Raw genomic sequence first — 72,089 nt, forward strand, 5'->3', positions numbered from 1 at the left:
TTTACTCAGTAAATCATGTCAACCTTTCTATTGAGTAAAATCCAATGGGTTCCTATTGCTTGAATACAAAAATGATCTGTTTAACAGTCAAAGACCTCATAAATTAACCCATTTCTATCTTTTTAAGTCTTCTTACATTTTTCTCCTTGATATATACTCTTTGATACAGTGACCCTGTTCTGCAGGGTGTTTCATAAACAAGACATCTAAGTTCTAGACTTTTTTTTTGTCACCTCTATGCCTAGAGCTTCTTCCCTCCTCTATGCCAATCATTGACTTTTCTGACTTCTTTTAGGTCTCAACTAAAATTCTTTCCAACATTCTCCAATCTGTCTTTTCTCCCCAGTTTATTATTATTATTAAATATTATTACAGCCATCTTTTAAGAACTCATGGCATACGAGCCCTTTGATCTCAGAAGTGAGATGAATGAGGCAGGAGACTCATAGAGTGTGAAAAGAGCTCCAATTTATTATGCAGTACAGCCTTGTTGATATACATTTTTGCAAGCGTAATCAGCACATGAACAGTAGGCAATCCCCAATCATCATTCAGAGAAGCAGCTCATGGGCTTTGTGTACACATGGTATCTGCCAATGGGAGGAGAGCCAATCCAGCAATTCAGCAGCTCAAACACAGGCAACAGGCGCTGTTCAGGCATCCCTGTTTACATAGTCATTGGCTGTGACTCTAGGCTTACACCCTTGCAATATATTATTTATAGTATATTATTATAATACTGCTGCTTTATAATATAATTTTAGATCAGGTACAGCTAGGCTACCTTCATTTGATTTTTTTTTTCATTAGTTACCTTGAAAATCTTGACAATTTGTTCTTCCATATGAACTTTGTTGTTATTTTTTCTAGGTCATTAAAATAATTTTTTGGGAGTCTGATTGGTATAGCACTAAATAATTAGATTAGTTTAGATAGTATTGTCATCTTTATTGTATTCACTCCACTATAATAGTTTTGGAAGGAGAACTTGAACTAGGATAATGGCAAAGATAACTAAAAAGCAAAAACTCTTGGGGGGAGGAGAGAGAATTACATTTAAGATTGTGCAGTCATATTTTTAACACATAATTGGATGCAAGAAACTGGGACAAAAGAAAAGGTAAATCTGAATTTAAAGTTTAATGTTTCAAGACTGAGTGACTGAGAATATGGTAATGTCATTAACAGAAAACAGAGAAATCAGAGGAAGGAGTTAGTTTAGAGGGTGTGGTATAAATAAATTAATCTTTGGAAATGTTTTAGCTATTCAGAGGGACTTTGGGTCGTTCTGTTAATCATCAAACACATAATATGCCATGCACTATGATAAAAAAAAATCAATCAATATGACCCCCATTTAATACTGTACACCAAGATAAGATGGTATATGAATGTTCTGGAATATTATTGTTCTATAAGAAATGATCAGCAGGATGATTTCAGAGAGGCTTAGAGAAACTTACATGAACTTAGCACATAAATGTGCTAAGTGAAATAAGTAAAACTAGGAGATCATTGTACGTGGCAACGGCAAAATTATATGATGATGAATTCTGATGAATGTGGCTCTTCTCAACAATGAGATGATTCAGGCCAGGGCCAATGAGATGATAGAGACATCTAGATCCAGAGAGAAGACTGTGGAAAGTGAGTGTGGAATACAATATAGCATTTTCAGTTCTTTTGTTATTGTTTGTTTGAATTTTATTTTTTTCTCACTTTTTTTCCTTTTTGAGCTGATCTTTCTTGTGCAGCAAGATAATTGTATAACTATGTATGCCTATATTGGATATATATATATATATATATATATATATATATATATATATAACATGTTTAATATAGGAATACTTGCCATCTAGAGGAGGAGATGGTGGAAAGGGGTGGGGAAATTAGAACACTAGGTTTTGCAATGGTCAATGGTGAAAAATTATCCTTGCATATGTTTTGAAAATAAAAAGCTTCAATTAAAAAAATGAAAAAAAAAAGAAAACTTTAGAGAGGCAGATTTAGTATTTCATGAGATTTCAGGCAACCTATTACATTTTAGGTTAGCTCCAATTGCTAGAATCAAATCAAAATCTTTTTTAATACCTAATATCATAAATCTGAGTTCTATTATCTATTGCCAAGAAGAAAAAATCTAATCCCTATCTCACCTGTGTACCCTTTAAATACTTAAGCTACTGCCATGGCTTTTCTTTCTTTCCAAAGGAATTTGTGTATTTGTGTGTGTACATGTATGTGCGTGATTATATGTGTATAGACATGAACATGTGTCATAATACCTTTGACAGTCTGATGAATATTGTACACCCTTTCTAAGAGTAATGTTTTTAATGCATAAAATAAAATACATAGGATTAAAAAGAAAACCAACTGTATCAAAAGCCATGTTAAATATATGTTAAAATGTATGTTATATAGGTTAAAAACAATCAGGGCTGCTAGATGGCACAGTAGATAGATTACCAGTTCTGGAGTCAAGAGGACCTGAGTTCAAATCTGGTCTCAGACACTTGATACTTGCTAAATGTGTAAACCTGGGGAAATCACTTAACCCCAAGTGCCTCACTAAACAAACAAACAAAAACTATCCCAAAAAACACTTGAGTAAATCTAGTTTTCACGTGGCATGTTGTTGAGGCTCTTACCTTCCTAAAAGCCTTCTTTTAGATGTTTTCTGGGCTGGATATCTGAGAAGCTCAGTAATATGATGCAAATCTAGTTCTCTAGTTTCATTTATTTCTCACTTATGTGATTCCAGAAAATCCTATTCTTCCTGTTCAGATTAAATTTCTCCTGTCATCAATCCTCTATGGAAGGCATAACAAATAGAAGAAATATCCACTTTTCCTAAATACCCTGAATTTTCCCAAGTTCACTCATAATTTTCCTTATAATATTAATATATAAATATATAATATAATATCAACATATAAGTGTATAAAATAAATATAATATTACTATTAATATCCAGTGTTATATTATAACTATTTAACTTTAGTTATTCTCCTTACCATATCTTCAAGGGTAAGGACAGCTTATAATTTATTCTGTATCATTATATATCCCTTTCCCCATAACCCCAGGTTTAGTAGAGTAGCTACTCATTAAACAGTTCATAAAGTGATGTGAATGTAACTCAGAGATATCAAACTAAATGAAAGAACTAAGAATAGGTCAGGGAAAAGTATAATGCATCAAAACAATTAAAATATACAGGAAAAGGTCTTTGAATTTAATTCTATACTTTGTTTTGATTAGAACAAAAATGATTTTGCTCTTCCAAAGCTAATATAAAACATTACAAATGGAATTTTATGTAGAAGATGTTAAAAATTAAAATGAACATTTGTCTTGCTTTCAATCAATTCTCAGCTGCACCTTAGTCTTTGTGAATCTATATTTGATTTTCTTGGCAAAGTTACAAGAATGTTTTGCCACTTATTTCTCCAGTTCATTTTATAGATGAGGAAACTGAGACAAACAGAGTTAAGTGAGTTATCCAGGATCACACAGCTAGTAAGTATCTTAGATGAGATTTGAACTCAGAAAGAAGAAGCTTTCTAATTCCAAGCCTAGCTTTCTATTCATTGCACCACTTAGATGCCCATATAATGCCCATATATACAACAATAATGACTAGCATGAAAAGGAAAATTAATGACCAACCATTTTCATTTTTAACATTTAGTTTTATGTCTGTATTTTATAAAAATTTATTTTGCCTATCTCCCACATTGGTTATTATCTACTATGGTTCAGAAACTTTCCATTCCGTGATATTTGTTCTTAGTTTTAAGTGTCAGCAATGATCTTCATTGAACTTGGGAGGTCAAGCCACAGTGAGTTTGGAGTCAGAATTCCAGACAAATGGAGCCATGAGTGATATGAAGCCTTGTTTGGGGTATAACTGGGATGTTCCCTTTTGTAGAATGAGAATCTTGTGTCTTAAATCTCCAAATAGCTCACATTTTCTCCTCCTTCACATCCTATGGTGGTGTGAGTTATTTTTGTTTTCATAATAAGTAAACAATTAACAGCTTAAATGCCAAAAGAATAATGCAAATGGACATTGCTATTAGCAGCAATTTAGTGATTATGATTTCTCATATTAAACTTAATATGCATACATTTACAGGTCTTTAATACAGAATAGTATCATTATAGTGATATCAGGTATCAGTATTTATGTAGAATTTGATGATATAAAAAGTATCATTATTAAAATGTTGTCAAACATATCAAAAGTTGGTGAAACTGCCACAATAGAACTGACTTGTGAGAAAACACACTTACTGGGGGGAGGGGGAGGGAGAGGGGAATGAACTACATTTGATTTGTAGCATTGATATTGCATAAAACAAAAAGTAAAAGAAAAAAACAAAAAAACAGACAATTCTGAAAGACTTAAGAACTGTGATTATTGTAAATAGCATCTATTATTGCACAGAATCAGTGATGAAGAATATTGTACATCTTTCAAAAGAAATGATAGATTCAGGCTGCATTATCTGTCTGTCTATCTATCTATCTATCTATCTATTCTATCTATCTAAGAATTTGTTTTCCTTACCTATACATGTTTGTTACTAACTGGGTGCTTTCTGGAATCTCTCCATAGGTAAACAACTGAATTTCATATAAAAATTTCCTTTACTGATACTCTTATCTTTCTGCTTTCTGAATCTTGTCTATTTTCTAATGACAGTTTCCATAGTTACCCTTTCAAACACTGGTTTCACTTCCACTCATATCTTGACTCTCAATGCTGAGAGTATTAGATGACTGCTTGTTCCTCATTGCCCATTTTTGGTTTTCCCTTTATCACCATCACTCAATAACCTCTCCTACCTCAGTCCAAATTTATTAACCTATCAAGATTCTGGTAGTTGTTATCTACCACCCCTCAGGGTATTCTCTGTTTTCAGTGAATTCAGTGTCTGGCTCATAGTTTTTCTAACTCAACTCTTATTTTCATATAGAAACATCAACACATATACGGATACTCTCATAGATACTCTAACCTAATGAATTCTTCTACTCCTTTTAGGGGTTACCATGAAGTATTATTTTACTCTTTACCATGATGGATTCTTCTACTCTTTCTCATTCTGTCTCTGACTCTCACTGTGTGTGGTGTATGTCTGTCTGTTTCTCTTTATGTGTGTCTATCTCTCTGTTTCTCGGTCTCTGTCTCTGTCACAGACATATACACAAAGATGCCAGATCATAATCTATCACTTATACATAGTCTAAATCCATATTTGTAATTATGAAATCCCTTTATCTGATAATAATTCTTTTTTGTTTCCCCTTTCTTTCTGCTTTTTAATTCCAAAGCATCTTCTTCATCTTTGCTACAATCTCCATTCCATACATGCCTTGATTCTTTTCTAGGTCAATACCTTTGTACTGCACTTTGCAGCCTTTTCCTTTCCCAATCATGACTTCATGATGATTCATTCCAGCTCTCTACTGTTTTCTTATTGAGTCTATTGAACTTTTTTATTTTATTTTAGTGTGGAAGATTTTGACCTTCCAAACCTCAGCCTCATATTATTCCCATTATGTATAGTATTTCATTGTCATTTATGGAAAAAAAAATGGGATAGTGAACAGTATGCTGGACCTGGACTCAAGAAGTTCAAGTCTGATCTAGTCTGAGATATTAACTATATGTGTGATCTTGGCTAAATCACTTTATCTTTATTTGTGTGTTTCCTCACCTATAAAATGGGGATAATAATGGCAACTACCACTCAAGGTTATTGTAAGGATCAAATGAGTTAATACTTGTTAAGTAGTTATCACAATGCCTAGCAAATAATAAGTGCCCAATAAATACTAATTCCCTTTTTTCCTACCCCACCCTTTCTCTTTCCTCTAAAAACATCCTACTTGGAAGCTAATATCTTCTATAATCTGCTGGATGAAACTAGAAGAAATCACAAAACCATGATAAGATGGTCCATTACAAGTATGTTACATAATCTCAACTGGACTCTTTTTTTTTTTTAGTTTCCAGTAGTTCCTTTTCTTTTTCTTTCTTTCTTTCTTTCTTTTTTTTTTTTTTTTTAATTTAATAGCCTTTAATTTACAGGTTATATGCATGGGTAACTTTACAGCATTAACAATTGCCAAACCTCTTATTCCAATTTTTCACCTCTTACCACCCACCCCCTCCCCCAGATGGCAGGATGACGAGTAGATGTTAAATATATTAAAATATAAATTAGATACACAATAAGTATACGTGACCAAACCGTTATTTTGCTGTACAAAAAGAATCAGACTCTGAAATATTGTACAATTAGCCTGTGAAGGAAATCAAAAATGCAGGTGGGCATAAATATAGGGATTGGGAGTTCAATGTAATGGTTTTTATCAACTGGACTCTTACTGAAGTAAGATGACCATTTTATATTTACTAATTAATCCACTATGCAAATCAGCAGAGTAGCATTTAAAAACATTTTCATCCTTAATTAAATCTTCCACACCTCTTTCTACCTGAGGATCTTATCTAATATTTCATTTTAAAAAATTGAAAAGTTTTAAGAGAACATCATCTTTTCACCCTTTTCTCATCCTATATCAATCAGATGCCTTCTGTTACTACCTTCACCTATTTTACGTAAAGTGATGAACCTTCTCATTGTTAACACAAACTTCTCTACATGCATGTTATCTCATTCCATCTATTCTTCTTCATCAGAATACTACTATCTACTCTCTACTCTTTATTTGTTTCTGGTCTATTCCCTGCCTCCCTACAACGTTAAAAACATGCCCTTGTTTCTTTCAATCTGAATAATAACCCTCACTTAGTCTGTCCATCTTTACTAAATATTGTCTTACACACTCCTCTCTTATATATCTAAAATCTTTGAGAAGGCTGTCTATAATAAATGCTTGCCTTTCCTTTACTCTCACACTCTTAAGTTTTTTCAGTATGGATTCTATTAGTAAATTGAAACCACTCTCTGTGAAATCATAAAATTATCTTTTAATTGTCAAATCTAATTGGCTTTCTCAATACTTATCCTTTTGATCTCTTTGAAACTTTTGAAAGTGTTAATCATCCTTTTCATTTTGAATTTTTTTCTTTAAATTTTCATGACACTGTTTTATTCAAATTTTCTCTTTCTTTCTTTCTTTCTTTCTTTCTTTCTTTCTTTCTTTCTTTCTTATCTTCATCTTTATTCACATCATGCCCACTCACCTTTGAAATCCTACAAAATTATGTCCTTGTCCTCTTTTCTATATATACTATTTCATGGCTTCAATTTCATAGTTTCAATGAAGATGATTCTATATTTATATCTACTTGTCTGATTCCAATCTCTTTTCCAACTTTATTCTGTCTTGATATTTCACATAATTTGGAGGCAATTTGACTGGATATCCTATAGCCATTTTAAATTCCACACATCTAAAACTGAACTTATTATCCTCCCTCACTTTCTTAAAACTACCACCATCTTCTAAACCTAATTATTATCCTCAACTTCTCCCTCTTACCCTCTATATACAATCAGTAGCCACATTTTTTTTTTGTTTCTAAATTTATAACATCTCTTGAACAAGCTCCCTTCTCTCTTCTGACTTCCATAAGACTGAGACAGTTCCTCATCACTTTATGTCTGGATTATTTTACTTTAATAGCCATACTGTTTGTCTCCCTGCCTTGAGTCTCTCTCCATTTCAATTTATCTTCCACTTAGCATTAAATTGATTTTTTTTCTTTTTTTTTTAATTTAATAGCCTTTTATTTACAGGATATATACATGGGTAACTTTACAGCATTAACAACTGCCAAACCTCTTGTTCCAATTTTTCACCTCTTACCCCCCCCCTCCCCTAGATGGCAGGATGACCAGTAGATGTTAAATGTATTAAAATATAAATTAGATACACAATAAGTATACCTGACCAAAACGTTATTTTGCTGTAGAAAAAGAATCAGACTCTGAAATATTGTACAATTAGCTTGTGAAGGAAATCAAAAATGCAGGTGTGCATAAATATAGGGATTGGGAATTCAATGTAATGGTTTTTAGTCATCTCCCAGAGTTCTTTTTCTGGGCATAGCTAGTTCAGTTCATTACTGCTCCATTAGAAATGATTTGGTTGATCTCGTTGCTGAGGATGGCCTGATCCATCAGAACTGGTCATCATATAGTATTGTTGTTGAAGTATATAATGATCTCCTGGTCCTGCTCATTTCACTCAGCATCAGTTCATGTAAGTCTCTCCAGGCCTTTCTGAAATTATCCTGTTGGTCATTTCTTACAGAACAGTAATATTCCATAATTTTCATATACCACAATTTATTCAACCATTCTCCAACTGATGGACATCCATTCAGTTTCCAGTTTTTAGCCACTACAAAAAGGGCTGCCACAAACATTCGTGCACATACAGGTCCCTTTCCCTTCTTTATAATCTCTTTGGGATATAATCCCAGTAGTAACACTGCTGGATCAAAGGGTATGCACAGTTTGATAACTTTTTGAGCATAGTTCCAAACTACTCTCCAAAATGGTTGGATTCGTTCACAACTCCACCAACAATGCATCAATGTCCCAGTTTTCCCGCATCCCCTCCAACAATCATCATTATTTTTTCCTGTCATCTTAGCCAATCTGACAGGTGTGTAGTGGTATCTTAGAGTTGTCTTAATTTGCATTTCTCTGATTAATAATGACTTGGAGCATCTTTTCATATGACTAGAAATTGTTTCATAAATTGATTTTTTTAATAAAGGTCTGATGATGTCTGTCCATTATTCAGCAAACATCAATAGTTCTCTGTCATCTCCAGGATTAAATATAAAATTTTCCCTTAGCTTTGAAATTGCTTCATAACCTGGTTCCATCTTATTTTTCAGTATTCTTGCCTTTTCATGCACTTTATGATTCAGTAATATTGGCTTCCTATTTCTCAAATATGGTAGTCCAACTTCAAGTTGTGGGAATATTCACTAAATGTCAATCACTCTTGTAATAATTCCCATCTCCATTTCATAGCTTTCTTGCTTTCCTTCAAATCAAAGTTTCATCTCCTACAAGAAGTCTTAATCCTTCATCTTAGTACCTTTCTTTTGAGACACCCACAATTTTCCCTTAATATAAGTTATTTTTATGCAATAACTTGCATATTGTCTCCCCCATTTGACTATGAGGTCCTTGAGAATAGTAATTGATTCTTACCTTTATTTGAATCTTCAATGCTTAGATTAGTGCCTTCCATACACTTAATAAATGCTTGACTGACTGACAGGCTCTAAACTGTAGTTCAGTTTTAGAAATGAAGAGGTGATACCTAAGGGTCTATTACTCAAAACTGACTTAAGTATTAATTTTCTATTCCTAACTGTGATTCCCAACTCTGTTTTTCATGTTCCAGGACAGTATTCATACTTTCATGGTTGTCATGACATTTGCAAAAACAGAAATGCTCAAAAACCTCAATTTAATTTGTTCTAATTTTTTTTAAAAAAATGTATGAATGCAAAAAATATGAATGTCATGTAGTATTGGTAGGAAGAAGTGTTTAAAAACAAACTTAAAAATTAAAGTTCCTTTAGGTCAACAAAATTTGGTCTAAAATATGCATTATAAGTGCTTAATGAAAAATGTAATGGGATAGAAAAAGGCATTATATAAATTTTTCTTTCTCATTATTTCGAAGTCTCAGCAGTCTTAGCCAAAGGAGCTGGAAATTGATGATACCATTGAATTGTACGATTGTATTCTCATTTTAATTGCTCTGAGACAGACCTTACAAAATAATGCCAAAACAGAAAGGCAAAATTATACGGAGTTTAAACTGAGTTGTGCCTGTCGCTGGAAAAAGGCTTTAGAATATTGATAATGTCTTCTTTTGACTTAACTCTGCCTGGTAATTCCTTGGCAAATAATCCTGTCAAAGGTTTCAGGCTAGCAAGGAAAAGACTGTTTTATATAGCACTATTTAAACACCATTTCTTGTTTGTTTTTAAAGACAAATTTGTGAAACTCAGAGAGAAACAGTCAATGTGTGCTATTTGATTCTTACTGAAAACTTTGTGAATAGTTACTAGAATAATACTCACATGGGAATATTTGTATTAAAAATGGAATCTTGTAATATACTTATTAGATAATTAAAATAACATCCTAGAATAGGGATCTCAGTCATTTTACTTTCTGAAATCTCATTCTCCTTCCTCTTTACTCTTTGTTGCCATATCTTTATCATCAGTATAATTTGTTGAATTTCCATTGACCAGAGCATTGTGCCAAGCATGATGAGAAATAAGGTGGGGGTGAGGGAAGAATAAGCCTTTCCTTTTCTGGCACCTTAAAAAAACTCAAAGGAAGACTATTGAAAGACCAGAGAAAAGAACAAAAGTTTTAGATTCAAGTAATTGAAATAAGATATAGCCATTCCTCTAGTCTATAATTGGTCCCTGTGAGCCTTGCTGTACTTGGTACAGCTGTAACTTCAAGAGTAACCTACCATCCAGGCCAGCTGAAGGTAAGACTCAGTGATTTGAAAGAGACGATGAGGGTGGGTTATGGAATATAATTCCTTAGAGATATTTCCCTGTCAGGAGATAGTATCTGTATGAGTCACAGGACATTTTACTTTCCTCTCTCATTTATCATCTTTTCTCTGTCCTAGCTTTCTGAGACCACACAGGATCCAATACAAAGGTATTTTCTAACACATTTCCCTGGGTAAGAAGGCTTTTGTGTCTCTAATATTCCGAAAAACACATGACTATAGTATGTTTCCAGGTACTGCCTTCAGTGGATAAATCAAAAGATTTGGAAGACCTGACTCAAAAAGTTAGTGGCTGTGTAACTCTAGGCAAATCATGTAAATTCTCTGTATTTCACTTTCTTCTTCTGTAAAATGGAGATAATATCATCTATCTTCAAAGGTTGTTTTATTGATAAAGTGAATTAAAATATGTACATAATTTGAAAACCTTAAAGCTCTATTTAAATGCTATTGTTATTGTTATTACATAGCATTTCACAATAGGCTTGTATAACAGTAGACATAAACATACATATAAAAATACATGTGTACATGCATATATGCATGTATATAAATAATATGTGTATAATTCTATATGTTACACACTGTACATATACATAGTCCTATTTGGTGATATGTCTAGCTATTTGTTTTTAACATAATGCAAATGAATTCAAAATAGATTTTTTTCTCAGTATTCTCGTTTCTTTTATCAAAGAGTTTTTTTTTAAAGTATAAAGAAGAAAAAGGAGAAGAAAAATCAGAAAAACTTATCAATATATTGAAAAAGACCTAAACCACAAGCAATGTGTAATACTTGTGGACCTCATGCTATATCTTCTCATATCTCTCTCTTTTTACAAAGGATACAAATTCTTTATAGTTTTCAACAAATATAAATATTTTGATAATGTTTGTTGTATGTGTTCAAGGATAATTAAATCAGTAGGGTATTTTGAGAGGAAAAAAAAAACAAAAAATAAATACAATTAACTTTAGGACTGAATAGTAGATGCTTTATAAGCTTCAACCAATATCATACTTCTATGCCACCATTAATGAGACTATCTGATAGTAAGTATATAAATAAAACATTATCTTGAGACATATCAGTGCAATTCCCTGCCAACAATTATCCTGAAAACTGTTAGAGAGCAGAGGGATATTACTCCTTGTGGTCTGTGGCATGTGAACTGAACACTGGGCATAATCATTCATTGAACACCAAGGCACAGATGAAAACAGGGCTCTTTCAAGCTGCAAAACATTCTCTTCATCTAGGTTAAGAGGACATTTTCCTCTTGGTAGTTAAGAAAAATATGTCTCTGTATACATATATTGTATTTAACATATATTTTAACATATTTAACATGTATTGGTCTACTTGCCATCTGGGGGAAGGGGTGGGGAGAAGGAGGGGAAAAATTGAAACAAAAGGTTTTGCAACTCTCAATGCTGAAAAATTACCCATGCATATATCTTGTAAATAAAAAGCTATAATAAAAAATAATAAAAAAAAGGAAAAATGTCTCCTACATGGAAAAGAGAAAAGGACCCAAAATATGTTATTATGACATAGTACAGATTAACTAGCTCATTATCAGGAAGAAAGAGAATTTGTTACATACACACATACAGACACAAATATGTATGTGAGAGCACCTCAACTATATTATTTGTAAACATGTTTGTGTTTTTGTATGTGTATATTAATTCTATATTTGCATATATGTAAATGTGTCTAATTTTTCTTCTTGGTTACAAGACTGTAGTTTAAGAGGTCATTTTTTTCAGTTGCTTGAGTTTATCAGAGTACCTCCAGCATGAATTCAGAAATGCAGGAATATAATATTATGGAAGGAAGCTACTTAAACACAAGCTTAATGCATTTTTAATTGCATACTCAAATTCTATATTTCTCCCATGATGCTTCTATTTCCCCAGACCACTGCAATCAGTTATTGTTATCATTTTATGAAGCTTAAATTCTCTCAAATACACATAGAAGGATGGTTAAAGTTCATAGATGCATCTTTGGGATTTGAATAAGAGCTTGATGAACAAAGGCAATCATTCCAAGCAGGTGTAGAAGATGTAATCATGTGCGGGCTCCCGAAGGTAAATACTGTCTTATCTGAAAATTTAATTTACTACACACTGTCTCCCCCCCTCCAATCTTACTAGAAATGAACAATATAGTGTCCCTACTTAACCAAATATTTTGATTAGCAAAACTAAAGAGGAGGGGATGATGTTGTTGTCTAGGGTTTTCTAGTAGATAAATATTTCTAATTAGTCAAGTATCCAATAGAACAGAAACTTTGTATGGATTTTCATTTAAGCTCCTTTTTAAGTGTTTGAATATTGGGAGAAAATAATTAAATGTTCAGGGTCTCATTAAAAATAGGGATGACATGATTATATGTAAGGTTGAATCCAGCATCATAGAATCATAAATTTAGAACTGGAAGACATCTAAGAGTCCATGTAGTTCATTCACGTGTTCCCCCTCTTCCCCCTTGCCCTAAGGAAATAACCCCAGGAAAGTTAGAGGTATTGACTTGGGTCATAAAAGTTTCTGACTTCAGGCTTCTGCCTGTCTTGGTCAGACCTTAATTTCATGTCTTTTTCTTCATTACCAGTGGGTAGAATATAGGGATTTTCTGTTTGATTGCCTTGTTTTGACCTAGTGACTCATTCCAGTATCTAATACTTAATATTAACTTAACTAAAATACTTAATATTTATTTATTTAACTTTTGATCCATGAATTTGTTTTGATTATGGTTTATTAAATCTGAGCTACAGCCTTATCTTGTGCTTTTCTACTAACTTAAGTTCTCAGCCTTACATTAACTTCATTGATCCTAATTTCTCAAATTTTCACACTAGGATGTACTTCTCTCCATATTGCCGGTATTTATAACATGGTCAATATAATATGCTAACCCAAATATTATTAACTACTAAAAATATTCTTCACTGGAAGGTGCTCCAACCTTTTTTTTTTTTTTTATTGCTCTTGTTTTGGTCAGGTTAGTCTCATTTAATTGCTAAGTTATTTCAGTATTTCTTCCAAGAAAACCCCAAATGAAGTCATGACAAGTTGAACATATATTAAAAAAGACTGAACAACTACTAAAAGTTAATACTTCATTAATCTTTTTTGGTTATTTCAACATAATGTCTTCAAAATGTCTTCCTTTTATTTTTCCAGCAATCACTCTTGGTCAGGCTGTTATCTGCTTCCTCTGGTATTAGTATAGGTAAGAGTATAAATTTTGCTTTGTTTATATCTTCCACCTATATATGGAGCACTGGGGTTCTGGGGAAAGGAATGGAAGTAGAAATGTGAAATAGGAACAGATCTTATTTGTATAGCCACAATCATGCTAAAGGCTAATGGTCTGTAAATCTGTAGGGTTCTTAGTTTGGTTTTCTGGAGGTCTCTGGGAGCAGCCTTCTTTTCAGCTGAGTAATCACAACAAGAATAGCCAGGTGTTAACGTCTATATCCTTCATTATCTCCTTTACAATCTAGTTTCCTTGCCTGGTGCTCAGCTAGCTTTCTTGAGAGCCTTTCAGATCAGCCTTGGTTTAGGTGGGGGGAGCAAGGGACAGGCCAGCCATTATGAGGCTGATGAAGCTGGTGAATCTCTCTGAGTTGAAGGCTCGTGCTTCAGCCTTTAGTCACCACAAAGGTTGATGATGGAATGAATCTGTCTCTACTTGGCTCTGAAGGTTTGAGCTCCCGCCTCCAATCCTCTTTCTTCTCTGGCTCTATCACCAAGCCTCTTGGTCCCCCAGGAGAGCCACCAGGAGCTTGACTGAAGGTGGAATGAATCTCTTTCTTTCAACTTGGCTCAGAGATCTTGAGCTCCCGCCTCTAGTCCTTTGTCTTTTCTGCTCTGACTCTGGCTGAGGCTCCCAGGTTATATGCTCTACACGGAGTATAAACCGATCATTATATCACTAGGAAACCATTATTTGTTGTAAGATTAAATCAATCATACTAAGCTTAGAGAACTATTAATCACCATGCTAAACTAGATAACCATTGTCTCATCAATTCTACTGACTTAGCACCTTGTAAGAATCCTTGTTTCAGAGTTCTGACCCATAACATAAGTCAAAGAAACTTCAAAGAATAATGGGAGTAGATCCTCTTACCATGGCTAGATCTACCTCTCCTGCTCCATGGTCAGTTCTAATGTAAGAAGCAGCAGAAGAATGTTTTCAGAAATAGAACCTAAATAAGAAAACATTGGATGTAGGAATCCAGTATGGAAGATAAAAACTCCCAGCGCCTTACTGTAAGATATGCCAGATCCAGAGTGCTTAATATCTATCTCTACTGGACACTTGAATCAAACATCAGTTACAAAGTGCATTGTATTTTCTTTAGTTCTTTTCTCACTCACAGGAACAATGGCTAGGGTCTAACTAAGCAGATTAAACGTATTTCTTAGAATGCCCAGATTTGGCATATTCTAAATAACGTCTGGAGGCTGTCTAAGTCTTAAGAGATTGTTGACATAAAATCTTCATATAGACAATTTTAAATGTAATATTCTGTTGAGTTTATTGATTTTATGCCAAGAATTGAATGTTGTTTATAGTAAGCATCTTTTATCTTTTCCTGAGATTTGGTTGGCTCCATTATGCTAAAGTCACATGATTAGTGACAACATGGTATTTGGTAGTAATATAGAGATTCAGAGATTTTTTAAAATATCAATTTAGGTTTGATGATTTTATCAATAATTTCAAAATCTCTGATTTACCAATTGCCTTTTTTTTTTTGTTTTTATATTTACCTCTGATTTGATTGGATAAAATAATCACTTTTTTATCTTTATAAATATTTGGAGGATATTACTTGTTGATATTTCAGGGATTTTTAGTTGTATATTTAATCTTTTAATTATTTCTTTCTTTCTTTTATTAACATGTGTTTAAAGAGGAAAAAATAAATGTACCTTCCTCTAGGAACAGCTCTAGGTGCATCCTAGGAATTTTCTCATATTAGTTGATACTTATAATTCTCTTTATTATAAACTTTGTTTCTGTCATTTGTTCCACCTTGGTATCTAGGACACAAATCAATGACAAACATATGAAGAGAAATATGACAATTGTGTATCACCCTAGACTAGTGATGGTGTAAGATTATTTTCATCATTCTATGCTAGTATATGGTGAGAAAATGCAGAAACTAGTGGATTGAGTGCACGACCTAGATTCAAACAACCTTGAATTCAATGTCCATCTTATAAACTTACTATAACTGTGAACTCAGACAAATCTTAACTTCTCTGAATCTGAGTTTTAACATCTATTAAACAAAGGGGTTAGGTTTTTGTTTTTGTTTTAGCTCTAAGCATATGATTTTTTGTCATACTTGTTTGTAAACTTGTCAGACCAATTGATTCATTTTGTAATTCTATATAGCAACATATAAACACATATGTATATGTGTGTATATATAAACATACATATTTTATATATATATGTATATACACATACCTATGTATGCACATATATGTGCATGCACAAAACTTCTCCCCCCACTCTAATAAAGTGATCTTAATCATAGTGAAGATATTCAAAACTTTTTTCAGACATATTTTTTAGCCTGTTCTTCACTTTCCATATCTATCTCCCTATTTTGAAGCATTTATATTCTTTCAAAAGCAATGATGAAAAGAAGAAATATTGCATGGTAGACTGGGCAATTTAACATATTTGTCTCAATAGCCTCATCTTTTAAATGAGGTAAAAAAGTTAGGCTTAATGGCTTCTAAAGTCCCTTCTTGTTCTAAATCTATGGTTCTGAAAAAAATATCAGTTCAGACCTAAAGGAATTTTTTTTGTTTGTTTCTTTGCTATAACTATATCCCATCCTTTCTTTCTAGATTCTTTCTAGCAATATCATTTGGTTCTAAATGAATCAACAATAAGTAGTAGTTATCTTGATTAATATCCTGAATCTACTCTGAATCTCATCCTGGACATACAACTAATGATAATGAGTGGTTATTGGTGATTCCTCAGTGAATGGTATAAAATCAGCCATTTGTCAAGATAATAAGAAAAATACACAGAATTCTGTTGTTATCTCCATATTCTCCACAGGGAATTACAAAACTCTCCTTTGTCATATTTGTTGGGAGTAAGATCCAAATCTTTCATTGATACTTTTGATAGTTCTTTAAATGTTTGGCAAGTTTTCTGTTTGCTATGCCTCTGCTGCAAGGAAGTCTATCACAGAGATTTCCTATGTAATCCTATCTTATAAATGAATCTAGTTTGTTCAATTGCCTTTAATAAGCAGTTCTTGCTTATTCTGTAAAAGCCAAAGTTCAACAACAGCAGCAGCATTCATATAGTGCTTTAGAATTTCAAAGTACCATGTGTGTGTATATGTTATAATTATGTGTGTGAGTATGTATGAAAATTTGTTTCTTACTGAGAGGTAGATGCTAATATTGCCTCCATTTTATAGATGATAAAATTGAAAATGAGAGAACTTAAATGACTTATCCAAGATCATAAGCTATGAAATGTATGAGGAAGGATTTGAATTCACACTTTCCATTTTAAATTCAATACTCCATCCCCTAAAACACCTAGCTGCCTCATTGAAATATTACTGAGTATTTGGCTATAGGTCAATTACGAGTAAATCCCCATTATTAGTTATTTCATGGCCTTTTATACCATTTCTTTTAATCAAATTACAGAACATTCCTCTTATGTTGCTGTTTTTCTGTAGTTGCTTCTTATTATTTTTGTTGGAGCCATTGCATATAAACCTTCAAGCATATCAATGGCCATTCTTTCTTCTCATTTGAATCTTGCAATATTGTCAAATTCCTTAACCTTTTTCTAAGTATCCTAATTTATAAGGATTGTGATCCAAAATATACTATCTATACATATATGTATATAGTTATTTCATATACAATGTATATTTTATTTGGCCCTCCACCCTTTTGTGCGTTGGTAGGATAGGTACTACTATATCCTTTTAATAGATAAACAAAGACACAGATTGAATTTTGATTTATGATTAGTTATTGATAAAGCTTTTATCTCTCCTTCTGACTGCTGGTTACGTGCTCTTTCCTCTATCCTGCAATATATTCTCTTCTCTGAATACTTCTAATACTTAAAATTTCTATGATTTATTGTAGCAAATATTTATATACTGCTTTTCATTATTGTATGTATATATAGTATATGTATATATGAATGTGTATATGTGTGTGACTGTGCATGTACACAAAAATGCATGTGATATCCATACTAAAGAATTTTGTGAAGAAATATTACCATTTTATTTTATCATAATTGTAAATGTTAAACAGTTTTCCCTTATATGAAGCCAAAATTCTAGTGTCTTTTTCCACATTCTCCATCAAAGTCTTCTTTTCTATAATCTTAAAACCTTAAGGTTTTAAGGATTAATGATTAGGATTAAGATCCATCAACTGGTATTTCTATGGCTTCCTTTCTTACTCACCTTGATTTTTCACTATTCTCTATACCTATAATGTCCCTTTTGCCTCCCTTTCAAAGAATTTTTTCCTTTTAGATATAGCTCATGCAAGATCTGTATAACCCTTCTCAGATCCCCTATGCAGCTGTTAGTGACCTAAACTATATTGTACCTAACTACTTTACCGATATTTATTAATTTCACATTTATATTGCGCATATATTTATATCAAGCTAATTTATAGTAGATAGTTTGTTTTAAGCATTGTTTCATTTTTTGTACTTGTATCCCTAGAACCTGTCACAGTATGGTCAAAGAAAGGATTTATTAAATACTTGTTGGTTAATTGATTGATTGATATAGTATATAGCAAAAATTTGATACAAGTGACCTGAAGTATAAACTGAGAAATGCAAAAAAAAATGACATATATAATGTTAATTTGTGGTTTTATAAATCAATATGTGGCCCACATGGATTCATTTCTATTGGAGATTAATTATCACTGATGTATGTTTTTTTAACCTACTCATGATCTTCCTCTAAACATGAAATAATTTGTCAATAACTTTCCTCAAATTTAACACCCAGAAAAGAACATAACATTTTCAATATATTCTTAACTCTAAGTTGTAGAACTATAATTTTTCTCAGACTGAGTGGTATGAATCTCAGTCTGAAGATCAAGCAAAGCTATTTTCTTGGCAGTCATATTGCATTTTTTGAATTATACTGAGATTAAAGTCCACTAAAATCATATTTCCACCCCCCTGCATACAATGTTGTCTAGCTAATGCATTTTTCCCATGTTCTGTGTTTGTGTGGTTTATTCCATGAACTCACGTATAGGAGTTTGTTTATAAATATTTAATTTCATTTTAGATTCAGCACATCACTTTAGTTTATTGAAATTGCATAAATTCCTGACATTCCTGTCATTCAGTATGTTAGCTGTCTGATATAACTTAATGTCCTCTATAAATTTGACAAGGATTTCATGAATGCATTCAACCAAATCATTGATATAAATTTTTGAACATCACAGGGCCAAGGACAGTTCTCCTAGATAGCCCAGAGCGTTCTACTAGAGATTACAAATACTCCTAAGGAATACACATCAATATATATAATCATATAAAAATGAACTTGCCAAATTATTGAATAGTTAGTATTAAATAGTGCAAAGCACAATAGAAAAAATAGTGTTATAGATAAAACACAATATTTTGGTGATGCTTTAAGTTATTTAAGTTTGTATTAGTGGGATTCTGGAATTAACAATTGTTGAATGGCAAAGAAGTCTCCATATCTTCCTCCTTTCCTTGAAGAGAGGCAATTGAGGAGTAAAATAAAATGTAATGTGTTTTTTTGTGCAAGAATAAATAAGACGATGAGACAATTAGGTATTATTTTTATCTTAATTATTAATTTTTGTCTTTAACAATACAAACTGTATGTAATTAATAATACTTCTTCTTAGAATACCATGAATTCAAGTGCTCTAAATGGCTGTTGTGTTTTATGCTTGTGATACCCAAGCAATACAGCAGTTTTATGACAGGAAACTGCATTGCTTCCATTTGCATTGTTTTAGAAAAATTCTGAAGGTCACCTAGTCAGAAAAGACACCAGACACTGAGATTCTTTTTCAAGTTAAACTGCCAAACATTCAATCTCTACTACACAGAGCACAACTCTGATGGGAAGGCCATCTTGTTCCAATGCCAAACAGAAGTTTGCATAAAAGACTATTTTACAGAGAATTCACAGAAAACAAATGCTCACTTAGAAATCAGAGGAAGCAATAGAAGCACACTCTCAAGATCTCTCTGAAGAAATTTGTAATTGATTATGTGACATAGGAAACTATGGCACAAGACAGCTCAGCATGGTTTGCTCACATCAAAGAAGGCTTTGTGCTCTATGAATGAAGCTCAATTACCATTTACTGAACAGAAACTTGAGATGAGTAAATTTAGAGACATCTCTATTCCAAATGTTCATATGGACTATTTATGTCTGACCTGTGGGAGGGCTTTCTAAGTTTGGGTTGGTTTGATCAGTCATAGTCAGGTAACACTGTACTGACTACAACAAAGTAATATTATTTTGGTCCTCTATTAGAACAAAGGACAATCAGTTGAGATACTTTACCCCATTCTTTCTAACTCTTCTTTCCCTCTTCTTTAAGTACAATTTTCTTTTTAACCTCTTTAGTTTATGGTTTTTTTTTTTAATATCAGTTCATCAAAATCAATTCACACCCATGCTCTCTGTCTAAACATCTTTTATTTGCCCTAATAGTGATAGTTTTTTTAATGTTATAATTATGCCTTATGTAGAAATATAAACAGTTCAATCTGATTGAATCATTTAAATCTTCTATTTCATATTAACCTTTTTATGCTTCTCTTGAGTATTATATTTAAAGATAAAACTTTTTATTCAGTTCTGATCTTTTAGTTAAGAATGCTTGAATGTTGAATTTCATTACATATCTATTATATCCCCCCTGAAAGATCATACTCAGTTTTATTGGATGACTTTTACATGTAATCCTATTTATGTTGTCTTCCAGAATATCATATTCCAACTCCTCTGCCTTTTTTGAGACATGGTTACATTTAAAGGGAGTACTCAGAGAGATTTGAAAAATTCTATAACTGGTTCTGACTACAAACCCATCCTCTTTGAATGGCGGCAATCACCAAGCTAAAATGTACCCCTTTCTTTGTTTCAACCCTTCTCTTCTGCTGTCTACTTCCCATTCAATGATATCCTATAAGATCAGAGGAAAAAAATGCTTTCAAGGAGATTAGTGTTGGTATCTCTCTATCTGAACCTGATATAAGGCCTGTGACCATGAATATTTGTATTTGCTATTCATTTTATTTTTCCTTATTTAAAATTTATTTTGTATTTTGTTTTCCTTCAGTTACATGTAAAAACAATTTTTAACATTTTTTTAAAATTTGAGTTCCAGATTCTTTCTATTCTTTCATCTTTAGCCTCTCACTGAAAATGCAAGCAATTAATATACCTATACAATCAAGCAAAAATATTTCATTAATAGTCATATTGTGAAAGAAAACAATGAAAAACCCTCAAGGAAAATAAAAATACTTTTTAAAAGTATGTTTCAATCTCCATTCAGTTGGGTACGGATCTTCATCATTAAGTCCTTAGAGTTATCTTTAGCCATTGCATTGATGAGATTAGTTAAATCATCCAGAACTATCATTCTACAATATTGCTGCAAACACAGTACAAAGTCGTTGTTGAAAGTCTTTGCTGATATTTCTGAGAATAGATATTTCTTATGGTACAACAGTATTCCATCATAACTATAAAAATTATTCAGCCATTATCCAAATGATGAGCATATCCTTTTAGGATCCAAAGTCGTTGACCCCAGAAAAGAGCTGCCATGAATTTGTTTTGTACATACAGATTATTATTATTTTTTAATATCTTGTGGAATACAGGCCAAGTAGTGGTATTGCTAGGTCAATGGGTAGGCATGGATTTATAGCCCTTTGGGCATAGCTCCAATTTGACAACTCCACCAACAATGCATCAATGTCTCATTTTTCCCACATCCTCACCCCTTTTGCCAATTTTTTTTTTCTGTATTCTCTAGTCAATCTAATATTTCACATTTGTTTTAATTCACATTCTTCAATCAATAGTAAGTTAATATGATTATAGATAGCTATAATTACTTCATCTTAAAACTGTTTTTATCTCAATTGGATAAATGGCTCTTATTTTTATAAAATTGATGCATTCTCTATATGTTTGAGAAATGAGATCTTTGCCAGAAAAACTTGGTTTATTATTCTTATTAACTGTATTTCTTCCCTTTTTATTCTATTCTCTCTCTCCTTTCATCTTGCCATTCCTCAAAAGTGTTTTGATTCTGAATATCCCCTCAATTTACTCTTCTTTCTATTACCATCTCCCTTCCTTTTTCCCTCCTTCTATCCTGTATAATAAAAAAGATTTCTACACATAAGTGGCTGTATATATATTACCTCTTTAATCCAATTCTGATGAGAGTAAGGTCTACTTACTCCCCTTTTCCTCTCTTTCCCTTCACTATAAACTCTTTTTCTTGACTCTTTTAGGTGTAATAATTACTATATTCTACCTCTTCTGTTTCCTTTCTCCCTGTACATTCCTCTCTTAGCCCTTAATTTTATTTTTTAGATATATTACCTTTATATTCAACTAACACATGTGTCCTCTCTCCATATATATATATATACTCCTTCAAAGTGCCCCAATAATGACAGAATTCTTTTGAATTCTCATCTTTCCTTGTAGGAATGCAAACAATGCAACCTTATTAAGTTCCTCCTGATTTCCCTTTCCTTTTGACCTTTTCATACATCTCTAAAGCCTTATATTTGAAAGTCAAATATTCTATTCAGCTCTGATCTTATCATCAAGAATATTTGAAAATTCATTATTTCATTGAATGTACATTACCCCCCCCCCCCAATAGATTATATCCGATTTTGTTGGGTTTTGGGTTGTAATCCTAGCTATTTTGCTATTTTGCTCTCTGGAATATTATATTCCAACCTCTCTGATCTTTTAATGTAGAATCTGCTAAATTTTATGTTATTCTGGCTTCTTGATTTAAATTATTTCTTTCTAAATGCTTCCATTATTTTTTCCTTGACCTAATAATTCTGGAATTTAGCTCCAAATATTATTATTCAGAGTTTTTATTTTGGGGTCTCTTTCAATAGGTGATTTGTGCATTTTTTTTAATGACTATTATATCCTCTGGTTTTAGGATATCAGGGCAGTTTTCTTTGATTTCTTAAAAGAGGCTTGTCCATGTTGTTATTTTTTTAGGATCATGGCTTTCAGGTAGCACAATAATTCCTAAATTATCTCTCCTGGGTGTTTTTTTCAGGTTCATTGTTTTTTTTTTTTTTTTTCTAATTAGGTATTTTACATTTACTTCTGTTTTTTTTTTTCATTTTTTACAATTTTTGTTCGACTAATTCTTCATATCTCATTGAGGTATTCTCTTCTACTTATCCAATTCTAATTTTTAATGAATTATTTTCTTCAGTTACTTTTTTTTTAACCTTTTAATCCATTTAGCCAATTCTACTTTTAAAGTAGTTATTTTGTTCAGTGATTTTTTTTTTCCATTTCATTAAATCTATTTATTAAGAAGTTGTTTTCTTCAGTCAATTTGTGTGCATCCTTTTCCAAGCTGTTGGTTTTTTTCATAATTTTCTGGCATAGCTTTCATTTCTTTCCCCATTCTTTCTTCTACCTCTCTTACTTGAGTTTTAAAATCCTTTTTGATCTCTTCCAAGAGAACTTTTCCAGTTTGAGACCAATTTATATTTCTCTTTAAGGTTTCACATGTAGAAATTTTGCCATTGCTGGTCTCTTCTGAGTTTGTGTTCTGAACTTCCCTATTGCCTGCCTAAAGCAGCTTTTTATAGTTAGAGATCTTTTCTTTTTCTTTCTTTCTTTCTTTTCTTTTCTTTTCTTTTCTTTTCTTTTCTTTTCTTTTTTTTTTTTTTTAAAGTTGAGTTCTGCTCCTAGGGCATAGGAGACACTACCACGTCCTTTTGTAGGAGACAGAGACTTTATTACTGACTTTCTATGCTGAGGTTGTCCTGGGTTGGCCTAGCCTGTTGTGCCAGAGTTTGGTGGCTCTAATTTGCTTTCTGCACTGGGACTGAAGACCTGAAAGCTGGAATACTGACCCACTGGCTCACTGAACCAGTATCAATGGGTCTCTACTGCTGATCTGTTCAGTGGCTAAGGGCCTTCTGCAAAATTGCCTATATTGTGCCTATATTTGGTTGGGCTCCCTTTTTACCCAAGTGATATAAACCTTTGCTGAAGTCCTTCTAAGGTATATTAAGTTGGAAAATTGTTTCACTACAAAATTTTATAGTTTCTGTCAGAATTGTTCAGTGATTTGATTTAGCATTATTTCTGAGGAAAACTGGGGAGAGCTCAGGCAATTTACTGGCTAATCTCATCCATTTTCAAAGTCACATAGTATCAACATTTTTATGATTCTTTAATTACCCTCATTTCCCCCCTCAATTTTTGCTCTACTTATGCATTTATTAAAATCTTTTTTTTTTTTTTTGAGCTCTTTCAGCAGCTCTTTTTGGACCTGAAAGCAACTTAAGCTTTTTTGAGCCTTTGTATGAAGCTCCTTTACATTATTGTCTTTTCTAAGTCTGTGCTTTAATTATCTCTGTTACCACAATAAGTTTCCAAGGTCAAGTTCATTTTTCTTTTTTTTTTCTTTTGCTAATTTTTCTGCCTGTTTTGTGATTTTGTACCTTAAATAAAAACCTTATAAAAATTGGTCTCTGTTCTTGCAGTGGACAGGGAACTGTCACAAACTTTTTTTTTTTTTTTTTTTTTTTTTAATGTGGCTTGATGTGGCTTGTTCAATGGCCTATGCTTGCAATGGAATAGGAATTTCTCTCCTGGTTCATACTGGAGGTGGGTCTCCTCTAAGGTTTGCTCCAAGGGTTGGGCTTTATTGCCAATATGCTGTAGTTGTGCAAATCTTCACTGTGCTTCTGGTCTTCTCTGGCTGCTGGCTTGCCTTCCAGCTTTGATTCTGGTTTATACAAGGAGTGGGGCCTCACTGGTGGTTTGCCCCAGGTCTCAGGTGGTTTCTGTTTCATGCAGCCTATTACTGACTTACTTTGTATACATGCTCTCTTTCTATCCTAATGAAACAGACTTTTTCTAATAATCATCTAAAATTTTTTGGGTAGTAAGCTATTCTACAGCTCCAAAATGAGTTTTAAGCCATTTTTAAAGGTTGTTTGGATGGGAATTTGGGAGAGCTCAAGGAAGTTCCTCTCTCATTTCATTACCTTGGCATTAGAAGGACTTTACATTATTTTTTATCATCATCTCAACAGAATCAGTTCAATCTTGTATCCTTTTAAAGAAAGAATCCTTCTAACTGAAATAGTTATGATAAAATTCTTAGGAAGTATATGTATTATATTCCTATATAGAAATGTAAACAGTTTAACTTTATTGAGTCTGTTAAAATTACTCTTTAATGTTTATTTTTTTATGCTTGAGTTTTGTGCTTGAATGTCAAATGTTCTATTCAGCTTTTGTCTTCTCATCAGGAATGCTTGAGAGTCATCCAGTTCATCAATTCTATATTTTTCCTTATTAAAAGATTACTTACTTTTGCTGGGGATGTTATTTTTGTTCTAATATTAACTTCTTTTGTTATGCCAATGTTCTCTTTAACTATTCTGACTTGGTTTCCCTGAACTAGTTTCCCTTGTCTGTTTCCTTAAACTGAGGAAATCTAAATCCCCTGTTCTGTCTAAATCCCCTAAGCTGTAAAAACCCACTCTGGTCCATTAAGACTGAGGACTATTTGCTCTAAGGTTGTAAATTGTTAATGCAAGCAAGATAAACAAGAAAGTAGACCTCCTGACTCTTTCTGTCCTCAAGAATTTACAGTATCCCTCTAAAATATTCCAAGATATCTCACTGATATCTTTACCTCTGTGTATTCAGACATCCTGTCTCTGGGTTTTTAGGATTTATGGTCTCCCCCCATCCTGACAGAAGTTTTCCCGCGCTTCTTACCCCTTCTTTGTTTCTAAAAGGTATTTAAGAAGTTGGGTTTCTCCCATACATTGCTGGAGGCTGTATACTAGATGCTGAATTCTTTGAGATGACAGTCTCCTCCAGACCTGGGACCAACATGGATTCCTTGGTCCCAGTATATCTTTATCTCTGTCTGACTGGATAATTTGAGACGAGAGTCCTGTCCAGTCAATTATACTCTCCAATTAATAAAATATTAAAAAGCTCTCTAATCTCTCTCCTGCCTCAGTTTCTCTGGCATTACACTTTTTGTTATGGAGTATCATATTCCAAGATCTCCACTCTATTAATGTGGAAGCTGCTGGATTTCATGTGGTTCTTGTTTTGGCTCATTTTTTTTCCTTTTCTCTTTAAATTTTGAAGGAATTCTAACTTGACTTTTGCCCAGTTAGGATTTTTCTTTGAGTTAATACTCTTTTCACATTTTCATCTTCTGACTTTGTGCCTTTACCTTTCCTGCCATGGTAGCAGGTTTTTTTTTTTTTTTTTTTGTGGTCAAGTTCTTTTTGTTGTTTCTTTCTTTGTTCATTTTTCTAGCCTATTTAATGATTTTGAATTTTATGTTAAAGTTGGAGCCTCCTCATATGGGGGTGGGAAGGCACTTTACCAAACTTTAGTCTTTTTCATGCTATGTATAGTAAGCTAGTTTTTTTGTATCTGGCAAGTGTTCGATTCTTTCCAAAGTGGTGTGAGTTAGAGAGAAGTGCCATCACTGCTCTTGTGTTCTGTTTTCTTATCCTTACCAAGGAAAATTCCCTAATCCCTTGTAGACACATGTGTTGATGTTCTTATTTTCCCTGACAACCTATTCCCTATTGTTCAATAGTCAAAAGTGCTTCTTATTTCAGCTCTGATACTGTGACCTTGATACTGTGGTATTGCTTCATTGTGGCTGTTCCAAAATGCTCTTATTTGCTCTGCAACTATAATCCACGCCTATGGGCACTAGGATTACCAATCAGCAACAGCTCCAACCAGTGCCAGCACAGTATGGCTTGTAATCTCTTTCTGACTAGTTATCTGAATACCTTTCCATCTCTGGTATGGACCTTTTAAAGCTATTGCTGCTTATACCACAGCCTCCTTCAAGACCTGCTTCTGGTGCTTCCACTGTTTGAGCAGTCACTCATAACTTTGATGTCACAGACCTACCATGTTGACTCTTCCTCAGTTGTTTTGGCCCTCATATTGACCTTTTATTAGCTCTGTCACTCCAAAATTTGATCTCTGATATTATTTTAAAGTTGTTTGGTTGAGCTAGGTTGCTGCCTCTAATCCAGTATCTTGACATCATTTCTAATCTCATTTATTTATGAAATAACTTTTTTACTTGAACAGAAAGTTACTATAGATAGAACTACTATCTTAACTGAAAATATATTTAAATTGCCTTCATATATAATGAACCAGAAAATTAAATAATTAATTTTTTTCAAAGAAGCTAACTTTGTCAGTTAAGGCTGTAAGAACTGGATTAAAATTCTGCCTCTGATATTTGCAGCCTGTTTGATTTTTTTTTATAAGTCCTTTTACTTCCTGCACCTTAATTGTCTTATTCATTAAAAATGAGATTAATATAAGTTAAAATATTTTATAATTTAAAGCTGGAAATCTTTTTATATTTAACACAATTTTATTTTTTCAAATACATACAAAAATGAAAAATCTTGTATTCCAAGTTTTCTCTCTCTTTCCCTCTATCCCCTCATCCCTAATGCAGTAAGCAATTTAATATTAAGTTCTAAACATATTTCCATATTTAACATGCTGCATGAGAAAAATCAGATCAAAAGGGGAAAAAAAAGAAAGGGAAAAAAACCAACAATAACAACAACAGAAAGGTAAAAATACTAACTTTTGAGCCACATTCAATTCCCATAGTCCTCTCTCTGGATACAGATGGCTTTCTCCATCACAAATCTATTGGAATTTTATTGTTGCAAAGAACCAAGCTCATCACAGTTGATCATCACATAATCTTTTGTTACTGTGATGATTTTCTGATTCTGCTCATTTCACTCAGCATCAGTTCATGTAAATTAAAGCTGGAGATCTTTGATATTATGTAGTTTGAACCCCTATTTTTAATGTGAAGAAAATTTAAATAAATTGCTCAATGTCACAGCTAAGACTTTCCCAGAGAGTCATAATGGTATGGTTAAAAGGAAACTAGCTTTTGAGTCAGAAAATTTTTATCCTGGTGCTTACTATATTTTTGACTATGGGCAAGGCACAGGGTCCCTGAATCTCAGTTCCTTTATCTGTAAAATGAAAGAGTTGGACTTGATGTCCTCTGAAGTTCCTTACAGATCTAAAGCTATGATCCTAAGATGTCTAAGTTCCTTTCAGCTCTGAAATTTTTTTAATATTGTAAAATGTAATACTAAATATTAATTTAGTAATATATTGAGAATTATTATTAATAATACATTTAGATAGCAACTTTTATTTTGAAAAATACCTAAAAATGAGGTAGATAGTGGGTTATAATTGACATACCCAATTGTGATAATGAGAGCAATTTGCCAGTGACTGCTGAAAGTTTAACTCAGACCTATAGAATGGATCTCTCTTCATGTGAGAAAATGATGATGAGACAAGGAGATTGAGAAGCAGTTCTCTCTCCCATATCATTACACCCAATGTTACACAGCTGGTAAGTATCAGATTCCAAATTTGAACTCAGTTCTTTCTGAATCTAGTCCAGGGCTCTCCACTGGGCTATCTAAGTTATGTTTATAAAAATTATATTTGCTTATATTAATCATTTGGATTAAAATTTGAGATGTGTCTCCCACAAATTGGTGTTTCTCCTTACTTTTCAGCACACACATAAAACCGTTCAAACTTCTTTATCTCTTCTAAGAAAATTTATGGGGAATATATAATAGGCAAATGTTGATATGGGGATGAACTGAGGAAGAAGACTATATATCTGTGTGTGTGTGTGTGTGTGTGTGTGTGTGTGTGTGTGTGAAAGAGAGAGATACAGAGAGAGAGAGAGAGATAAGTGGAGTGTTCATTTATTTTTCAATCATATCCAGTTCTGTGATCCTAACAGAAGTTTTCTTGGAAAAAACACTGAAGAAGTTTGTCATTTTCTTCTCTAATATCTGTCTGTCTATCTATCTACACAAACAAATATATATGTATATGTGCATATATGTGTGTATGTGTGCTTATGTAAGTATATAAGTAGGAGGGTGAGTAAATGGTCTAATCAGTATAGAGCTAGATCTTGGCGTTAAAAAGAACTGAGTTCAGATTCAGTTTTAGAAACTAGCTGTGTGACCCTAAGCACATAACTTTACTTTTTGTCTCTTTTTCCTCATCTATAAAATGGGGATAATGATAGCATCTATCTCACAAGATTGTTTTGAGGAATAAATGTCATGAAATATGGAGACTTTGAAAACCATAAAGTGCTAAATGAATACCAGCTATTATAGATGAATCTGGTAGATATTGGGATAGAGGTGATAATTAAACCCATGAAAACAAATATTTTCATCAGAAAGAGAAAGTATATGTGTGTATACAGAAATATACATGCACATAGATATCCACAAATCTATTTTACATATATATTTATGTATTTATATATGTACATATACACACATGTATACACATAGGTATTGGAAAGAAAGAATGAGAAATGAGCAAATTCTGTTGATTAGCAACATTTCTAAAATGTGTTTTACACTTTAAATGTACGATAATGAAAGGACTAACGGGATCTAAAGACTGGCTCAGTAAATAAACACTTGATCTTCTTGCCAAGACATGACAACCAAAGGCAAGGCAGATGGAAGATCATTTGCAAAATAATGAAAATAATGAAAAACTTTAAACAGTTTTGACACATTAAACAGTTAAAAGAAGTTTTGTATCAAACAATACTATAGAGAGTTTATCATAACAGATTTAATTGACAACATTTGTAGAAAATTTTCATGACAGTATCTGTACCAAAAAAAAAAAAAAAAAAAAAAGAAGGTGTAACTGTAGAAGTAAATTGGAACAGTTATCATGATATTTTAAGTGCATTATATCTACCATCAGTGATATTGGAATAGGTACATTTGGGCTCTCACATTTGAATACTTGATAGATTACATGAAGAAGATTTAGAGACATTTAAATAGATGTAATGAGAAGACCACATACCTAGAGGAAATTTAGAACAGGGTTGATACAATTTTAAAAGCTCATGTAGCTGAATTTTCAAGATCCCTCAAAGATGGAAAATTTCTGAATAGTAAGTATAAAGTTAGATGATTATCATTCATATCCTGATGTCTTGCAATATATGCTACTTAGACTTTGTTCTGAGTCCTCTTCTTTCATCTCAGTATACTATCTCTATGCACAATGACTTCCAGATCAACAAATTTAACATTTCTCCCAGTCTCTAGTACAGCATTACCAACTGCCTTTTCGGCTTTTCTATCAATAGGCATCTCAAACTTAATTTATTGAAAATAGAACTCCTAATTTTTGCTGCTAGATCCCTTCTTTTTTTGATTTAATTTAAATGGATTAACATTGCTGTGACAAACTTGTGGTCATATTCTACTTTTAACTCTCACCCTTCATATTGAGTTAATTACAATTCAATACATTAAATATTTGTAAGAGCTTATCTGTTAGGCACTGAAGTTCTAGCCATACAAATATGAAAAAACAAACAAACAAACAAACAAAAAAAAAAACAGCCCCTGAACTCAAGGAATTTAGAATTTAGCAGAGGAACATAGAACACAAAAGAAAATTGAAAAGGTACAAATGGTGCAACTGGTGAAGTCAAAGTTAACTAGAGGAGTTGGTGGGAAATTAAAAGGTAGCGGTATCTTTTGAGCCTTCTATAAAAGAAGGATTTGAGAAGAAAATTTTGATCTACCCTCCAATCCTCCAATCAGAGCAACTGGCAATACTAGTGAGATATGAGTACCAAATCTGAGGAAATTGGTGATGGTTTCTTGATAATAAGATTTTCCTGAGGCTAGTATGAAGAAGTGGAGTTGAAACTGAGCAAAACATCTTATTGTAGATAACAAATTTTGCCAGTGCTACTTTTACAATGATATGGTACAACCCTTAGGAATAACTCGAGTCCTTTCTGGCCTTGGGAATGATGTATTTCTTCCATTAAGGAATCTTGTTTTAATTTACTTTATATGGCCATGATGCTGAGCTCAAAAGATTGCGGGCTGTCAAATTAACAGCCTGTTGGTCAGTGATAAGTTTCTTGGAGGAATGAGCAACAATAATAAGGTGCTTAAAATTCACACAAACACAAAACAAAATTGGATGTCTCCTACTTGATCTAGTGACATTTTAGGCTTAAAAACACACCTCCAGAATATCTCTTTGTTCCTCCCAACTCTGTCTGTCCAGGGGACTATGAGGACTGCACCTACACACAAAGTCAGAAGCATGATAGTCCTCAGCTCTACTTCTAAGCCATTAAATTAGTATATCAGTCACATGAAACACCTGGTTTCTCTTTTCCATATAAATTTACCTTCTTGTTCCTGGCTCTTTGTGATTTTTAAATAGTTTTAAACTGACGTTATAATTATGATAAATGTCTCTTGACTTGGAAATGGGTTTGAACCTGCAAATTCTTTTGAAATACTTTATGACACAAGTCTGGAACCTCAACATTTTTAGGGTCCCTCTTGAATCTCAACAACAGCATCAATCATATCCATCCTCATATTTCACTGACATGAGAATCACCTCAGTTGAGACCTTGAACATCTCTCATCTATATTACTGCAATAGACTCCCAGCTTCCAATATCTTTCCTTTCCTCAATTTTCTTCAATTTTCAGTTATCTCTGGTCAATTTATTTCCTTGCTCATAATATCCAGTGATTTCCTAGTGTCTCTAAAATAAAATTTAAACTCATCAGCAGTGAAATTCATGAGTCAAAGTGTTTTAGTCACTTTCTTCATATAATTCCAAGTTTCTTCTCATTAATGGTTGGAATTAATTATGACTGCCAATAGTGAATTGTCCTGTCTTTCTATGGCCACTACATTTGTTATTCCCAATTTTTGTCATCTTTTATTACTTTTTTGGTGGTAAGGTGGAAACTCAGAATTGTTTTAATTTGTATGGCTCATTCAGGATTTGAAACTTTCTTTTGGTGATTCTTTTGATAACTAGTAACATTGATAACTTATCTATTTAGGTTGCTCTGACAGTCTATTATTTGCTTATATTTCTTGAATATCATTCTTATCTCATAACATTTTCTTTTTTTTTTTTTATTTTTTTAAGCCTATAAATTTAATTTTATTTTCTACTGTAAGATCTCAGAGTAGTAAGGGAAAACAGCTCTCTCATTCATTGCAGTCTAATCATTTACTTTTCTAGTTGGGGAATGCTGGTAGTGGAGCTTCCAGGATGGAGTCTTTTGAGTCATATAATCACTGTCTATGCCCAGATAGGAAGCATATTTTCCACCACTGTTCTAGGGGCAACATTTTCACTCTGGATGCCAAAGACCTGGAATAACAGTCAATAAAATGAGGACATAAAATTGGTACATGAATCTTTTGGTTGTCTTTTTTGGATACTACTTTAACTTGATCTCTTTGTCAAACTCCCTCACCAGAAAATTTTCCTTTGCTAAGGATCATATAAGAAAATCTGATGAGATCATTTCACAGCCTTTACTGCAATAAGTGAAAAGTTACTCCATTTTACATTGTCAACAAAAGAAATAATATGTCAATCATTTTTGCATTGGAAATTTTTGAATGTATATAACATTTTCTTTTGAAGTTAATCTTTTCTTTCTTTACCCTGCTTGCATTAATTTTGATGATGAATATATTCAAACACACATGTATTTAAAATACAGAAATTTTTAAGTATAGGGAATCATCCATTTTATTTTTTGTTGTCACCTCTATTTCTTGTTTAGTTAAATCACACATGTACCCAGTTTTAATAGCAAGAACTATTTTAATCTAATTCTTTTTAACTAATGATCATAAACATTGAAGCATTATGTCTTGTTTTATGTGTTTGTGTGTGTGTGTGTGTGTGTGTGTGTGTGAATATGTCTCTGTGTGGTATAAAGTATAACATGGTATTCAAAATTTAATTTATTCATAGTTACTTTTGAGTTTCTACATCAATTCTCACATTTTATTTTCTTTTAATTGAGCATTGAGTTTTTGAGTCCAATTTTGTCTTTCTTCCCTAGTTTGATCCATTTATCATTTTTTGTTTTAAAACAGCATAAAACAGTAAATAATTACTCTGTCATAATATAATTTTAGTTCTGGAAATGCTATTCTTACTCTTTTACATTTCCCCTATTATATAATTTGCTCTTGTAGTCCTTTGTTTCTCCAAAATTTTCAAAGAATTAATTTTGATTTTTATATAATGTAACATAGTCTTGTCATTAGCAAATAATGATAGTTGTGTTTCTCTTTGCCTATTTTTGACTTTAATTTCTTTCTCTTGTCTCATTACTATTGTTAGCATTTTTAGAACTATGTAAAATAATATTGGGGAAGTGAGAACTCCTTGTTATAACTCCTTGATTTACTGGAAATGTTTCTAGTGTGTGTCCCCATTGCATAGAATGCTAGCTACTTTTATAATAATAAAACAAAGATGCTTCTTTGTGAGTATTTTTATGTAAATTAATATTTCATATTCTAGCAAATTTTCTGCATATACTACTATGGTCATGTGGTTTTCATATAATGTATAGATTAAATTAAGATATAATTAAAATATATAAATGTGATATGTAATTAAAATAAATATTTCTTTATAAATTTTTACATATAATTAACCTTCATTTAGCAAATATTTTCTCTAACGAACATATCGAAATTTTACTTATAGATTTCTTCTACCTATATTAATATCCTGTTGGTACTGAGATGCCATTTTAACTTTGTCACTGCAGCCATTTATGATACTATCTTTTTCTCCCATCCTTCAGATCAGTGAGACTCCATTCCTGGCAAATTAGTCATTGGCTCCTATTGAATAAGAAAAAAAAAAAAGTATTAGCTTTCTCTTAGACAATCTACACTCAAGTTTTAAGGTCTCCTTACTTCTGATGCATTTTTACAAATTATAACATTTGACTTATTACTAAGTTCTTAATGCAGACAGGGAAATAGGAGATAATGGGTTAATTAACTAAACAAAAAAGTTTAATTTTATTTACAAATGGTTAGTTTCCAAATGGTGCTCCATTAGATCTGTTCCTCTAAGTAATTGCCTGGGGCGGCAGGCATGGGAGTCTGATAAAGGCCAGCCAAAGATGAGTCTACATACCATGCCAGTGCTTCTTTCAAATTTTTGATTCAAAAATAGATTTTGAAACATATCTTTCTTGTTGTATTTATTCTCTTCAGAAAAAATATTGATTAGATGTTAAAATATGATGCTTACTACTTGGTGTCTGACTCAGAGATTCCACGTCCCAGATATATTTAATTATTTCAGGTTGCTTCTCACAATATTTAATATATTGCATTTATATAGTTTACTTTAAAAAAAAACATAGTATTTATTAGTAAACACTATGTAAAATACATAGTAAAAATAATTGTGCTCAACAAGACCTACCCCACCCAGGAACAGAAAGTTCCAGAATGTATGTGCATTCTCCTGAATTACTCCTGAAAAAGTGAGAAGAGGAGTATTTATTACCTTTATCTTATTCAACTGAATTAAAGAGAGATTGCAGAAGATTGTATTTCCAGCATTGTATCAGGTGCAATGGAGAGAATCAGTTTTCTGTATCTCCATTGATTCTGAATGAATGGGCTACCATATAAGAGAAAGAAGGAAAAGAAAAGAGTAGATAAAGAAAACCTACCAAGCTTAGCTGTTTTTTTTTTTTTTTTTTTTTTTTCATTTGCCATATTGGCTCTTTCCTTTTCACTAAGAAGGGAAAAAAATGAATTATTGACTTGCAAGATTGAAGGAGAAGCAATCCTTTGTGCTGGAATACCAGACTTTTCCATGAGCTCTGTCTCTCTGTCTCTGTCTCTCTTTGACACTAGAAATTAAAGAGCAAAATTAGTCTTCCTAAATGCTGTTAGGGTCAGTTTTCTTGACTATTTTATTTTCATCTGCCTTCTACCTGGCTTTGACTACAGGTGCATGTCCTTACAACTGACTATTTACTTGATTTTCATTCTATCACTTTCTATCAATTTCAGAATTCCCCTATTTTGGATCCTTTAATGGACTTGGCTTAAAGATTGTCTCTGGAGTCTACTGATTCTAAAGGCCCAGCATGATGTTAATGTTCTGGGATTAAGAACCCCTAAATATTGGGAAGCTTTTACTGCAGGCCCCCAGTACTATGTTTCTAAATTAATTTTTTTTCTGAGCATAATCAAGGGCACATGCCAAAATCAAAGTCAAAACCAAAGCCAAAAAGATGTCAGCTTCCTCTATCAAAATAAACATAAAACCCTCTGATGAATATGCAGAATATCAAATAAGACAGGAGAAAATCAGAAAGAGATCCCAGATGCGTGCTGTTTTTTCAAGAGGAAATTTGCACACACATATGTATCTGTATACATGCACATGCATATGTATATCATATGCATGTATACATGTGCAACATATTTAAAATGTATCTGTATGCGTGTATATATGTATTTGTATACACAGATCTACACACAGAATAACATACATATTCTAAAGCCACTGTTCAGTAAAAGGGAAATAGTGAGTACCTCCTCAAGACAATTGCAAGGAGCAGGTATTGATGATTCACATCAAGAATGTGTTACACTATAAGTTAAACATTTTTCAGATTATTTTACATCATCTGATAGCAAGTAGGTTTTCTTCTTTAGGTTCTACCCTTAAGAATTGTAGTACAGAATTCATTTTGGACTTCACATTTTGGAAGGATATTAAGTAAATCAATGTATCCAGAATAGTTCAATCAGAACCAAGAAGGGCCTAGTAGTAAAATCCTCAAATGAGGACTGGTTAAAAAAACAAAACAAAACTGGATATGTTTCCTTGAGAAGAGAAGAATTGGGGGTGGTTAGAGTGATAGATGATCATCAGAGGCAAAGTGGAGATGAGATATCTATCTATCTATCTATGTATATGTCCATATATACACACAAGCACACATAATATGTATCTATGAGTGTGTGTGTATGTGTGTGTGTGTGTGTGTGTGTGTGTGAGAGAGAGAGAGAGAGAGAGAGAGAGAGAAAGAGAGAGAGACAAAAAAAAAGAGAGAGAGAGATGCATAATTAGAAGATCTGTGTTTAAATTTAAGTTCAACAGAGAGAAAATGAGTAATTGTTTTTAGCTGAACTGAGAAACTTTAGGTGCACTTGCTTCATTTGAATCATTCACCTGAATCAATCAGGTAGTTGGAGTTATAAAATCTGCCTTCTATTAATAGGGAGTTTTCTATTCTTAAATTGCTTTACTCAATAATAACTCTTCCTCCTTTACAGCTTTGAATACAGTAAAATTGATATCCGTAAACTATAAGAAGAAATAGGAAAAGAGTCATCCACTGTACAATATGAATCAGTTAAGGGAGAGTCAGATCACTTCTACATAGAAAGAAAAGATAAACATGAAATCATCACAGCTTGTAGTAATGAAATAATTAGAAAATAATTCACTAACAATTTATAATTGAAGTTACACTGATTGGGTGACTAAAATTTTAACCTACATAGTTTTGGCACCCAACTGCATCTTAGAAGGCTTGTTAGTGAGATAGTACATCTCCAATAATTGCATACGGGCAGCATGATACATAGAGACAATGTATTCGTTTTAATTAAGGTTTTTATGAGACAAATTAATTCAGAAAGGAAAAGTGAACATCACAGTTTATTTCAGAGGGAAAAGGTGACAATTTTACAAAATATTGGGGGTGATACAAAATAGAAACAATAACAAAAAGATTCTAAATCAAACTTATTTTCTCAGTTGCTTGAAGTCATGAATGGTGACATGGAGTACATCATCACAAGAAGTAAGGTAAAGGGTTGTCACTATAAGAAATTTGTTACTTAATATATGTGTGTCTTTTGGTTAACCCCAGATGGGTTAAAAGATTTAACCTGTGTTAGCCTAAATTTCCTCATTTGTTGTACTAATTGACCTCTAAATTGCTTTCATATTTAAGTGTATGGTCAAAACCTATCTGGATTGGTCTCATATTAAAGAAGAATTAGGCATATTCTACATGATCACAAATACAGGACAGTTAGGTGGCACAATGAGTAGAACATTTGGCATGGAGTCATAAAGATCAGAATTGAAATATGATCTCAAAAACTTACCAGCTGTGTAATTCTGGAAAAGTCACCTAACCCCTGGATAAAACCGGAGAAGGAAATGGCAAACCATTCCATTCAAATTTTCTAAGAATACCTCCATTGAAATTTGGTTCAGAGAATCACAAAGAATCAGATATAACTAATTGAAAAATAGTAAAAATTTGACCTCAAAAGACAAAGTAAAAACAATGGTTGAAAGTTGAAAAAAGACAAATGTTGTTTTGAAGTCATAGAAACCATCACAATAAGAGTTATTTCAATGTGGAATAAGCTGCTTTGGGGTTAGGGTTTTCCCTCTCATTGGCAGTCTTCAATAGAAATGTGGATGACAAGTTGTTGGGTTCCTCTATTCTAGAGGAAATTATTTTTCTGATGTGCATAAGGTTAGATATTTATTGGTTGAGGTCCTCACCAAATTAAAAATCCTTTGGTTCTTTTATTCTGTGATAGATACATGGAAGAAGGAAAGGAGAATTCATTTAAATGTTAAGGAATACAGAGAAAGGGAATTGGATTTAGTTTCAAATTTATTTTTCTACAAGATTATAAACAGCAATATAAAAATTATGCTATGACAGATGGAAAGTTTGATGAGTTTGGTAGAATTTGGTAGCACTCCTGAATTAATAGGAATTCCTTTAGTATTCTGGTTGGAGTTTCTGTGGAAAGACATGAAAAAAAGAATAATGCGAAGTGAAAAGATCAGATTGAAATCACATTGGTGGAAGGAGGCAGAACATACATTAATTAAATTATGGATTTGCTAAAAATCCCAGATTATTAGTTCCTTAAAGGTATTGGTGAAGTCTTATACTATTTTGTTTTTGTTTTCTTTTTATTTATTCTCCCCAATGTCAAATACAGTAGACAAAAATATGTGAATTTTTTTTTGACACACTTTACCCTCTGTTCTACTGCAATTTCATTTTGGTAGTTCCAGATGACAGGAAAAATCTGTTGCTTTATTGTTAATATCATAGTATCTTTCATTATACTGCCATGGTAAAAATATGTGACATGAAATATTCTATAAGAATTTTTTTCAGAGTTGTCTTGGATCATTTTATTGCTGAGTTTATCTAAGTGATTCACAGCTGATCATCTTACAGTAGTTTTTTTTTTTTTAATAGTAACTTCTTATTTTCAAAATACATGTAAAGACAGTTCACAACATTCACCCTGCAAAACCCAGAACTCCAAATTTTCTCTCCATTTCCTCTCCCCACCCCTTCCCCCAAATATCAAGTAATCCAATATATACTAAACATGCGCAATTTTTATACACAATTCCACAATTATCATGCTGTACAAGAAAAATCAGATCAAAAAGAAAAAAAATGAGAAAGAAAACAGAAAGCAAGCAAACAACAACAAAAAAAGTAAACATACTAGGCTGTGATCCACATTCAGGTCTCCTTAGTTCTCCCTCTGAATGCAGATGGTTCTCTCCATCACAAATCTCTTGGAACTAGTCTGAACCATTATTGAAAAGAGCGATTTCTATCAGAATTGATCACTGCATAATCTTGTTGTTGCCTTATACAATGTTCTCTTTGTTCTACTTACTTCACTTAGCTTCATTGTCTCTCCAGGCCTTTCTGAAATCATTTTGCTGATCACTTCTTATAGAACAATAATATTCTATGACATTCATATACCATAACTTATTCAGCCATTCTATGAGTATTTTTAAATACAATTACATTAAGTATATAAGTATAGAACAAAATTGTCTTCTTTTGTTAGAATTCAAGATAGCAAGAAGTTTTCTTCCTCTTAGAGAAAAATAATCTAGTTTGATTTCCATAAATCTTAGATTTTTGATTTTATTTAAAAATATCAATAATTATGAGAATAGTCACTAGTGTTGTAAGATCTTTTTGATTAGAGTCAGAGTAACTATTTTCAAATATGAAGTCTGTTTTGGGGGGCAAGTAAAATTCTAAGAATTTTTGTAATTCTAAGAAAGTCATTTAACTTCCATTAGCTTCAGACTCTTCACTTGTAAAATAAGAATAGCAGTAATAATTTACATGATATATTTCAAGGGTTGTGCAATGTAAAGAAAGCACTTTGTAAAGCTGAGGCAACTTTGCAATAGTAAATAAATAGACAAAGAGCTAACTTTGGAGCAGAAGACAGGCTTCAAGTTTTGCCACTAATACATGCTTTGTGACGCTGGGATTCATTTAACCTCTAAGTGATCAGGGCAATTCCTTAAAATGATAAATTTCAGAGTAGGTACAATCTACATTACCATCTTCCTCACTACGATTTCCTTAAATAGAAGAAATCACAAATCTAACCACCATAAATATTATTGTGATGTATATTATTATTAATGTATGTGAAGGACTTTGCAACTCTAAAGGATAATGATAGGTTCTAGATTTATAATTTTCTTGAAAAGGGGAACTTCCAGGTCATGAAATTGCTTTTCTGATACAGAACTGTATCTGCTCAGTATTTTAGAATCTTAGAAAATTTACTAAAAGCCTAAGAGGTTAAGTGACTTTCCTAGACTGTCAAAGCCAGTATACCATATAAGATGCCCTTCAGTTTTCTTGGGTCTGAAGCCAGCTATCTCTTAGCTCTACCATCTTATTTCTCTAAAATTATATTATTATTATACTAAAGAAATGTAATCCAGTTTTATTTGTACCACACTTGTAGAAACAGACACATGTAAAAGTCCAAACTATGTTTTTTCTTTTGTTTTGTTTTGTTTTTCCCTTTCCAGGAAGTTGGGCTAATTGACTTGTCCCAGATCTTACAGCTAATAAGTGTCAAGTGCAGGAAGCTGCATTTGAAATCAGGTCCTGACTCCAGGGCCAGTGCTCCATGCACTGTACCATCTAATCTATGTTCTTGATCAATATTTCTGGTAATATCTTTTTATTTTCAGAATAACTAGATATTCATTTCTAATTGAATGAGAATTCAAGTACAATTACTCCATCAGCTCATTTATCAATAACATTACCTTCCATGTGACTTTCAAATTTCACTCCAGATAATTTTCAAATCTGTCAAAAATTGTTCTGTCAAAGACATATTCAAATCGTATTCTCCCCAATATAATACAGTACAACCGATTAGAGAGCTCTGGTCCTAGAATCAGGAAGACCTAAGTTCAAATTTGGCTTTAGACACTTAAAAACTGTGTGACCCTGCTTCAGTTATTTAACCTTGACTTTCTCCAGTTTTGTCAACTGTAAGTGGGGATAATGATATTTACCTCTCCTTGAATGGTTGTTGTAAAGATAAACTTAGATAATATTTGTAAATTACTTGACACAGTTTTTGGCATATAATAGGTGGTATATAAAATCTTATTCTCTTCACCTGATCCCCAGTTACCATTAGTCTCAGTTTCAGATAAATTAGATAAACATGGTAGATACTTCTAGGCTTAATACAGATTACCAAGTTTAAACAGAAACTTTTAGCTTGCATCACCTAAATCCCTCATATCTATACATAGCCTGTAACCACTCCAGGGCACAAGTAGATAAAATACACCTGAATAGTGTGCAACAGGTTCATCATGGGTGATTTAAGGCTATCTACATGACTGCTAGACAGTTTTCAGTTAGGTAATGTCAGAGTTGCACAGAACTCTCTAGTCCAGCCTTCTTTCTTATGAATAAAGCAATGGCCCTGGGGGTAAATAGTACTGCCATTCAATTTTATATTTTCCTTAGAAAATTGCAAGGTGCAAGGAAAGAGGGGGGGAGGTTTGAAATAATCTCCTCCTGTAAAGAGTGGCAATTCTTGACCGCAATCATCAGGAGAGAGAAATCTGACTGTAAGTGTGAAAAAAATATTCAAGAGAAAATTGCTCTCCTGATGTTTCCTATCGCTGGTATAGGAGGCCAAGCAAGCAGTCAAGTCATGCAAGGAAAGTTAATTGCCTAGGAGACTTGTAACAAAAGAATAAAGCAGAGGGAAATCATGATATTAGAATCCAGATATAAATTAGCAGAAAAGGAAATTAGTGAATTGTAATTGAGTTAAATATAGAAGAAACTATGAAACACTAATAAATATATAAAAACATACTTTTGAATTAGAAATTCTCTTAAATGATGGGAAATTATGATTTTTAAGAACTGTGAGCTAATGTTTGGTAGTTTCTACCTATCTTTACAAATAATTTTAATCTATTATTACTGCTAAAATATAGTATTGTCTAAATTAGATTACTGAATTTGGAATTGGGAACACATTTTGAATTTTGTCTCAGCCACTAACAGCTACATAGGTAGGACTTTGAGATCTAGTAGCTTTCCTATTTCTAAAATGAAGGGATTATTTTACAATAATCTTTGAGGTCTCTTTCAATTCTTAACCTATGATCATTTGCTACACTAAAGGAGTCATCAGAATTTAAGCCATGGATCTAGAAATATTAAGATAATAGAATTTTCTTTAAAGAATCTAGAATGTTTCTAGATATATAAACAAATAACCATGCATGTGTAGCACAACTCTTGACCAAAACAAGGGTAAATTTTAATGGAATTTGGATCTATTGCCTGAGCTTCAAATTTACTTGATTTCCTTATAAGTTATCAAAAAAAAAAAAACAAAAAACAAATAATAAAACAACATCACAAAAATAGGCCAACAGTGAAAAAAAGAGAAACCTCTTGTTTATGGTATCATTGTTTGAAATGTTAGATCTCAATGTTGTACCCAGATCAATAAGTTCTATTCAACTGATACTTTTAACAGTAAAACTCTGCTCCACTAAAGTCTTAAATTTGAACAAGTTTTATCAGGTCCCAGACAACTTGAAAAATTTTGAATTTAAATCCAGGGATGACATGTTTTTTTTTTTTTTTCCCTAAAATGTAGCCTAAGTTAGGAGAGGCTTAGCAGTAGAGGACTATCACTGGTTGATTAATGTTTTGGTCATGTCAAATAATAAAAACAATTACTGCTTTGTGGAAGGGTTGCTATTTTTGAGGAAAGAGAATCTAATTGATGAAATTATTATATTTTGTTTGATATACTAATATAATTTTAAATTATGTCAATCATTTTATTGAAAGAAAGGACAATTGGATTACAATCAGAATTTCCCCATAATTCTCTAAGGGCAGAACCCTTCCTGACTTGAAATCTTAAAAGGAAGGATATCAAATCTACAAAATGTAGGGTGGCTTGCCCCAAAATAATAATAATAAAAAAATCTACTTAAGTTTGTCTTAAAGTAATTTATTATTATTGTTTGAAAAGCCACTTGCTTAAACATGTACTGTGCCTGAACACATTTTGAAACCAAACATAAATTTTCTTATTTTTGTTTGTTTGCTTTGCTTATATTGTTTTGTTTTTAAAGGCTGGTATTTCTTTGGATGTAAGGAACTCTAAGCAAGGAACTTCTACTATCTATAGATATTAGCCCTTTCTCTGCAACTTACAATCTTGAATTGCCTAAAGCACTGAGAATTGAAATGATTTTTACAATCTTAAACTATCAGTATATGTCAAAGACAGGACTTGATCCTGTACTACCTGCCTGGCAAGATGGCTATCTACTATGACATTATGGCTCTCATCAGCAAAAGATTAATTTGTGAAAGTCTAAAATAGGAATTGGTTCATGATAAGAACTATCCTTTAGGAAAATTTTGGTCAGAAAAGTCAAGCGACTTACTTTAGTGTAAAGATTTAACTTTTGTCAAATTTGAAATCCAAATTCAGGTTTCCTCTCTCTTAATGAGAGCAATAAGGTGGTGAAGTAGATGGGATTTAGAGTCAGGAAGACATGTTCCCAAGTTTAAATAACTGAAAAATTAGGGGACAATAATAAAAATAAGAAGAAACTCTCTTAATTCGACTCTGTTCCACTTTTTCTCAAGATTTCCTTAATACTTAAATTTTATAGTCTATTTGATTCTCTAAAATCTTTTAAGGAAAGAAATTACATAGCTTTTTTTGGTAACAGTTTATATTTAACAACAAAAATCACATACAAAATCCTCCTTCAGTTGCTGTAAATGCTGGCACTTAATTACTGAATAAGGTGAGCTCCAAACACCAATTGTTGTTGTCATCAATTATTATCAGCATTATTACTAAAAACAACTTTGATAATAAAAGAAACGTTTTACCTGTCAAGAAAGTACAATTAGATAAAGGCACTACTCTAGTCTTGCTATCTAAATCTGAATAAGACAAATGAAGACTACAGATTCTGCAGGAAAGTGAGGGACAAGGAGGAATTCATTAGTTTTTCTCTGCTTCCAGGGTGCAACAGGACTGGAATCAACTCAAACACTTGGTAATTCTAATTCTCGGTGATATATTTTTTACTATTTCATGAACAGAATCATAGACCTAATGCTAGGACCAATTTTAGGGACCATCTAATCCAACTCACAGTTTATCAAGAGAAATCTGAGAGTTAGCAAAGTTAGATGATTTGCCTAAGACTATACGTGTTGCAAATGAGGTAAGTCAGATTTAAATCCAGATTCTCTACCACCAGAGCCAAGTTTCCTGGTTCTCTCTTCTTATTAAATCACTTAAGGAACTGTGGTAAACTCCATGGACAGATCTTATGGTGATGGTTGTTAGTGTCCCCAGACAGAAGCTTTTTCTAGTTAAACTTAGACAGTTTGTCATTTAAATATTCCTTTAACTGGCTTTGTCTATATTCTTTTAAGTGGGCAATGAAAGCATTTATCTGGATAATTTAAACATCAGCAATCCTTCACTTTTATTTTTGTATTAGCACTTTGGATTTATATAGTATCCCAGGCTTTGCAAATCTCTTTCCCATATATCACTTCATTTGATTCCTAGAAGCAGCCTATGAACAAATCATTTAGCCTAACTAGGAATCGTTTTCTTCATGTATAAAATAAGGAGTCTGAACTTCTGATGTTCTTTGCAGTTTGTAATTAATATTCTTACCACCTATGATTTTATCCTATTGTAAGCTTTGTTAAATGTTTTAATATAGTTCATATAATATTCTGAACATAGTAGTCACTTAAATATTCAAATGTAGTTAAGGTAACTAGAATATTTTGATTTTTTCCTTTTCACATTAAAAATAATTGTTTTTGTAATATGAATGAAATGCTTTTGTACTTTTTCCTTCTTAAGCCAAACTAATAAAAGTTTTATTACAGAAGGAATATGATCCTCACTTTTCCAGTAATATAAATTGTAATGTCATTCCAGTCCTGAATTTATAACTATGACCCCTTTGTCCAAATACTTGAGTTAAATGGGAATATGGAGGCAAAATACCACTTAATGTTTTAATATTGTAGTAAAAGAAAGAACAACAAAACTTGAGTAAGATTAACTGGGTTTATATAGCAGTACTGCTACTTATAGCTATAAGATACTGGGCATGTCTATGTTTACTTGATGCTCAAAGCCATAAACAACAAAAATAAACATTCCATCATCCTGTATCTTTCCTCCCTTTCTCAGTCAAATTCTGGAAAGGGGGGGAAAAAAAACCCTGTCTGTTCATAGTATGTAATTTTTCTCCTCTCCTTTGAACCCTCAAGAGTTTGGTTTCTGACCTAATTTCTCAACTGAAAATATTCTTTCCAATATTGCCAAAAACATAATGACCTTTTCTCAATCTTTATCTTTCTTGTCCTCTTTGCAGCATTTGTCACTGTTGCCATCTTCTTGTAGATTCTTGTCTTTTAGTATTTTCAGGACATTTTTTTCCTCCCAATTTTCCTACTTATCTTATTTCTTTTCTCTCATTTGCTAATTAATCATCCATGTCAGGCCTCTTGAGTAGGTGTGTCCCAAAGTTGAATTCTGTCCTTTCTTCTATTTTCTCTTTACACACTACCGTGGTGACCACATTAGCTCTCCTTGGTTCAGTCTCCATGCATATGATTCCCATAACTATTGATCTAAATTTAATCTCTATCCTGAGCTTCAGTTCACAATATCAACTGATAAGATATTTCAAACTGAGTGTTCTAGTGGCATCTCAAACTCAACATGACCAAAACAGAACTCATTATTTTCTCCTAAAAACTTCTCATCAACTCATAATTTTTATCTGCAAAATCTTCTTTAATGTTGTTATTGAACTTTACTATTCAAACTTTAATGTTGTTATTGAAGAGATAATCTCTTCTAGTCATTCAGATTTGTAATATCAGTGTCATTCTAAGTACTGTTTTGCTAATCTCCATATCTCTTAATAGATTCATTTCTTTCTACTCATATAGCTAAAATGCTGCTTCAGGAAATTATCAGCTTTCCTCTGAATTTTTAAAATAATTTCCTTTTAAATTTCCTTGTCTCAATACTCCAATCTTTCCTTCACAAAGTTTCCAAAGTGGTTTTTACTTAAAAAAAAAAAAAGAATCTTACTGTCATGTCCTTTTTACTTCATTGTAATAAGAAAAATATCTCCTTTCTGAATTCATGTGATAAATAACTGCTATCAAATATTATATATATATATATATATATATTTACTATAATGCAGAGATTATGGAAATAAAAACCTAAGTTATATTATTATACTCAATCATAGGTTCAGGACTGAGAGAAAACCTGAACATGGATTAGGACTCTGGAAAAAAAAAAAGCTTCTCATAGCCAGGATTATGTCAGAGTAACAGATAATTATTTTACATTTTGTAATCTCGTATATTCTGTTTAAGCATAAAACGTGAAGATATATTCATAATCTCATACTTCCTTCAATATCAAAAAAGTTTAATAAACTTAAGCAGAGTCATAATCTAAAGCATCTCCTAAGGAAGGAGTGAGTAGAGAACTGTGTCAAACAAGATCTACAGGTTAATTAATTCAGGTTACATATTATACCACATTTAGAGGATTCACTAATGGGCTAATTGGCTTCTATTTTAGAAATGTAAGTCTTCCCTCATTTCAAGAGTCAGATTTTGGTTAAATAATATCTAAATTAACAATAGGATAGACTTTTAATTAACCAAAATTTGTAGAAGAAACTACCCTGAGTTGTGTGTGAATAATAGTAAAATATTAATAAAAGGAAATTAAACATTTCCATAACATAATTTTATCTTTCCCAACAATTCTTCACCAACTCTGCAAATTCCAGTGGCTCATTATTACTTCTAGAATCAAATATTAACTTCTCTGCTTGATATTTAAAACTATTCACAGATTGGAACACTCCTTCCTTTCTAGTCACCTTTTACTATACTCTTCTCTCCACTCTGTGTTCTTGTGGTATGGCCTGCTTGCTGTTCATAATACTATACTTTTACATTGCCCGGTCTTCATGCCTAGAATTTTCTGAAATAGATTGTAGCTGGGAAGAATCATCTTGAGTTGAAATATGATCTCAGACATGTATTAGCTGTGTGACCCTGGACAAGTCAGTTTCCTCATTTATAAAATGATTTGGAGAAGGAAATGGCAAACAGGTCTAGTATACCCCAGAAAATCCTAAAAGAGAACACAACAGTTTAGATATTACTGGAAAATGACTGAATAGCAAGCATGCTTATCTTGACCAGTTGGAAAAGTTGGTTTCTGTTGAGACTCTACTATAATACAATTTTAAGCATGCAGTCTTTGCTGGTTCTTTCCTTCCCCTGAACAGCCAGGGAACCCTTTCCCAAAATTATTGTATATTCATTTGTTATATATGCTCAAGTCTCTATTAGACTGTAAACATTAAAATCAGAACTATTTCACTTTAATCTTTTTATCTGAATAACTTGGCACAATGCCTCAGAAATAGTAATTTTTTTATATATATTCCTTGATTGATTTTAATCTGCCAAAGTGGAGAAGTTTTTAACCATGAATTCCTTATACCTCTGAAATCATAGACCTGAATAAATCATTCCTCAAAAGACTAAACAAGCAAACAAATAAATAGACCCAAGCATAGTAAGTACATTAGAGAGGTGAAATAGAAGATTGTGTGTAAGACCCCAAGAAGAAAAAGATATAGGTTTTTTCCAGAAGCATTCTTCAAAACCTATTCACTCCTTTATGATTCTAAGAAGTGCCCTACTTTCAGCTGTTTTGTCTATTAAATGGCCATTGAGGTCCCTTCCAATTTTAAAATTCTGTGAATTTTTTTTTGATTTGAATGTGTTACCATGATTATTACTTAAACATTTTTTTTTTTCTCATTAGCAATGCAAGTTTGTTTCTACTGAATTACAGAGATGCAAGTTTTAGGAAGCTTAGCTGAGAGTAATTCTAGTCCATTGACAAAAAGTCAGCTTTTCTCATAGTGACCTCCAGCCTGTACATGGGCAGTTGCTTTACAATTCCAATGGTTGCTAAGCAATATATGGAGAGTGAGGATAGATTAGGGGGAGGAAATGACTTCTAGAGTCACTTACCCATTAATTATAATATAGAAATGTTGTAATAGCATGTTACAATAACAATGAGCACTGCATACGTTTTCCCATTATACCTTATAATTCCTCCTCTCCCCACTCCATATCAGGGAAGTGAAAGACCTTCAGCATTGTTTTTCTTGGAGAAATGACATTTCATTAGCATTTGCTGGTACCAAGGGAATAGATTTTTAAGGGAAACAATTAGGTGCTTTATTGCTATCTCTCCTTTTCTTAAAAAGTGTTTCCTTTCTAATTGCTATTGACTGCATTCTTTGAACTACCGAAGCTAACAATAGCATGAGTAGGTGTTAGGTTTTTCCTATTTGGGGGCCTGCTGAAATGTTTTGATGATTGCTTGAAACCCAGAAGAGTGTGATCCCCAAAGACTTTAATGCAAGGAAACTGAAGCTTATTTTTTGTGACATACATTTTGAGATCTTTAATATAGATTCATCAGTTTTCCCAGCGGGAAAAAGTAATGCTCCGAATTAAGCTCACATCTCCCCTACTCATAATCCCTATAAAATATCTGAAAATATTAATGACAGTCTTCTATGATTATGTTTTGTATTCATGTATGTATGGAGAGACTGAGTTATGAATCAGTTTAAATCAACATGCCTTCATCCCAGGCATAAAGTAGAATTCCAATGTAAATGAAAAGAACAAAAAAAGAAATATTTAATAAGCAGTAATTTTGTGGTAAATATTGAGCTTAATGCCAAAAAATTTTAAAACATAAAAAAGCAAAAGTTCTTGCATAGGGGGAGATCACTTTTTAATTCACAGAGATAGCGATAGAGAAAAGATCATTAAATAAGTGTTATAAAGTCTGTGGAATGTAGCAAGGCTGAAAATGCTTGTTTATTTTTACTTACTTAGGAAGAAACCCAGAACTTCCTCTTGGAATATCAGAATATATAGTTTAAATCTAGGATTCTATCCAATAAAATAAAATTAAATTAAATAAAAGACAAAAAGACTATTCATTGCTATGCAATTATTGGGGTAAAGAAATACATTAAATTTAGAACAGGTTTCACTTCATTAGATAAAAAGATGTAAAACAAAACAAAACAAAACAAAACGCTTCATAGCAAGGGCTATACAATCCCTCAACTGGCCTGGGACTATCTAAAAATTCTGATAGTGCTACTAATTAGAAATTGTCTAATGTTTCTATTCTGCAGTTCTCAGATTATACCAGTAAATTGTTTATGTTCTCTAACTGCCTTTTTTTCAACTTCTCCAGGGAATGGAATTTGAAACACCTTGTTTCACTTTCTCCTCTTCCCCCAACCAGTTTTGATATCTCTGGTTCTTGGCATATTTTTCTTTTTCTTCTTTTTTTTTTTTTTTGCTTTCCCCTCTAAATCCAAGTCTGAGGGTGCAGCTCAGACTTACAATTACTTTTGGCTGAAGCTCCCCATGTTGTATAAATGGAGATATTTAATAATCAGAGCATCATTTCTACCTGTATCTATTTTGCAACCTTGTGTGATAACATATACATTAGAGATATCTGGTAGAAAGTGATAGATAATGATGTGTCAATATATTTTTTGGCAATTAAAAAAGAAACCTGTTAACTATAAAATTCAAAAACTAATATTAACTCTAAAAATGTTCCCTGATGCAGGAAATCAGTTGTGAATGCATGTCTATCTATTCCTTTCTCATATTTTCATCAAGGACACCTTTGATGCATAGGTAGTTCATTCTTAGAAAGATTTTATAAAGATCAAAAAGTAAAGACATGAACCAAGAGTTATTGATGTCTCCTCAATCAATTTTATAAAACTAATTATATCAATAGTTTTCTATTTTGAATGAATTAAAAATTGATCCTTAAATTGATCCTAAAAAAGATCCTTATCTTCAGTATATATTTCTTCTCAGAGTTTTTGATATTTTCCATCTGTCTATCTTGACTTCATTTTCTCAAGTGGCATATTGTACATATTAACAATTATATAGCCATATATTATTAGGCAGACTATGGGAGTTCTATTATCATAAATGATGAAAAAAATTTTATTATGACAATTCTGGGAGATTTTCCTCATTTTCATTTATTTGTTATTCTCCTTCAAGTTTAATCCATAAATCCATTTGGGACAATTTTGGCTTATCTAGGCTTATGGGAAACATTTTGTATTTTCCAATAAGGTTTTATTGTTAATCATTACTTTTTTTTTGTTTTTTTCATTCAACCAGTTACAAAAAGATCAGCATTTTGAAGTTGAAAAATAAAACTACATGATTTCTAAGCTTCTTTCTGGTGCATATTTCTATGAAATAAATTTTTCTTCTCTGAATTTTGTTTTGTAAGAAAAGAAATAGTGAGAGTGAGAGATATTAAATTTGATGAACAATCCCACCCAAGGCAGTACAACAGGGGTTTTAGAGTCCAAAAGTCTTTAAGGAGTCTGTGAATAGGATTCAAGTGGTCCATGAACTTGGAGGGATAACAACTAACCCTTTCTCTAATCTTTGACATAAATTTAATATTTCTTCCATTTCTTAGAAAGAAAAAAATAATCTTCTGAGAAGAGGTCCACAGCATTGTCCACACTATAAAAGGGCTCCTTTGCATGAAAGAAAATTAGCACTTTGATGAATTGAAAGAAGCCCACTGGGACACTGGGTATTTTTATGGGGTACTTATGTTAAGATGTAGACAAAAATCATATGAATAAATTGGAGAAGTGGTGCAATCTTCATTAATGAATACAATAATCATTGTGATAAAATCATATATCCATCAAAATAAAAAGAAAATATTCTAGAATAAATGTTGCAACTCTTTTCCAGGTTGATAGAATGCCAAGACACTTGACCTCAGTCTGCAAAATGCCAGTTTTTCTGATATGATCAAGAATTACAATCATGTTTCTTGAATAGAAATCTCATTTGTTGACCCTACTTTGCAAATCAAAACATCACAAACCAAAATCTCACCACAGAAGAGTAGGCATAGTAGAATTAGAAATCAAATCACATTCATTCCATTTTAAGGTCCAAAAGTTTATTTGATACCAGTGACATCAGTAACATTTCTGCTTTTGTGTCTCTTCTCCCCCTAGTATACTTGAGTTGCTTTTTTTGTTTCTCTAGACAGCAGTATGCCATCATTAAATTATTAAATCTGGAGCCAAAACACTTAGTTTTAAATACTAACTCTATATCTTAGATGTCAAGTAAGTCACTTCAACTAAGTAGATTTCTGTTTCATTATCTGTGAAAGTATACACACACACACACACACACACACACACACCTTATGGTTTAAATATATATTCTGCTCATACAAACTTTTTAATGCTGGTTGTATAATTATTAAAGATTCTTATTTGATAGATGAAGAATTTAAAGTTTGAAAATGTTCTAATTTGCATCAGGTACATGAGACTAATAATTGGCCATGATGAGACTTCCTTATTTCAAGCCTACATCTTTTTTTCCATATCTCACTATATATATGAACTTAATTTCTTATCCATAATATACCTACCTGCCTAACCTCCTTCAAAGGGCTGAAATGAGTCTTAGGTAAGTTAATTTATAAAGTGCTTAATGATTTCTCAAGTGTTATACATTTATAAGGTAGTATTGTTATTTTTTACATGTTATCACATAATCAGTGAAAAGGGGAGAACTTTGTAGTTGAGGTAAATAAAAAGATTATGAGCCAGGTTCTAAACTCCTCAAAGAATGAGGAAGAATTTTCTAAAGGTAATCAATAGATAAGATTGATTAGGATCTTGATTAGATTTTAAATTTGAATTGAATGAATTTCAAAGGAGAATAAATTCCTTAATAATGGCTTTAGAGGGACAATCTATATATGGCATGGGAGAACAAGTACTCTGACTCCTCCCATCCAACTTTTTTCAGTCACTAAAGGTCAAGGAGAAAATATAAATACAACTACTTGTGTCATTACTAGGTAAAGTTGTCAGAGATATTATGTAAATGGAAAAAAGATAGATCTCTCTAAGAGCCAAAAGATGGAAAGAGTAGATAAGGAAAGTTTTAAGATAAAAGTAAATGTTTTAACTATGGAACTGGCATTTTAGAGAGAATAATGGAAAGGGTAGAGAGATCTACAATATAGCATTTGAGGATATGGATGAGAAGACATGGACAGCAAGAGATAGGGAATCATATTTGTACTATGACATCTGAAGCTTCAAAATCAGTAAGAGAAGGTGCATGTATACCAATCAACCAATGAGTCCAGACTGATTGATGAAGAGTGATTTTTTTGAGTGAAGGTGATTAAAATGGTCAAGGTCTTCATTTTGTGTTCAAAATTATGACCATGATGTATTCTGTAAGTTCTGGGAAGCCTGATGTAGCAAGTAAGAGCAGGGATAGTATAGTCTAGAAGATTATGTACCAGAGGTCTTATTTTTGTTTCAGGAATGTCCTTTAGATGAAAGCATTAGAAAAGACCCTGAGAGTTCTGGATCTTGGGCTCTTGCAGGAAAGAATTCTTAATAAGTTTTAGAGATCTTTGAATTCCCAAGTACCTAGTTTAGTGTCTTACACATAGAAGGTGTTTCTTAAAAAAAATTGATGTGAAAGTTTCTCAAGTACCATTTATACACCACTAAACTCATTGTTTTTATTTTATTTTATTTTTTTTCTGTTTCATTTATACTTGACAAGCAAAAGCATTTTCTTTACCAGGACTTTTATTCTACCTTCAAAATTTTTGTTGTTTTATTAAATCAGACAAGTGTAGAAGCATGGCTTTTTATGAGAGAAAGACAAATAGGCCACCCTATATGTCAGGTTGACTTTAAGTTATGATTTGGTATCTGTACAAATATAGCATTTGGATACAGAGAGAAAATTTAGGAATCTTGAAGTATTAGAGATCTAGGACATGAAGATATCAAAATGACATAGGCGATGTTTTAGGGAGGTGATGGGCAGATTTCCTCTTTATTCTTTCCTACTCAGCTAGTACTGTAGATATTGAAAGATGCTTTTAAATGAACAGATGATATGAAACAAGGCCTGCCATAGAAAAGATTAGCATTACCCAGAATGTTTTCTTAGGGCCTGTGTTTAATGTACCATTCAAAAGATTTCCTGATTATGTTAAAAATTCACGGCTGTCAGATGATAATAGATTACAGCAAACAAGTTAACAAACTATGCCCTGAATATAAATAAATCACTTTAAAAAGTGTATTAATATTTTCCTTTACCTTAAATATATTGACAGGATTCTGAAAATAATTTAAGAATCACTGATATGGTGACCAGTTTCCAAGAAAGGAACATTTTGCAGGTTGACTTTAAATTATTTGTTCCACCACCTTCATGACTAATTTTGTAGAATTATATTGTAATATACATATATATATCTATAATATATATTCTATAGATCTATAGATATATATTCTATAGAATATTCTAGAACTACACTAATATATACATATATATTAGAATTATAGTTCTTTTAAAATTATCTTCTGTTTTCTAGTAATTTGAAAAAAATGGATAACCAAGAAGAAGGTCATATTTGAGAAATCTGCATTAATTTTCTTTATAAGTATATCCCTAACCCTTGGCATTCAAATCACTTTTTAGAAGTATTTATTAAGCAACTGCTATGTATTAGGTACTGCACTATGCAGCTTCTGGCTAGACAAAGACAAAAACAAAGAACTAATTCTCTAGGTGCTCCATAAAAGCGGATGGTTGGCCAAATTTTCACCTGTAATTACTCCTACAAGGGAAGCTGATGCTGATGAATGACTTGAATTTAGGAGTTATGAATTGTAAGAGGCTTAAAATCTAGAGTGTTCACCTACTGGTCATGTATCTCAAAAGAGATTTAAAAAAAAAGTTAAAAAGACACATTTTTAAAAAAAAAATTTTTATAGCAGCTCTTTTCTCAGGGCAAATTGAGAGGATATCCATCAATAAAGGAATGGCTGAATAAATTGTGGTCTGTGATTATTATAGAATGTTATTGTTCTATTAGAAATGATAAGCAAGATGTACTCAGAAAAACCTGGAAAGTCCTCTATGAGCTCATGAAAAATGAAATGTACTATATACCAAGAATTAGAAGTATTGTAGGATGATCAGCTATGAAAGACTTTGCTATTGTCAGCAATATAATGATCTAAGATTACTCTGAATGACTTATGATGAAAAATGCTATCCATATCTAGAGAAAGAACTAATGATATCTTAATAATAATTGCAGCATAATTTTTTTTTTTTTAGTTTTCTTGAGGGTTTGTTGTTGTTTTTTGATAGGGATATCTATGTTTTCTTTTGTAACATGACTTTACTGAAAAAAAAATTTTTTTTTTGCATACTTCACATATGCCTTCTTAGTGAGAAGAAGAAAGGGAGAAAAGGAGAGAATATGGATCTCAATGTTTTAAAAACAAAAAAAGAAAAAATTTCAGTTGTAATGTAACTTGGAAAATAATATTCTCAATTGTTGGTACTTTCTTTTCTACCCGAATTAGCTTGAATTGATTTTATACACATTTTCTATGTAGTTTTCATGTATGTTTTTCCTTTAATATGATATAGGGTCTCTAGATGTAAAAAAACATTTCATTTCCATTTTTACATGACCAATAGCTAACAAAGTACTTGTACTAATAAAACATTTTAAAATGATTGTTGGTTAATTGATTGATATAAGCATGGTAGAAATACTTCTCCTCATTAAATATCATTACTATACTCTAGGCCCCACCTAGAAGGATTGGCAAGGGGCTTAGGTTAAATAAACTTCTAGTCTAATGTAATGTCAAAAAAAGAGAGAGATTATTATATATATGCAGTACAAGGGGCAAGTCATGGATTAATGAATTTCAACAAACATAACTAGCATGGCTTAATTCCTTTGATTCTCTATCTATGTATCTATCTATTTAACCTTTTGACATGGGATGCAGTGGAAGGCATACCCTTCCCTATGGCTTATCAAGAAAATCAAATAACCAAAATTATGCTACTGAGTGTGGCTTAGTGTTGTAAAAAAATTAAGAGTACTAATTTTATTGTCAGAAGACCTATGTTTGGTTAGTGACTTTTAAATTTATCATTATTTTAATTTATTTAACATCTTTGAACCTATTTATTAATTTAAAAAGGTACATGGGAAAGTAGATGTTCTGATTATGTAAAGTCCTTTTTACTCCAACGTCTTTTTTAATTAATGCTAATTTAAAATATTTCCCCCATGCCAAAATAATCTTTCTCCTACAAATCATAAGAACACAAGGAATATGATATATATTATATATGTAAAATTCTGCAAAATATATTTCTGTATTAACCATTTTGCAAAAAAAAAAAAAAATATGCTTTAATCTGAATTTACTGTTCAGTCACTCAGTTATTTCTGACTCTTTGTGACCTCATGAACAAGAACATGCCAGGATCTTCCACCATCCACTTTCTATTGAAGTCTTTGCATGTTTATGTTCATTGTTTTCATGATACTACCAATCCATTGCATTCTCTTCTGTCCTGTTTTCCTTTTGCCTTCAGTCTTTACATCGCATCTTTTACGATTATTTCAATCTTCTCATTATGTAGGTATAAGTTTCAGCTTTAGTATTTGACCTTCTAGTGAATAGCTTGAACTAATCAAATATTGAGTTATTTGACCTCCTGGCTATCCAAGAGACTCCTAACATCTTTTCCAGCATCACAATCATTTGTAAACAAGATTTTTGTCTCTGCTTTTAAGTATGATGCCCAAATTAGTCATAGCTTTCTTTTAATTTCATGGCTACACACTTGACTTCTGTGGTAATCTTAAATCTGACTTTGCTTTCATTTATTCCTCTTCTAATTTTCCAGGAAATAAAGGGACCAATCACTAAGATTTTAGCTTTTTTTTTTTTTATTTTTTTTATGTTAAGCTTTACAAAAGCTTTTACCCTTTCTTTCAACTTCATCAAGAGACTTATTTCCTCTTCATATTTAAATATCAATTTGCACTTAGAATTTTTTACTTTTCTGAAGTTATCATGGACTGTTGTATTTTTTTTTTAAATAAGAAAAGCTTTAATTGAAAAAGAAACATATCTTATACTTTATATACCATGTATCCAACAGATGTTTCTTACCTTGAAATAAGTGCTTATTTAATTCTAGAATTCTGAACATTGGTCATCTAACCATCATAAAATTCAACAATATGTAGTAAGGCCTTTGTTTCTCTCCAAATAGCATGGACTGTTGTATTAATTAGACCATGTAAGTCTTATAATACTACTCTTAATATGTACAATATTCTGTTTACTTCACTATGAATCGGTTTATATAAATTTTGCTACCTTTCTCTGAAAACATTTCCATCATCATTTCTTATAGCATGGCAGTTATATTCTACAACTTGTTCAGCCATGCCCTAAGTGATGGGCATCTCCTCAATTTTCAATTCTTTGATACCACAAAAAAGTTATAATATGTGTGTGTGTGTGTATTTAGGTGTGTGTGTGTGTATATATATATATATATATATATATATATATATATTAATGTCTTTGGAATAGAGACTTAGAAATAATATTACAGGATTAAAGGATAGCAGAATTTTAGAGCTTTTTGGTTATTGTTCCAAATTGTTCTCCATAATTATTAGACCAATTCACAAATCCACCAATAGTGAATTAGTATACCAATTTTTTTCCACATCCTCTCCAGCCTTAGTAATTTTCTTTTTCTTTCATGTCTGTGATGCTTTAAGGTATGAAATGGTCCCCTAGAACTGTTTTAACTTAGAAGTTCTCTAATTATGAATGAATTTTCATAAGACTATTGACAGCTTTGATTTTTTTGAAAATTGTCTCTTCACATCCTTTGATTATTTTAAAGTTTGGGAATGGGTTGTATTTTTAAGTCAGTTTAACTCAGTTCCCTATATATTTGAAAAATGAGGTCTTTATTAAAAAAATTTGCAATAATAGTTCTTTCCCAGTTTCCAGACTTTCTCATAATTTAGGTTTTATTGGTTTTGTTTGTGTAAAGCCTTTCTGATTCATGTAATCAAAATTATAAATTTTAATTCCAATTATCCTCTCTGTCTTTTGTTGATCACAAAATTTTTTCTTATCCAAAGTTCTGACAGGTATTTTTTTTTCATGCTCCCTTCATTTCCTTATAATAGTAACTTTCATGTCTGAATGTTATGATCATTTTAACTCTATCTTCATGTACAATTTGAGTAATGAGTCAATGATTAATTTTAGTCAGAGTATTTTCTTAGAAAACTCTTAATGTCTTTTGACCCTGTGCAAATATACTTTTTTTGGATTCCTGTGATTAAAATGGAGTGGGGAAGTATAGAGTGAAACTTGAGTTGCAATTTTGTTTTTATCTGAATCTGTGATTTCCTCAGTGACACTGGAAAATATCTTAATCAATGCATACCAGTTTCTCTTCTGTTACTTTATCTTATAATTCAACTGTAATAAATGAGAAGTGATATGCACAACATCACCAATGTATTATATATCAATATTACTACAGGATTTTTAATAGTCATTCATTAAAAGTAAATTTATTAAGCACTAATTATATAGTCATCACTGTGCTAGCTGGAAAGTATTAAAAATACAAATCCTTTATCCTCAAGGAACTTAAATTCTTTGGGGGAGGGAAATGAGTTTACCATATAGCCAAAGTAATTTCTATGGGCTAGTGTTAGTAGTCCTTGAGATGATCAATATAAACTAACTGCACAATTTGGCTTTTAAACTCTGAAGAAAGCTAGTCATTCAACAAAGTAGAGGTGAGGAAGGAATGAATACTAAATGTGAGGTTACGAATTATACAAAGTGGGATGGAAAATGGAATAATTTGATTAGTAAAAGTAAAAAGTCTTGATTGTTGGAAACAAAATATGTGAAAGAGAGTAAATTGCAATAAATCTGGAAAAGTCAGACTGCACAGAGCTTTAAATGTCAAACCAGGACTTTGCATTTTATTCTTTAGACAAGAGGGAATATTACTCAAGAGTTTTATGCATATGAGTTATTGGATGTCTTTAATGGAAACAGGTAATTCAGGAACATGGAAATATTTTGCAGAAGTAAGTTCTGTTTCAGACAAGTTAGATTTGAGTGTTCTATATGTCATCTATTTGGAGAAGTTGAATTAGATATGCTATTTTATAAGAAAATCTGGAGAAATTATTAGCAATTTCTTGATCTCATTCTCTTTTTACCTATAAAATGAAGGAATTAAAGTCAGTGATTTATAAGAACTTTTGGTTCTAAAGCTCTTCTCACTTAACTTCAAGGTGTCTGCTATATTCTTCCATCATGGTAATGTAGGTTGAAAATAGAGAGCTAGAGCTATATAAAGACTGGTTATATTCATTTGGGAGTTTTTAGGAAAGGAAAGTGGAACTAACAGGAGCTTGCCTTCACCAGCATTATGTATTAGTTGGCTTTTGATAATACCTACTTTGCCTTATGTCGAGCCCACTTATATATTGGTCAGTTATGTCTGACTCATTGTGACCCTATTTGGGGTTTTCTTGACAAAAATACTAGAGTCTTTTGCCATTTCCTTCTCCAGCTAATTTCACAAATGAAGAACTGAGGTAAATGACTTGCCCAAGGTCACACAGTTAGTGTTTGAAACTAAATTTAAATGTAGGCTTTCCTGTTTCCAGATCTGGTGCTCTATCCAACTATGTCCCACTACATAAGTTCCTTTGATTGGCTACCTGTATCTTGAAAACTGATGATACCAGACTTGTTTGGTCTTTCCATCTTCTCTTAGATAGTCTTCTTCTCAGTAACTAAACTTGTGAGAGCAACAGCATTATTACCCCTTGTTCTCTCTCTTTTATGCTATATCAAATAAATGGTCCTATACGTGTTTGTTCCTGCTATATTTTATTTGTCTTCAGTTCCAGGTGCTGGAGGTCATCTCTACTGACAGAGAGTTCAAGCACTGGAAATGACAGAGTCGGGATTACAGACTGGTTGGTGCGGTTAGCCACTCCAGCACAGAAATTCTGAGAACTCAACTTACCTGGGACTTGAACTTCAAGGGAATGGAACTACAACAGTGCTATATAGGAATCAAGATAATCTATGAATCTAATTGACTTCCCCTTCCTGAGATTGAGGTGATCCAGGGGAGATGACTTTCCCTTCCCAGAGATTGAGATAGTCCAGGAGAGAGGATGATTATATCTCTCATAATGTCTCTCATGGCTTTTCTCTTTTATTTGGGTGAAAAAGTTTTTATATTTGTGATTAAGGTGATTTTATAGGAAATATTTGCTTTGTGAAAGTTTTATTGCATTACTAACACTGGGTACAAAGAAATATAAACATGTTTCTCTAATAGTTCTTTTCATAATTTGAATTTGGACATTTTTGTTTACCAGCTATTTTAGTTTTTATAGCTATTTTGTCCTATAAATTTGTATTTGGTATTAATAAAATAGCCACACACGGTGAAGGAGCCAGAATTGATTTTTTTAAAGACAAAAAATTCAGGAAAATACCTCTAAATGAGCAAAGATAACAGTAGAAAGGTTTGAATGATGGAAAACAGAACCTAGTTTAATCTTGGGAAATTAGATTTTTATATTTAACATTTATATACATACATACACACATTATATATATATATATATATACATATATATATAATATATGTACATATAAATTTTTATATAACATTTTTATAAATTTTAGTAAGGTGAATAGAAATCCAAATGGACACTTCTGTTATTTTCCTTATAGTTGTAGCATAATACAAGCAAGTTGACTTTGGTTTAGCAACTTTGTTTTAGGAAGATATATCTGCCAGTTTGATTGGTTATTAAGAGTTTTTTACTTCCTATTTGATAGGCAGCATTATGGACACTATGTAATGGTGTCAAATTCAAAGGGAAAGGCATTCCTTTTGGCTATATATTGAATTAGATGACCATAAATGACATTTTTATGCTGTATTGAATTTTTATTTATTTTGATAAATAGTTCCCAATTAAATTTTTACCTGGTTGTAACCTAACTCAGGAGTATTTCTAAAGGTTTGCTCCCAGGGCCTGCAAATATGAGAGCTCTTATTATAACATAATCATAAAAAGAAATGCTTACTGATACTATACTTGGATGAGATTCTCCATCCCACCCCAAACTGTACAGTTAAGAGGTAATATCATATAGTCTGTAGAGTGGTGGACTTAGAATCAGGAAGGTATGAATTTGGTTCCTCTCTTAACTGGCTATGTAACTTAAGGAAATCTAAACTTCTTGAGCCTCCATTTCCTCATCTATAATATGGATAGAGTAATGGATAGACTAATGCATCTACTTCATATGGTTGTTTTTCAAAGAAAAAGAAATGTATATGTAAAACAGTATAATACTTTAATTATATCTATATGTTATTTTTTCATTACCCATAAATATTACAGCTAATAAATTGGTAGTTATTAAAATACTATCAAATGATTTGTTGTTTTTGTTTCTCTGAAAGGATTGCTATAACCAAGGATAATATCAAGTTGTAAGAAACCAACAATAAAGTACTTATTTTCAGTTTGTACTTCATATAAGTATATTTCTGATATAAACCACTTCATTTCATATCTTCCTTGCACAACATATATGAGTCATTAATTTGAAATGTATTTTTCTACTTTTGAAATAAATGTTCACTGATCAAGCATCTGCTTTCCTACTATGAGTTTGGGACTTCTGTATTAAAAGAAAAAAAGTATCATTAATGAAGTCTCCTCTCGTGATTTTTTAAAAATTGTTTGAAAAGCAGAAATAATTACTTAGAATAATTAAATCAGAATAATTAAATTTTATTAGAGGCAACACAGACACTGAAATTAAGCAAAAAAAAAAATGAAGTTAAAAGTATTTTGAAAATTTCACAAGGTTTCTCCGTTAACTTAAAAAAAAAATTGGGAGTCAATATATCATTTAGGCACTCTGGTTTTCAGTTTCTTCATTTATAAAATAAGCACATTAAAATAGATCATTGTAATTTTTTTCACTTTTTTTTTTTTTTTTTTTTTTCTGTTCTATAAATTCTTAATGAAAAGTTAAGTTCAAAGGACTTCTGTTTTCCTTATACTCCTGCTGGAACAATTGATCTGTCTTTAAAATTATGTCTAATCAGTTTGTTGTCTTTTCTCACGCAAGTCAAGAAGGATGTGATAAATGTGCTTAGTCAACCATATTTGTATGCAACCTATTCCTGGAACATTTAGAAGTATGAAGAGTAGACTTGGCACTTCTACATAACAAAGGCTCATAGACAACAAAATGTTGAGTAGATAAACTGGTGACAAATTTGAGTAGCAGAACTAAAAGTCCTGTATAATACTGTAAGTAAGTCCCTTTCAGTTTCTCAAGGTTTTGACTTAATTCTTACATATTAGTGTCTGGTTGTTATGGTCTCCTTAATTTTGCTGAACTGGGTCTACATAGTGTAAATAGAAGAGGTGATTATTTATTTTCATCAACAGTTGATTCATCTGCCCACATAAGTGGATGTTCAAACTTATTTCTGGTGGTTACTTAGAGCAAGAGACGGAGTGAGAGAATAACTTGCTTCTGGTGGTAAGGCTGAACGTGTAGACCTTCAGCTTTGTTTGAAAGGGGGCTGAATCAGGGGTGGGTGGGGATAGCGGGGTTTGCCCTTCCTCCTTGTCCAACCTCTTCATGTTGCTCCTGGAGGGTCCTCTGCAGCCAGAGACTCAGTTGTCATAGAACTCTGGGCAGCAGCTCTCTGTTATTCCAGGGTCAAGGAAGATGGCCACAGCCAGGCCTTTTAGCTATTGGTCTCTATAAATTTGAGACTTAGAAAGGAAATAGATTTTGCCACCACCACTTGAGCATTTGGAAAGAGAAGAGTAAATTAGTTTAGGTCTGAGCCAAAGGTTTGAGAAAGAAATAATCTGATATTAACAAGCCCAGGGGCAATTTAAAAAAAGTTTTCCAAAAACCTAGACTTGTATGTCTTATTGAAGGCCTGGGAAGCAGATTTTGAAAGATTCTAGTTAGATAATTATGGTGCCATGAAATTAATAGAATTATCAATTATAAATGAAAGTGAAAAAAGAAATCAAAGTGATAAAATTAATTGTCTATAATATATATGTGTGCATATATATCTACATTTACAAATATGCTCATAAAATCAAATACTTTACTTGTTGAATTTTTACCTGTCCTTTAAGACTAACTCAAAAGTTACTATCCTATGAAGTTCTTCTTCATCACCAGGGACATTTCTTCTGGACTTCATATAGTCCCTTGTTTAGCAACTTCCTTTAGTAATATGCAATGTTCTACATAATTGTGTTCATAATTTATTTTTATGTTAGACTCAAAATTGCCCCAGTGTTTAAAATATTATGCAAATTAAAATGATTTAATAAATGTTTATTGAATGAATGGCAGGAACAGAATGCAGATCATCCAATATAAGGAGAAATTTTCAACAATCTACACTAATATCTATTAACATTCTCATCTAAATAGTTTTTACTCTTGATATCCAATATTGAGGTAGCTGCTGATGCAGTGGGGCCTGTAGGCAGAAAGATTTGAGTTCAATTACAGCCTTAGACGCTTGGTAGCTGTGTGACTCCACATAAGTCACTTAATCTGTTTTAAGTTTCCTTTATTATAAAATAGTGATTACTTATAAGATTGTTATAAAGATTAAATGAGAGAATAGTTCTAAAAACATTTAATATGGTTCCTTAATAATAGCTATATACATATGGTTAATATGTATAAAGTGGATAATATATAAATATATATTCTGTTTCCCTTCCTATTTGCTATTGTGTTGCATGGTATACTACCTTTAAATACACAAAGTGTTTGTGTCCTATTAAATCTGACCCTTATTACACCTCTGTTGATGTAATATGTAGTATTACAGAATGAAAATTTTAAAATAAAAACATATATTGGAAAGAAAACTCATTTGAGCAAAAATGAAAAAAAAAAAAAAAAAAAACATTGAAATAAATGAGACTCTGAGGACCCTACTAATAATGCTAGATTGGAAGTAGAGCTGAGATTTCTGGAAATCAAAGAAAATTAACTTGAAGATAGGATAAGAAAAGATCCTATAAGGAAAACAAAACAAAACAAAACAAGACAAAACAAACAAACAAACAAACTCCAAAACAAGTTTTCCAGAGAGGAATGATGCAGTAAAATCTTTGAATGTCAAATTTTATGAAATCAAATGGAAACATAGTGAGCAAAGTGTATAGTTTAATAGTACAAAGTCCATAGAATACTAATCTCCAGAATATGTCAATCTAAAGAGATCCATAAGCTTCACCAATGTGCCATGATATAAAATGATTAAGAATCCTTAGCTTCTAGGAAATTATTACCTCAGGTACTCATACAATAGCTGGGGATCACCATTCAGCTACATTTGTGTAAACCTAGACTAACTTGTCTACCATGCCCTTCCTCTCCTACTGAAATATAAGCCATCCTCACTACAGGGAGCAACTTTTAAAATGTATTGTCAGCTCATGTCATTGTCAACTCAGCATCAGTCATTATTTTTCTTTCCTTTCCAGTGACAGCTCACACACTTTATCCAAGCTGGGATGCCATTTCCTATTTTTAAAGCAAGACTTTTAAACTATGTTTTTGAGATTTTTATCAAGAAAGCCTCTGGGGCTGAAAATTAAATGTCTCAGGGAATGTTTTTTGTGTCATTAGGAAGGAGACTAATAATGAGATAACTGCTTTGGTTGCTACCTAGAAACTGCTCAAGGAGGCTTAGCTTCTAATTGACTATAGCAACAAAAACAGGGTCATTCTCTGTCAGACTAGGAAACAGTCAAGTGGCAGATGAATTGCTGAGTATTTTTCATAACCAATTAATATATGGAATCCTAAATAAAAATGGCTTTGCTTTTATTTTTTATTTTTTTTTGCTAAGAGAAGCCAGGACATTGTTCCTAAGAGAGAAAGCTCTTAGAGTATCAATTGAAAGTATCAGCAATCATTAGGTCAAGTAGACTGCCATTCAGAATTTTCTGCAGTTTTTCTAAAAGGTAAGAAAGTCTCAACATATTCTCACTGCCTAATGTCATAAGTTAATATCTGCATTAGGACAAGAGTTGATTTGAATAGAAAGGGAGGCCATGGTTGGTGTAAAATGTAGAAAAGGCTAGAACAAATGATACCATGAATCTCAACTCCTTCAGAAGCACTTGTATTGGGTATTAATGACAGTGAAATATTTCTCTAACAATGCCTACTATCCTGATAATGTTGAAACATAGGAAAAAAAGACAGCTTAATGCTTTTCAGATGAATGTTCAATAAATTAATGTCAACAGATTCAGAAATGAAAAAAAAAAGTCTCTTGTATGAAATTAGAGTTTTCCAAAATTATACTAAGCTTGGATAATTCTGAAGTGAAAGAATAGTGGTAGGGGCTTGGTTCTATCTTGGAATGGCAGTGTCCAGATTTTCATCTTCATAATTTCCATTGTGCCTTTTGACCATTGGTTCTTCCAGGGACTGAATGAAATAGGGAGGAAAATACACACTCTAAATTAAGTATTTGGGATCACCTGTGAATGGTTGCTTGGATTCAGCCTTGGAGACTTATTGAAGAACTGGTTGTGAGATTATATACATTGCTAATATGGTACTCACAGGACTAGAAGTTAATACTTTCCAAAGTACAAGGGAATTAAAAATTTCTAACAGTACTTAATTCTGCAAAACAGAATATTGTTTAGTATTTCTTCATGGATCTGATTGGTTTTCTACACCCAGTACATTCAGCTTCTCATAATAATTATAGGGAAATAATTATATTCAACTCAGATAGTCATAAAATTATAGCTCACAGAGTATCACAGTGCCATGTAATTCACTTTAACAAATATTTGTTAAGTAGTTATTCTATTATATAGTGTATATTATACATACTATATAAGTAGTTACTGTATTCAAGTTAACTCTGCTAAATTCTAAGGGTCCAATTTAGATAAAGCAAAGAGTCTTTTCTCAAGAAGATTATAATGGAAGAAATAAATACTCAGGGATGAAATAAGTGCAGGACAACATAGTTTAGAATTAGAAAATTATGAATAGAGAAATAATTTTTACCGATAGATGGGGGATCAAGTAAAGATTTATGAAGGGAATGTCATCTTAAAACGAAAGGACTTCAATGAAAACATTGAACAACTTTGGGCAGAGGGACATTTTACGAGAAAATTCAAGTATTACAGACAGTGTCAACAGAGACATAAAGAGAAGAAAAGACAGGATACTATTGAACATAGTACACAATTTCCATTTAAGTTCCATTTTAATTAAATTTAGCTTGCTGACTCAAGATGAGTTAATTCATCATATATTTATTAGGTATTTAATAGAATAGAGTTATAGATATTACATAGTAATATGAAATGTCTAGAATTATAGAGTAATTGTTTAGAACTCCTAAACAGAGGGCCTTGAATATTAGAATCAAATGTTTCAGAAAATAGGGAACTATTTTTGTAGTAAAGGAATAACATTGATCATATTTATATAGTAAAAAAAAAAGTATTCTGGAAAGCTAGGTGGTGCAGAATGCTATGCCTGGAATCAGAAATACTTATCTTCCTGATATCAAATGTGATCTCAGACACTTACTTGCTGTGTGACCATTTGCCCCTGTTTGCCTAAATTTCTATGTCTGAAAAAAAAATAAGCTGGAGAAGGAAATGGTATTCCAGTATTTTTGCCAGAAAAACTACAAATGGGGTCACAAAGAATAAGATGTGAGTGAACTGAACAATAACAAAATTACTCAGCAGTATTCATAATTGATTAGGCAAAATATATTGGGCGCAGAAAGACAAAGTAGGAGATTCTTGGAATAGTTCAGGTAAGAAATGAGAGCCTGAATTAGAGTGGGTATAGTGGGAGTTAGAAAGTAAATTGAAGGAAATAGAGACAACAGAAAAAAGCAACTGTTTAGATTTGTGACAGATCATATTGAAGTGATAAATGTAGAAAAAGAAAAGATGTATATAAAGTCCATTTTCCACTGCCTAGCACTTTGAATACTTGAACAGTTCTCTTATGACTCTTTCTAAACTATACCTCACTTATGCAGTACTCCTCTTTTACAATCAAAATATTCCTACTTTATATTACCAATTTGTTATAGCCTCTTATCCCCCTTTTATTCTAGTCACTCTTTCTAGATATGTATAGTTTATCAATACTATAGCTGAAATGTGACACTTAGAAGTAATTGAGTACCTTCTCATCAGATTAGAATACAGTGGGCCTATCACCTTCTTCATTCCAAACACTGTTAGTGTGGCCTAAAGTTGCATCCATTATTTTGGTCTTTGTTTACTAGTATTGATTTTTTTAATAGCTTTTTATTCACAAGATATATGCATGGTTAATTTTTCAGCATCAGCAATTGCAAATCCTTTTGTTCCAACTTTTCCCCTCTTTCCTCCCACCTCCTCTCCCAAATGGCAGGTTGACCAATACATGTTAAATATGTTGAATTGTAAGTTAAATACAATATACTTATACATGTTCATACAGTATTTTGCTATACTAAAAGAATTGGACTTTGAAATAGTGTACAATTAACCTGTGAAGGAAATAAGAATGCAGGCAGACAAAAATAGAGGGATTGGGAATTCTATGTAGTGGTTCATACTCATTTCCCAGAGTTCTTTCGCTGGGTGTAACTGGTTCAATTCATTACTGTTCTATTGGAACTGATTTGGTTCATCTCATTGTTGAAGAGGACCACATCATCAGAATTGATCATCATATAGTATTGTTGTTGAAGTATATGATGATCTCTTGGTCCTGCTCATTTCACTCAGCATCAGTCCATGTAAGGCTCTCCAGGCCTTTCTGAAATCATCCTGCTGGTCATTTCTTAGAGAGCAAAAATATTCCATAATATTCATATACCATAATTTATTCAGCATTCTCCAATTGATAGTATTGATATTTGCTGAGCATGTAAATGGTCTAAAATCTCAAATTGGTAGGCCAAAAATCTATAATCTGTAGCAATAGTCATTGACATAGTTCTGCATGTGATCAATTCATTAGGGAGAATGGTGATTTCTAAGCAAGTAGGTGTTTTCTAGACATTGAGGTGTCCTTTGGGAAGTCCCCTAATGCTTGAAAGCAGAAAAGTTTCCTATGATTAATCTTCAGAAGTGGAGGAGCTCCCATGATTGGCTAAGGACAGTATCTGTCAATTATAACTACTTTTTCCTCAGTTCTTTCAAAAGTCGTCAGTCTGAATGATTAAGAAAATTTGTGGTTCAGATTCCCACCTAGAATAAAACATACTTAAGAAGATAGATTTTTATTGATTTATAGAAAAGGCAAGTACGTACGCAATTTCTAGCAATACCAACAATAACTAATGAGCCCTAATAATAATATAATTATAGCAATACTAATGTAAATGTAAAATGTAGTAGAAAATATCACCAATTCAAGGAAGCAACAAATCCTGGGCCTCTTACCTGAGAAATTCTGGATTTCAACTCTGAGGGTCAACAATGGGAAAATCCCAGGCAGAAAATCTCCATGGGTGAGATTCCAAAGTTAGTAAGATATCATGGTTATTTAAATATTAGTTGTAACAAAGAAAGTACTGTCCAGGGACATTCCTCCCCTAGGTTTAGTCTATGTCCAAGTGATGCACAGCATCTTCTACCTTGCAATCTTCCCTGGCTTACAGCCTACCTCCTCATTCCTTGCTTCTTAGGATTTAATCAGATTGCTGTTCAAATATGTGTCTTTAGAGGGGCAAATATTTTCTTTAGGCATGGGAGTCACCCAGAAGATACATCAGTTTATATGCTGGGTCTATACAGAGACATGGAAGCACTTCTAATTCATGTTATTCATTTATTGACATAGGCCATCTCAAGAGCCGTTTGGTCAGCAATAATATTACATCACTAATATCACTAATATCATTAAATCACAATGATTAACATAATTATAGATTTAATTGAGAGAGGATGTCAAAATTATAAAATTCTTCTCACAAATGTTTTTCATATAACCTATTATTTAACTAACTCTGTCATTCTAAACTTGTGTAGTTGATTCATTGATCCCATCTATAGGAATTATGGTCATCAATGCTGTCAATTGTACTGGAACTAGCTTCTAACCCGTGGGTGGCCAGCACTGAACAAAACAGGCTAGACACAGGAGAGTTTGGATACAAGTGGAAGTTTAATTTCAAAGTGAGAAAAATGGCTTATAAGCAAGGACACATATGCTGGACCCTCACCTCACCCCTTAGAGGATGGATGTGGGGCAGTGTGGCAGATCTTAATATTTACACTTATGGCAATGTAGTAAGCTGTGGCTCTGACAATGAGGGGAAACAGTGACAATAAGACAGAGTTGATTTATAGCAGAGCCTAATGACTGGAACATGAATACTATGTGTGCTTCTTCAAGCTCGGTGATCACCTGATTGCTAGTGTGAAACAATTAGGGGATTTTGTTGTGGTTGAGATCATCCAGAAGGTCAGTGCAAAGGCTTGTTGTTACACCAAACTTAGACAATACCCTACTTGCTGGACCTTATCTCTGGAAAATGAGATTTCCTAATATCTTGACAATGTTAAATATCATCTGATTACATGTGGCCTGCCATTTTAAAATATTGAAATCTTTTGGAATTTTATTTATGACATTTGTTATCTTGATAATTAATTAGTAAAGGATAAACTTGTTGATGGCTCACTACTCTTGATTTAGCAAAGCGTATCATTTATTTCAGAATAAAGGGGAAAGAGTTGAGCTGAAAGCCTGAAGAGAGATGGATAGCTTTCCAACAATGTCTATGGTCAAAGCAATTGAGACAATCAGAAATGTATGAAAACATTGTTATGTAACAATAAAGTATTCCAATATTTTAAAAATCTTCTATTGTTAGCTTATATTTTTAGTTATACAAATCAGCATTATCTTATGACTTTCTTCAATGATGCTGTACCTCAGTACAAGACAGAAGATAGGAATTTGCATGTTTGTAGTGTAGAAATGAAAAGTAAAGAACATAAGACATTCAGATAAAGAGAAGAGGTATTACTGAAGTAGTTTGAATGGATAATTATTTTTTGAAATTATGAAACTATGAATGGGGTAGACACATCCAGTTCTTTGGATACTTTTCATGAAATGCCCCTATTGGCAGTAGGAAATAGAGAGACACTAAACTTCAGAGAATAAGGGATCAAAAAGCTCAGAAAGGGAGAGGCAAGTGGTAAAAAAGACAAAGGCAGAGAGCATAGGAAGAGGGGATGAGGTGGTGAAGAAAGTCAGGCACCATGAGGAAGAAGATAGTAAGGGAGTAAAAGCACCTGACTATGAACTGGGAAGAAAAGTTGCCACCAGACAGTATGGACTCAGTATGGACTTGATGGAGTTTGAAGAATGCTCTCAGGGGCAAAAGTATGAGTCCTCATTTATATTGTTTTTGTTTATTTGCTTGTCTGTTTGTTTTGTTTTGTTTTGTTTTTGGAGAGGGGAAACAAACCAATAAGTGCCATAGTAGAGTTAGTTCATTAACATATCCAAACTTTAAAGTTATCATTCCAATTCTCTCCACACCTTTTTGATGTTGCTGGTCTGGAATATGGAAGATCTGGAATCTGTCAGGATTTTACATATAATAGGTGAATCCTTAGAGCAGTACCTAGATGTTTTCCTTAGATTTGGCACAAATTACCTGAATTTAAATTTTAGTTAATACGTGATTCAATATGTAAATTATATTCCTTTGATCTTTAGGATAGTTTTAATGTGACTTCCATTTCCTTTTGTAATGTTATTTCTTGTTACTACCTTTAAGTTGTTGATTAACAAACTTACTATTTGATTAGAAAAAAAAAGGAATGATTAAGGGAATAAGAACAAGATACAGTTTTAACACATGATGATCAGAGGATCAAAATTGGGTCAGGAGGAATGAAAAGTAAACTGGGATTAAAAGGAGAAATTAAAGGACTAAAGATCATAAGGAGTATGAACAGCAATTAGGGATATAAACTGATAACTAAAAAGACTAGATATGAATATAGTGGAAAGAACATTGTATTTGTAGTCTATAAGAACAGGTTTTGAATTTTGAATCATGGTGTTGTGGAGAAGGCACTGGATATCAGATTCAAATCATGTATGAGATATCTAGCCACGTGATCCTTGCAAATCACTCAAGCTCTCTGTGTCTCAAGTTTGTCATGTGTAAAATCATAAGTTCAACTCTGACCTTCAAGGACCCTTTTCAGAACTAAATCTGTCATTTTATAAATATTTTTTCTTTCTTTTACTATTTGTGTAATAAAGGAATCATTTTATCTTCTGATTCTCAATTTCCTTATTTCTTAGTCAATTAAATCAACAAATATTTATTAAGTATCTACTTTGTACCAGGCACTGTATTTAGCATTGACAATGTGAGAACAGTTCACCTTCTCAAATAGCTCAGTCTCAAAGTGGAGATAACATTCAAATATCTATATATAAATTAGCTATGTAAGGGATAAATTGGATATAATCAACAGAAAGATGAACTAAATTAAGAGGCATTGGTAAAGAGTTCTTGTAGAAGAAGGGATTTGAGCTGTGTTTTAAAGAATATCAGGAGGAGGAGTTGAGGAAAGAATTACAGGCCTGAGGGATAGCTAAGTGAAAATGAGGATATTGAACTAGAGAATCACACCATTTCTTGCAAATTTAATAATCTGTGATATTGGGGAATTGGGAGAGACTTCAAAATTTCGTCTCCTCCAGTACCTTGCCTTTAGGGTGATTATTGCAGCTGAGAAATATAAAATTACATATCTAAGATGAAATAGTTAATAGTAGAAAGAAAGTAAATATTTTCTCAAACACTATATCATCTATTATAGATAATGCAGGAAGAAGATTCATTGAGACAGAATTGACCATGAAAAACGTTATAATAATAAAAGACAGTTTCTGTGAAATTTTACTTGTTGGAGATGAAAGTAATCCTCAAGAAAACCACTGCACCTGTTTTCAACTGCTAAAAGCACAGGGGAAAATGTGATCTTAAAATTAACCAGACTCAAACCATTAAAAAAAAAATTAGCAAAAAAAAAAAAAAAAAAAAAAATCAATATCTTGAGCTGCACCTGGCAAGAAATCAGAAACTACACTAAAAAACAATGTAGTTCAATATGTTATCATGAGGACTGAACCTATTGATCACATCGGTTGTTTTTCCACTGATAATATCAATACCCAAGCCTTTTCAAGATCCAAAGGGAAATTTTGATGGCTGTTAGTGTTAGTCCTAACATATCAAAAGTTCGATCATTTTTTTTAAACAATGATAAAAAAAATTTTTAGGCAAAGAAACATGAAAACAATGTATTAGCACATTTGTGCAAATATAATTCTTACAAATATTTACATGATACATAAAAAGGAAAATTATTATACATATAAAATTCATATAATTGATCATTATATATACAATGCAATCCTGCTAGGATCAAGCAGCTTTCACTCTTCCTTATGGGAGGATAATCAATCCCATTATATGACATTTTCAGAGGCATAGCAGAAGCAGATGTACAATTAGGATGGTCACTTATCGGCACATATGTTATTATATATGAAAATGTATTGACATTGTATTCATGCTTGACAGCAACCCTAAAGAACATACTTGTACCTTTGAGAATTAAAAGAGGTATCTAGATTCTATCCTAAGGAAGAGAAGACTCCAGGATAAATTTAGTTAAGATTTGGGATTTGGGTTAGACTTCCAAATCTTATGTCTACAAGACCATTTGAGTTTTCAAGTAAATAAGAAAGTACAGTTATTAGCCTGGGAGCTCCAGGGAGACAGGAGCTATCTTAACTTTGGATCTTCCCCCAGAACTAACAGAGAGTTAATATGTGTTTGTTAATTTGACTTAATGATTTGTTGGAGAGAGAACTTCTTTAAAGGGAGTCTAGATGTCACTTCTGGCAGAGTCTTTAATACAGTTTTTAATGATTTTAAAAATAAAGAATAATTAAAAATAGAAGGATGGCTTAGCTACATTTTTGGCCTCTATTTGTGTTTAGGTAATAGAATACCACAGGTCTAAAATGGTGTACTCAGCAAACATGAGATAATGAAGAAAATCTGTTAATTTATAATCCCTATAGCCCTGTTATAGCTAATAAACTATTTTGTAGAAGCCTTGTTTGTTCAAGTTTGACTATAGGTTGATAAGGCCAGATAAAAAAGAAGGAATTGTATCTGAATAACAACCTTAGAAAGTGTGACTGGTAAGACATTGTGACTGGGAGGGAAAGAGCTCACCTACTGCTGAAGAACACTGTGCCTGACTATTAGGTACTCAGTAGTCTTGCAAAATGTGCTTCAGCCTCCAGCATCCAACTCAAGGAGCAAATGCATGGTGGAAACAAAACATACTCCTGCCTTATGACTGGAACATTTCTTGAACTATGACCACTGGATATTTAAAACAAAACAGAAACAACAACAACAAAACCAACCTTACACTTTGATTTGTCATAGTGTCAGTGCAGCAGCAAATTATTAAGTTCCTAAATGCCACTTTAAATTAAATTAAAAAAACAAAACAAAACAATTTCAGTTTTTACTTTTACTCAATGGTAAAATTCA

The sequence above is a fragment of the Sarcophilus harrisii genome, chromosome 1 (assembly GCF_902635505.1).
Source record: "Sarcophilus harrisii chromosome 1, mSarHar1.11, whole genome shotgun sequence".
In the NCBI taxonomy this organism is placed as follows: domain Eukaryota; kingdom Metazoa; phylum Chordata; class Mammalia; order Dasyuromorphia; family Dasyuridae; genus Sarcophilus; species Sarcophilus harrisii.